The following is a 70,886-nucleotide window of genomic DNA, read 5'->3' on the forward strand; positions in this document are numbered from 1 at the left end:
TTAGAAAGACCTGAAGGTTTAGATTAAGATTAATTAAGAAGATTTAAATAAACACAGACCATCCCATCACTGGCATCTATTTCACAAAATAAGATCTTATTCCCAGCTGATGTCTGGTGTGTTTGGCTGGAGAACAAGGCAGATCCAGATGAATTAGCTGTTTCCAGTGCTGGGCCCCAAATATTCCTGCACCATCACCAAAATCACCAGGGGCAGACAAGAGTTTTAGCCACACAGGCCTGCCACAAAGAGAGCAAAGCCCGTTTCTAACCCATTTTTTGAAAGGCACAGGTGGATGCAGAAGTAAGGATGCAGCCAGGATCTGAAGCCCATGAGCGTAGCACTCATTGCTCTCATACACAACCCTGATCCCATCAGAAGTAAAAATCATTGAGCTCAATAAACTCAAACTGCCCTGCTATTGACTTGAGCAGAAGGAGGTGGCAATTTCACTGTGTGCGTTCATAGATGCAGTGAATCTATTGTCATTTAAGGCTATGCCCTAGGCAGGATTTTCCATCCCTCCACCTTGAGTTCAGTTGAATGGGGCTCCATGCCCTTCTTCCAGACAATTTTGGAAATCTTATCAAAAAAAAAACAGAAAAAAAAAAAAGAAAAAAAAAAAGAGAGAGAGAAAAAATTATTTTTTTTCTGTCACTTTCTTGAGATTAATCCCAGGAAGCCACCAAGTCCCTGCTGTATCTGTAATCCATCTGCGCTGCTTTGTATCAACACCACTGCAATTAGGTGCCTATTTTGCTGCTGACTGCTGCTTTTTATCCAATTGCCTGCGTCGTCCAATTGTTTTGCTGTTCGGCTTGGATGCATTTCTTTCTCCACTGGTTACCACTGCTCTGACACAGAAATTATTCAAGGCAGGAATTGCCTATTTGTCATACTTTTAACGCTTAGCATAAAGGGAAGAAGGCCTCTCACAAGAATTCAAATAAACATTAACATCGAAGAAAAGCACAAAGCAATAGAGTCGTTCATATAAAAATTTTATTAAAAAGGAGGACACAGCCCCCAAAACAGCACTGTACATTATGTCCCAAACTTTTACAATTTAACGGTCATAATTAAATACAAAAAGCTACAAAAATGGTGTGCACATCAGAAAAGAAGAACTAATCCCCCAATTGTTCGAAATGTGGCTGCAGAAAGTGTTTGTCCATGGTGGTTTGCAATGCATGTGGGCACACAGGTACCCCCTGAGGCTGTGAGCAGGCACATTTTGGATTTTTTTTTTTTTCTGTCATAAGAGCCATGATGGCTTTTGATCTTATCAGACCTTTAGCTTAAAGAGAAAGAGAAGAGCAAATTGTTAGGGCTTGATGCTGCATCTGATAATGTTATGCTGGGTAAATAACTTGCATTTTCATAGCATAAGTCACACTCTTTTTGTTATCACTAGTTTTGTTTCAATGACTAGTAATTAAAAGAAAAAATGCGGATACTACTGCTGTAACAGGGAAAAAAAAAACACAACAAAACAGCCTCGCTTAACCACCATCTATAGATGAGAAAATAAAGGAGAAATAAAGCCATATTTTAAAGGACTTTTTTTCTATTCATACTTGAAGAACTACCTCTAGTCTAACCTGGGACCAGTTTTAACAGCGCTAACTTTCAGCGCATCAACCACTATTTTAAATTATGATTGTGAGTCAGCTGCACACTATGTAGTAGTAAACACAAAAAAAGGAGGAAGAATATTTAAAATATATCAATTTTCTTGACTTCCCTACAAAAGATTTCCATGCCGTGCCATAAAAAGAATTTGAAGCAAAATAGATTTACAAAAGCTATTGTGCTCGAGTCAGCGGCATATGTACACATTAAAATTGGAACAATACAAAAAGTATTCTTAGTAGAAAAGGCAATATATAAAATTATATAAAGAGTGTTTTAAAAGTATAAAATTAGGAAATTATGCATAGAAGAGTGTTTCACAGGCCCTGCAGCAACACATTATTTGTAGCAATGGCCGTCTTAGCAAATCCTTGCCAGCGTAGGCAGAATTTCTGCCAGATCCTGAAACAAAAAACTCATTGCCTACAGAATTCGCTGGTTATGTTTGGAAGGGGATAGGCAAAGAGGGAGAAATCCAGGATATATTTTGGTAGCAGCTCTTTTATCAGCTTTTGTTGGGTGTTGCATAGGTAGTAATGGAGTGTTTCTGCTGTCACGGGCTTGTACCACGACTGCCTTTCTGGGAAGCGGATAAAGGAAGGTGCCTGAACTTTCTCAAGGACATGGTTTGCGTCCTCGTTCAGCCGCTCATAGGAGCCGATGAAGTCGTACCTGACGGCGCAGGGCTGGCACAGGTTGTAGATGGGCATCCAGTGCTCGTTCATCTTTTCCACATCCTCATCCAGCAGGTAGCGGAGAAACTCGGAGAAGGTCACGTCGTCGCCTGCCGACTTGCCCCCGTTTTTCCGGTACCTCCTGACAATCTCCACCCCGTACTTCAGCTGGTACTCCTTGATCTCCCCAAACTTATTCCTGTAGGCCGACAGCAGCCTCTCCGCAGGGTTTCGCACAAAGATGAACTTGTAATAGTTCTTCAGGCGGTAGTTGATCTCGTCCGGCTTCATGTCCCCCAGGAACACCAGGTCGCTCCTGTGGTCCATCTTGAGCTTGACATCGACGCTCTCCAGCGCTCCATCCAGCACCTTCAGGATGCGCTTCCAGTTGGAGCAGGCCACCTTGGGGACGTAGCAGTACAGAAAGCGGTACTTGTCGCTGACCAGGAGGTGACGGAGCACCGTCCGCCGCTGGCTGGCCGGCAGCTCCCAGACACTGTGCGGCATGGCCCGCTGCCCGCAGACCGAGCGGATGGTGCGGTTGCGGATGTCCCGCAGCACCTCACGGTCAAGGTCGCCAGGGACCTCCCTGCCACCCACCCTCCGGGCGAGCTCCCCTGCCGGAGGGTGCAGCGGGGGTGGCTTCACCTCGGCCAGGATGCCCTTCTCGATCATCAGCAGCAGCCCGCTGGAGGCCAGGATCACGCCGAACATCAACATGGAGGGCAGCAACACCGTGCCGCCAGCCCGCAAACGGGACCGGCTGCAGGCCGAGGCGGGCGCCCGCCTCAACTCCCCGGAGAAGGGGGACCGGGGGAACATGGCCTCGGAAGAGCCGGGCCAACGCCGCCTCAGCCTCCGAGCCTCATGCCCGGTGAAGGGGGGAGTTGGATGCCGGCTCCCGGCCGCCGGCTCCCGGCCGCCGGCACCGCGGAAGGGGGCTAAGGCGGGGCAGCCGCCGGCAGTGACGGCCGCGCGGGGCGGGCAAGGGGCCGGCGGAGGCGGCGGCCATTTCGCGGCGTCCCCGCCCCGCGCCCATCATTCCCCCTTCTCTCCGTCACTGCCTCCTTCTCTCCGTCACGGGGGAGTGGGCAGGAAGCCTCGGAGGGTGTCCCTCGGCCCCTTCAGGCGTCTCCGTGAGGGAGGGGAACGCGGAGCCGCCTGCCGCCGCGTTTCCAGTCAGGGCTGCAGCTCCCGCCGCGTTCCTCAGTCACTCAGGGCAGGCGCAGTTATTAGGGTGAACGAACATCCCACGTTCTCCTCTCCCCACAATAAGTATTACATTTAAGAAAATAAACCATCCCCGGCCTTGGTTCCGAATTACAGGACAGATTTGAAGGGTGCTCGCAGCCCAGAGGAGGTCAAGACCCTTCAGCGCTGCGTTTTCTGCACCCAGACCCCACCTGCACACACACTTTTTGCTCCTGTAACAAATACTGAGTTGCAAAGGGTGGGTTTTAAACCCACCGAGTGTGAAGCTGCACCTTTTGACTCCCAGTGCTTCCCCGCTTGTATTTAGTCATTCTGCAGCATGATACAGGCTTTAATTAGACGGCTGTAATCTGGATTTTCCCCAATACTTCATTAAGACAGACTACTATTAATTAGTTATGACATGCTTTGTTTAATCCTTTAACATTTTATTGCACAGTTTCAGCATTGGAAGTGGAAGAGAAAGTGATTTAAATTACCTTGCGAGCTCTCTGCAGCTTCTTGGGCGCTGTGCACAGAGGGAAGTCTAAGCCAAGGACAGCTGTGCCACCACCTGGAAGGCAAAGAAAAATATTTCTAAATATATAGGTATTTCCCCCAAGCCTTGCTCTTCAGATTGTCTGAATGACTCGAGCTGAAGTTCTCCTCACACCGCCTCCGCCTAAAGCAAACCCTAAGAGCAGCAACAAGCTGTAACCAGAGGCTTCTAATTGGAGCCAGGTAGGCAGCCTGAACAGCAGGTAAATGCTAAACTAGACATAAGGGTGCAATTTCTAAATAGAGCTCTTTCTGGAGCAGAAATCATGCCATACTTGTATTGTTCAGCATATTTTTCTTCATTGCACTTTAAGAGCATACCACGGGGTTTGTGCTTCTTAACTAGTCTTCCAGGGACTCTGTCAAAAGCTTTCTTAACATCAAAAGAAAACAGCTTAGTTTTCTTTGATCAAAAGCCGAGAGTGTTTTGTCAGCCAAGACAGACAAAGTATTTGCAGCGAAGTGCAAGAGCCTGAAGCTAGATTATTTTACATTTTACAGTTTTATTTTGATGTAAATACAGCATTAGTTTTAGAAAGATACTGAATATTCTACACTGTGATCAGCAGCACAGCTGAAAATCTGCACAATCTGTAGCATTACCAGATTTCTGATACGATTTCAGAGGGCAGGTCTGAGGATCTGATCTTGATCTCAATACCAGAGTAAACTGAAGGTGTGCCAACGTATGAGATGAGAATCAGACCTACTTGGAAAGTCTGCATCTTAGAGAAGAAGATTGATTACAGTAAACACTGGTAAAGGCACTAATACTATTTCCAAAACAAACAAGGGAAATTTTTATTTCTTAGAAGGCATGCTAGCCTAGCACCGCTTGCCCTCCTTTGTTTCTATTCACTTGTGATATCTATAGGCCTAGAGTAGTTACATATGGTAACCAATGAGTTCTGAATTTATATTCCAGACTGCTAGAAATCGAAGACTGCCCAAGATGTCAGTCAGTTCATTTTTTCTCCTAGGTATGCAAGGAAACTTTGATTTAAGGATTGGTCTTAATAGCACAGGTCTTTGGTAGGATGCAAAGTCTCTATAGAAACAACATAGCTAAGAAAATACAGGATTTGTGGTGCTGTGTTGTTCGTTTGCAAGACTAAAGCCCTTGTCACTGAAAAAAAATATTAACTAGTTATACTGAATGTGCCTAATGCTCACTCTGCATGGTGATAAACTTGATCTTCAAAACAGTTAAAAGAAGCACCATGTTCAGAGTGTGCAGAACTACTGGAATATATTTCAGAGATCCATTTCTTCAGAGAAGATACATTTTGAACATAAAATGTCACTAAGAAACCCTAAGTTTAGGCTGCTGTGAGTTGCCTATAAAGCTTGTACTGCAAAGCACAAGAGATGGAATTGTTTAGTTCTTTCTTACAGATATATCAAGGAGGATTTTGTAATAATTGACAGCCCTTTTCAGGATGCTTTCAAACCATACCTGTTTACCTTTGTCACTTTATTCCAAATAACTAAAGGCAAATGACCCTCATTTTGGCCAACTAAATATGTATTCTGGCTCTGCTACAATTACAGGAACCACGCATAAGATGCACATGGGAACAGAAGGCCTGCTGATGACTGCATCTGTGAGCTTCTCGCTGATCCTAATTGTAAACTGTGAGTTTGGGAAGGAAGAGGCTTGCAGACATGCTGTTTCATCTAGTTGATCTGCTGACTTCATGGTGCACTCTAGACAAACTTTGATGCTTGTTTCTCCACTTCAGGTAAGTATTTCTGCAGTAGTTGTCATCCTAGCCCAGACTAGTGCATAATGACTAGCCAGTGATGTTATCACTGGATCTTGCCAGAGCATGTAGAGCATTGTGTTAAGAAACTACCTTCAGCACTGCCTGAAATAAATTGTACTCACTCAAATGTAAAATTTAAGAGTCTGTTCCTTTGCTTTTTCACATTTAAAAAGCGACATCTCACAGACACCATAAAAATCCGTGTCTCCTGTAACTCAGACAGCACATGCAGCCCACAGCATTGTTTGTCCCCCATACCAGCAGCGCTTACAACTCTGCACAGAGCAACCTTCTCAATCCACCCCCACTGTGAGCGCCTGGGAAAACAGGCAGGCTTTACAGCATGCCCAATGGATTAACCAAATCCAGCTGTCGTTACTATATATGGGTAAAGTATGGCTGCACTTAAACTGCACCTTTCATCTGTAGGAATCTTAAAATCCCTGTGCAGAAGAGAGACACATTCATCCACACCAAGTCACAGTAAATTGTTTTCATCCCATGGCTATATGCAGCACCATGGAACAAGGAAAACCCTCATAGCCATACTCACAGAGATGCTTTGCCAGATCTCAGAGTGATCCTCATCTACCTAGGGGTGTAATGGCAGCCTCTTCCCCACAATTACTCATTTCTGAAGGATATAAAAATAGAATTTTTATAATTCACAGCACTCTTCAAGCTGCTTTCAAACCCCACCATTTACTTTTGCCTTAAGATCACAGGGTTGGCATTGCAATCCGTAGCAGGACAGCTCTTGCCAGCCCAGCAAAGACCATTCTTTAGAGCAGGAACAGAAAACTTCAGTCCGTTGCCTGTCCAGACCAAGGGGTTAGGAGCATGTTCCTTCCATCCCCATGTAACAACCAACTGGTGTTGAATAATTCTCTAGTTTTTTTTCTTTCTTTCTTTTTTTTTTTCCTCAATGCGAACTCACGTGAGCAGAGAAGCAACGTTATAATGCATTGTTTTATACATTTAACTGCATTACACTGAGCTGGTCTCCCAGTATCGTTTATGAGGGTGACACTCAGGTTTAAAGCAGACTGTAGAATTCATCCCTGTCTAACAGAAATGGTCATAATAAAAAGTGTCAATTCCTATAGGGGATGGAGAGAAAGACTGAAGGACATACGTGTCCTTCCAGCCCAGTGTGAGGTCAGACACTGATGGTCATCACAAGCACTGCCACATGCCCTACCAAGGCCCTGCTGGTCTTTCGGGTAGGATCCAATATTTACTTTGGGCTGAGAAACTGCAAAAAGTAAGAACACATGAGGCCCCAACAAAAAGCTTAGAAAAAAAGAAAAAATATTTGAAGAACAACCATTTGAGCTGATGCCAACTTTCCAAACAAGCACAGTACAGCATGACAGGACAGTGACAAGTAAGTGTGGGCAAAATAAGGCCTCTTGGACCAATATGAACAGCTCCAAATCAAAAAGCAAAACAAGCAAAGCTTGAAGAGATCCGATGTTGTGGCTGTGTGTCCATAGATCATCCAGTAATTTAGTATAATAAAGCCTCTTAAGGAAGTGGATAAGTGTAGTGAGCTGATTGTGAAATGGCTTCTACGTAAAGCAGAGTTTCTTATCTCTAGGAAAAAAGTCTTTTTAAAACAAGTCAAACATGCTGGGTGAATATGCTAAATAATTCAGAGAAGATTATTATGATAGGCTAGGTCTATCTTGCTCGTAATAGAAATCACTATTTTCAAGGAAAATGTAGCGCTGAAGGATCTGCTTATCTTGCAACTGCAAATTAATTGATATGCAGCTGGCTGAACTTGCAAAGACCTTATGCTGAGTTTAATGCCGTTTTTCCCCGCTCTGTTGTGCATAACTGTGCAATTGCCTCGGAACTGAGCCTTTTCAGGAGTTTTGGTTCCTTTTTTTCAAGGAAACCACCACCACACATGGTCATTAGAAGCCACAGCAGCTTGTCCCACCTTGGCTTTGCCAATTTCCCAGTGTGCTGATGCCTGGAGGGAGGAAGAGAACACACTCAGGTGCCCGGGATTGTAAGGACAGTAAATTCGTGGGGCAGGCTGCAAGGCTGTACGTTCCCCACTGGGGCTATACGCACCATATAGGTGCCAGTGCTCGGATCTGCTCCAGCTGGGCAAGAGGTGAGGGGAAGTTCAGAAATAGCGCAGGGGCCGGCGTTTCGGTAACAGCAGCTCTGAGTCAGAGCTTTCCTGGCGCTGGCTGTGGGCAGCAACTCCCAGGTCGTCTGAAGAAGAGCAGATCAACGTGCAGGAGCCCTTCCCAGGCAGAGAACATACAATTTTAAGCAGTAGAAACCAAAACTCCCTTTTTCTGCTCTTCATCCTCCACTGGCCAATCTCAAATCTCTCCCAGCCCTTCCATACCAGGGCCGTGTATCCCTACCAGCTGCGTACACATCGGACATCACTAACATCAGCAGCCAGCTGTGGCTTTATCATCAAATTTTCAGTATGAACACACATTAAATGTGTGCAGCTATGAAACTCACGTTGCCAGAGGGTCTCAAAGTCTCCAAACTCATTCTAGGTATATCTGCTCCTCTTTACAACAAGCGGTTCCCCGAGGCTCCCAAACAACTCTTGTGGGGCTGTAATGAAGTTATGAGTCCTGCAGGTCCTCTCCAGTGATTGCCACCGGCCTCATTACCTGCTTCAGCCAGCCTTGCACACTTAAATAATGGGGAAAGTTCGGAGTCAGCGCAGCGATCTGCTTGAGCAGCAGCTCTGAGCAACTTGCCATACAAGGCAGGGATGCTGCAGCAGCAGGACTGATCCTTAGAAATGAAAATTGCTGCAGGGCTTATGCTTTGCCACATCCTCAGTAGATGACTTTTTTTGGGGGGGTTTAAAGATCTCCTACAAACGTGCTAGACAGGATGTTATTTCCAGTGGGGGGAAAAGTGTCAGAAGGGTTGGCTGTCTTGTGAAAATGCATTGTTCTCACTGATGCAGGGCTGATAGATGGTTGGAAATATTCCTTCTTCATTATATATTTTCCTCCCAAGTCTTGGTTGAAAGGCAGAAATATCTGTTAAGGAAAGGCAATGCTACATGGCACCTAATAACACTTTTCTGGGTCTGAAAGGAAAGAAATTGCTTACATTCCTTCATAAAACAAATCAAAACCAAATGTCAGGGTAAGAAATAGCAATTTCTTTCCTGGATAAATGAGCAAAATGGATGTAGTGAAAGCCCAGGACACTTCACCATGCCCAGGGGGGCTTGCCAGCATGCAAGTTTTTGGTACTTGCTGCTTGAATATGACTAATGTTTTTGTGAGCCAACTAATTTCACAGGCAGGAAAGCAAGGACTGAATCTGCTCTGACGCCTCCCAAATCTGCAGCATCTCATCTCTGATGCCAGAAATTACTACCACAAGGCAAGAAAGTAGGGCTGAGGTCAAACGAGTAGCTGTTTTCATTTGCAATGTCCTTTCGTGCATTGGGAGCAAGGAACAGCCTGCAAACTGGATGCTTTGCCCCAGGAAATTTATTCGAGAGGGAGGTTGGACAGTGATAGTGATGGGTACTGGGAGATGAGAAATGTTAGGTGTAAGTTAAAAGAAAGAGAGGCTCAAGCTGGAATTAAGAAGGAGCTTGTCCTCGAGAGGACAGTCAAGCACTGGAGAAGGTTGGCCGGAGGAGTTGTGCCAACTGCATGGAGCCCGGGCTGAAAGACTCCAAAATAACGAGCGCTGCCTCGGCAGGGCGCCTGGGTGCAAGAGTCACTCAGCCATTCCCTTGCAACCACCCATCATCCCAACCAAGCCTTCAGAGAGCAGCAGCAGTTACCTGATGGAGAACAGCATGGTCTTCTGGACAGCTGCATCAAAAGAAAAGGCAAAACAACTGAGCCCCCAAAAGCCCACCTATTTCGCCAAGACAATTCCATTAAACAGGTTATTCCTCAATGCGATTAACATCCCCTGACCATTGGGATGGGCAAGAAATGGTGCGAGCTGGGCTGAACTTGATGAATACATCGCAAGAGGGCACAAAACAGCTGGGTGGTCCTCATTGGAGCGATTGAGAGCATCGTGCATGTCTCGAGGTGCTTGGCAGACACGGGTTTTCTCCTTGCAAATGTATCAACATAAAGGTGGGTTTGGATATGAGCATTCAAGAGTAGAAAATTAAGGAGGCAGCTCAGGATCTGGGTAGCAGGAAACAGAAGAGAGAAAGCTTCATCTCCTGAAAAATGAATTGTTAGAGAACATGTGCTGTTTTAATTAGGCAAAGCACCAGAAGTGACTCGAGCAAGAACTCCAGGACTCCATCCATCCCATCTGGATAATTTTAAAAGAAATGTCAAGAGCAATAAACTAAATAAGTAAATCTGCTTCCCCTTGCTTCCTTACCATGGAGAAATTGGTCTTTCTGCAGAAAAGCACTGGAGACTGTCTTCCCCCATCTATAAATAACAAAAATGGCACATTTTTTTCCCCAGATTTTAGAAAAAAATGATTAGGAATCTAACACAGGCATTGCAATTCTTACACTAGAAGATGGAGGACTGGGGGTCTGACCCTTTAACAAAGAAATCCTTTTCCACATGGGTTTACTACAAGATTATAACAGCACCTTCCCTCTGCAATGGTCCATCCCAGGGGCTGTGCCCACTGGGGACATTTTGCATAGGACAGAGGAGGCTTTCAGCGCTGCAGCCCCACTCTGCCCCACATCTTGCTTCGGGATGCCCTAATCCTCCACACCATGCTCACCGTGACCTTCAGGCCATGCAAAAGTTGTTTGTTCTCCTGCAGGCCCACAGTCATCCTCCTTAGATCACAATTTCTCATGGAAGCCTTTGCAAAGGAGGAAATTTAAATTGCAAGCCAACTTTCTCAAATATCAGAAAAAAAAATCAAAGTCAGGAGCATCTCTTCTTGTTGCTGGATGAAGACTCTGGAAATGGGGTTGGCTTTGCAGGCAAGCCCTGCTGCTTTTTCAGATCCGTGTTTACAGCCCCACATGCCTGCGGGGTTGCTGGCACCGGGCATTCGAGCAGCTCCCGGCATCCCTGCTCCCTTTAGGAAATCCATTCACAGCGGGCGTTTCGGCTTTCATCTCGCAGGGAGGCGAGAACAAAACCCAACCGTGCTCATTTGTGTGCACGACAGCAGCTAATACGGTAAAATAAATGGCACTAACATGCCATATAATTCCCTCTTTATAGACTGTAATTATACAGTGTGGTATTAACTCAACCCTACTTATTTGCTGCACTCCAGCTCCAATACAAAAGGGAAGGATTTGGGAGCTGTGCTTGGAAAAGAAGAAACATCCCCACCGCCCCATCCCAGCCTGGGATGGAGGCAAAGCATTTAGTTGCAAGGTCACCCTCAATTTTGAGCAATTTAGAGCTTCATCCCTTCGAGAATTTCATATTCTTGGCCCCAGGCGTAGCAGGGGACAGCTGGTGCACGCACGTGGTCCTTCCTGCACCCAGAACCCTGCATTTTAAACGCCGGGCTCAGGCACTGCCAAAAGGACGCTCGGTGCTTCGAAAACATGTGCTGCTATATACAGGTTTTTACATATTAATCTATCTACATATCTACATATTAAAAAAAATAATTAAAAAAAATTAGCATGTCTGTGTCACAGGAGAAAACGCAGGGAGCCTGAATCATGGCACGAAGGAATATGGAGAGTTCACCTTTTGGAGAGGAAAGGAGAAAAGTTTTCTTACCCGCTCTTCCCAGCACACTCGATGTTTTCCAAACCACGACATCCCCGCTGTGGAAAGCAGAAATGCCTCGGGAACAGTCCCAAACCGCTTCCCAAGGGGAAACCCCGCCAGGTTTTCCACAACCATCTCATTCATCAAGCACTCAGCAGGCCTGGCACTGCCATTGCTGCCTAGCACACCGCCTTGCGAACCTTGTCATTTATGGGAGCAGAGAAAACTCGGAGCAACGAAGAAAACTGCTTCTAGCAACCCAGCCGGTGTTTAAGAGACGCTCGCACAGGGGCTGCTTTCTTTTCCCCTTTCTGTGAAGTCAGACAAGCACAGCACTGTCTGCAGCGAGGTGTGTGACACGCATCTCTAAAAACAGAATTAGTTTTGGGCAAGGGTCAGTTGGTGCCCAGATAACACCTACAGGCGTCACCCTGCCCCTCCTGGCTGATTATCACACACTGCGTGCTTCCCCTGTAGGGTAAACACAAACCAACAGGCTACAGACGAAAATCTCCCTCCTCGCTTCCCCTGCACGAACAGAGGAAGTTTGCTGATGCAGGCGCTGGCTGCTGCTGAAACTGGGTTCTCCTGACCCTGCTTTGCCAAGCTTTTGCTCAATATCCTTTCAAAAACACCTTTTCTCATTAGAACAGTTCGCCTGTTTTCTAATGCCCGTATTCCGGTGCCCTGACCGCCACGGAGAACAGAAAATCTTCATCGAGCTGCTGGCGTGGTTCAGCATTGCTGAATAGGTTCTCCTGTAAGAATTATTGGGCAGCCGAACCCACTCCAAGCGCCGCTTGTTTCTACAGAGCGCTCTGAAGAGGTTTACGGAGATACAAAAATTAAATACAAAGCTGCAGAATAAATGGTGCTTCCATGCGGTGTATTGTGTAAATCCAGTTTAAATTGTTTCCTTTATTAAATATCCTTTCCACTTAAAAATGGATTAGCTGCTCTCACTAGAGGCTCCGGCGGAAAAGCCATCCCATCCCTATAGCAACAAGTGACAGGAATGCCACGCTCGCTCCCACAACAGCTCCTCGGCCTCATGTTATCCAGAACCACCATTGCAGCACTTCCAATAAATTACCGATTAATTCTGATAATTTCAATAAATTCTGATTAATTACCTCCATCAGCACGGAGCGGCGCTGCGGATTTGTGCCGTGCTGGGGGCTCCTTTGCAGAGGCTGGGGGCCACGCACATGGCCCCGTCCCGTGTTGAATGCGGCGATAGCACACGTAGGAGTTTTCCAGGAAGGAAGGAAAGATGACTTACAGGTGAGTTGGTGGGGGATGCCTGCCCCAAAATCTCCTCCAGGAGCACGCAGAGCTCTTAACCTACATTTTAGACCAGTGTTTGGAAGAACAAGAGTAATTGAAACAGCGCGTGCGCCCTCAACCCATTGTTTGAACACCCTGCTGCCATTACAGGGAGAATTAACTTAAAAAGGGCAGATTTAGCTGAATTTCTGGGGTTTGCAGGAGACTGGAGCAGCGTGATTCAGCTGGTCCCCACCATGCAGCCTCCTTTCCCCGGGGCTGAACAGGATGTGTTCCCTTCCTGCTGCTGTCTTCCCACAGGAGATGCCCTCCAGCACCACCCACCTCGGTATTTCTGGAAAAACAGCTTCGCGGGGTGAGGAAAGGCTTCAGCCTCCGCTCCCGACACGGGGCTGCAGCGGGGACAAACGATACAGGCTGAGCTTGGTTTTTATGCAGCGCTGGGTGCTGCTCGTTGCTCGGCAGCCGCTTGCACAGGACCTAGCCGAGCGCTCCATCGCACGAACACCACGGCCGAAATCGCTCCCGTCTCTTGGCTGGGGTGAGCTTTGGCACCGTTACAGCCGGTGACAATTAGCACCGTTAAGGCAGTGGTTAAACGCAGCCGTGGCTTTTGCTCCAGGTGGGAAGACGCTTTGGTAACTGGAGCAGGCACCGAGAGCTGCTCCGCTTCTGCTCCATGGAGAGGAAGGTGGCGATGAAACCCGTGGGGAAACAACCGCAGAAACGCATGCCAGGATCCCAGCCGGTGCCTCCCCGGGCAAGGAGCTGCCCTGAAACACAGCCCCGAGGTGCGGGGCGAGCAGGCACACCAACACCCCGAGGCTGTGATGAGCCATGGGCGAGCAGTCCCCTTCCTCTGCACGGATTTTAATTCCCCAGCCTCCGGATGGGCGTTTTAATGCCTCCCGCCCCTACAGCACGCTTGTCCCACTGCCAAGCCTCACCCTGCAGGTGGCTGCAGCCCCGAGCACCAACATCGCCCCAGCAGCCCACCTCCGGACACCGCATGTGCAAGCCAGGGCAGATGAAACCTGCAAGGAGCCCCTGCCTGTTACCTTCATCACTGTCGTAAGGGCACAAGAGCCCAAATTCATTCAATGCTAGCTCCAGAAGGGCTGGATGCCCTCGGCGCAGCTCCTTGGGTAGCCAATTTCAACAATAAACCCATTTTTCTTCGATGTTAATCACAGCTTTTCAGCTCACTGTGCATGAAGAGCTGGGACAGAAAATTTTTCTCAATTTTTGTTTTCTTTTAAATCGACCCCTGGGAGACATGGTCACTGCCTGGCAAAGCGCAGGAGCTGTCCAGAGGTATGGGGTGTGCACAGAGCACGTTTTGGCCACCACACCACTGATGTCTCTGGGTTTCAGCCCTGGCACTCTACTTGCATTAAGCACAACTTCAAAGTTTCAAGTGGGTCTTTAGCAAAAATCCAGGGTCAGGCATATCACGCCCGCTCACCCCACATTGGCTTGCAAATTTAAATGTCACAGGATGAGCTCCTCTCTCCCCATGGGAGATAAATCACAGCTTACTGCGCTTCACTATCAAGAAGGTTTTCCTTTTTCAGCCCAAATTCTCTCATTTTTGTCTACTCCTCCAGGTTTGTGCCTAACCTGTCCACAGCTCCCCACGAGGAGCATGGTAAGAGGGCTCCTCATTAACGATGACGGGCAGGGAAATCAAAAAAGCAAAGATCCTCTGGCAAAAAAAAACAAAAAAATACCTAATCCCACGAAGATGTCAGACCAGGAACTTAATGAGAACGGGCTAATGAGGCTGGCGGGGCTGCAAGGCACACTGCTTAAGGTGGTGGGAGCAGTGGTCCCACCTCGGTGCATCCATACGCTGCTCCCACCAACAGGGCAATCTCAAAATTTCCCTTTCGAGGCAACCTTGGAGCAAGAGACGGTGCAAAACCCCGTTGTGCTGCTGCCCTGTGTTTTAAGGCTGCTGTTACCATGCCCAGCCCATCTGCATTCATGCCACAAACCACGCTCGCCACTCACTCCCCTCTCTATAATTAGGAGCCAATTCAGCATCGGTAACAGCCGTCACTTTTTCATCCTGCTCATTTTGTTCCCAGAACTCATTCTCCCCCTTCCCAGGCATGCAAGGGTCCAGCTCTAATTAAAACACAGTATTATTTATAGAAATAACCCATTCCAAGGGCCAGCCACCCAGCCAAGAGCTAAATCATGGCTCCTCCCCACTGCTCCGCGCCTGGAGCTCCATGGATGCTCAGCCTGGCTTCGTTGCAGAGGGCACCAAAACCTGACACCGAACATCACAGTTTTGGGGTGAGCAGCTTTGGCAGCGGCTTTTTGCCAGCATTTTGCTTGCAGAGCTGCTTCTCATCGCTGCCTGGGCAGAACCATTTCAGCCCTACTCCCAGGACCTGCTGCTTACTGCAAGCACCCGAGCTCAGCACCTTCAGCCTGCACTCACCTGCGTTCGGATGCACGGAGGTTTTCCGGCAGATCCTGCTCCTCACAGAAGTGCTGACCCCGCTGTGTGATTTCAGGTGGGTTACCTTATTCCCCTCAGCACTTGCACCCACTTGGGATCCCTCTCGTGCCTTTTGGAGATGTCCATGGAGGCGATACGGTTTGTCGGACCTGTCCTCAGCATTCACACGTTTGGTGCCGTGGGGCTGGGACGCTGCTGGGCTGGCAGAAATGCTGCCAAGTGGACTGTTGGCTTGTAGAGGTGACGCTCCATGTGGAATGCTTTTCTCAAAGCAACATCTCAAAATGCTCCTAAAGCACGGGCTGACACACCAAGCCTACGGAGACGCCCTTTGCTGCTAACACCTTCCCCTTCTGAAAGGCAGACTTAACTATTCCTATGACAGCAGCTGTTGAGAGCAGACTGGAAATGAAATAAAAATTCATCCCCCAAGACAATCCTCCATGCTCTCACTCCGTTTTCACCTGATGCCTCACCAGTCATTCATTTTGGGGCTGTGTCCCAGCAAGGATGGGGACGCCTTCCTCCAGGGACAGCCCCAAGGACCCAAGCACCAAAACTCGCTCTCCCATCGGCCCCCTCCAGGCACTTCAAGTCCTGCACCCTGCAGGTACCCATCCTGAAAAGCTCGGGCAAGAAAGAGAAGAACAGCGTTGCACCGATTTTGTTTTCTAAATCAATACGATTTTTCAAATTTATTTTTTAAGAATTACTTCTAATATATCTTTCTCACAGAAGGAGGGTATAGGGAATGTTCTCATTCCATCTGTAAACACTGAAATACAGATCTGGGAAACCAGGGAAGAGACACAAAAAAAGTGCATTTTACAAAATTATCAACTAAAATATATTTTACATGTATTACGTTTCAATTTAAATTCTACCGGCTGCATTTTCAGTTTCAAAAAATATTTCCATATCTAATAGATTAAAAAAGCATGAAATATTTTCATTATGGATAAGACATTTCGATTCATTTACATGCTGTTTGCACAACAGCATAAGCAACCACGTGAATCTCAAACAATGTTCTTGGCCTGAAGCAGGTTCTAACATGAGAAGAGTCAGGATTTGTCCTCTCCGGACACGGAGCAGAGCCCCTTCCAAACCCAGGGCAAGCGCAACTTCTCTTCTGCCTGGAGAGGAGCCAGGACAAAGGTGGGAGCAGGGGGGGAGAGGGGTCAGAAGAAGGAATTTCATCGAGTTACTGTGGTTTCCAAGGCTGGGTTTCAAACCCTTCCCTGACTGTGCAGCAATGCTCAGGGTTGGCCTGGCAGTGGGTCTTGGAGCATCCTGTGTCCAATGGCACTTGTGCTAGAGGGAGGCGGCCGCAGGCAGCTTGCCTGCTCCGGGCCGGGTGGCAGCAGCGTCCCTGCCAAGGCCAGCACGTGCGTTTAGGGCTCCCCGTGTCCTCCCCCCGCTGGCACCGTGCGACCACGGCCCCAGGGCACAGCTGCTCTGTTCCCCGTGTGCTGGGTGGCCACGATCCCCTCTGTCGTGATGGGCAGGAGCAGCTCTGCTTCTCCAGCACCCTCCCGCCCAGCAGCAGCAGGGAACACTTTCTCTGACACCTCCTCGACCCCTCCCTGTGGCATTTTCAGTCACCCGAGAGCCCCAGAAGCGCTCCCAAGTCCTATCCCAGCAGCGCACCGCTGCATGGGCAGCCCAGCTGCGTCCTTCCAAGAGACCACCAGTGCCCAAGCTAATTGTTAAGGAGAAATCTGAGCAATTACTTTGACACTAACAGTATCTTGAGGTATCAATGAGATGCTTCTCCCGTGAATTCTTGCCTATGCACCTAGGGTCAGATGTCCTAGAGCAGGATGTTTGCCCCATGGCAAGAACAACAAGGCTTTTCCAGCACCTTCTGCAACACTGAGCAGGAATCGTCCACCAACAGCAGGGAGACGCGTGCCTTGCTGTCCCCCCGTGGTGGGTGCCAGTTCTTGTCATCTCCTCTTCTAGACACATTCCCCTCTTTGGTATGTACAGCAAATCTCTGGAGACCTCCTGGTTAACAAGCTATTTCCACGTCATGGATTCAATGCCATGGGGTTTTCCTTCCGGGCACGCAGCCGTCGGAGCGAGCCAATGCCGTTCCCACCAGGGCAGCAGGCAGTGCAGGTAGCGCCACTTCCACCAACAGGATGACATTAAAGCAGTTTCAGTACTTCCACCATTTAACGTGAGTTCAGAAGCCCCCCAAAAAAGCAGAAAGATGCAGATCCCTAGCTCACGTGAGCGGCTCCAGCCAGCAGGCACGTGGCCGATGCAGCGTTGCTCCTCGTCATTTACATTAGTGCAATCTCGACATGGATTCCCAGCTTGGCGAGGCTGACTCAGCGGACTCTGTTTCACCGTCCTTTGGTTTGCTTTAGGATCAACTCCGACAGCTTGCGTTGAAGATAAACTAAAGTCTATCTAGGATCTATACACATAAGGCAAGAGGCAAAAAATATTTGCGGGGCGCGGGCTGCATCTGTCAATGCAAGCCCTTCCCAGTACTCAGTTCCTTTCAGGAGCCACAAAGCCACTTTGGTGAGCTTGCTCGGATGACAGGAGGACTTTGGAAATGAGGGGAAGCTGCAAGGCAGCGCTGAGACAGCTCTGCTGGTGGCTTCAGTGGGACACCCAGGGTTACGACAGTGACGTAAAGGGGGGCTAAGAAAAAAAAAGCCAAAAACCACTCAGAGTGTGTTTGCCATTTCTCCCCCCAGGTGTCTAGCTTCACACTGAAGACATGGGGTTAAAAGACATTACAGAAAAACAAACTGGGAAGAAAGAGTAAACCCACTTCCATCGCTACAGCCCTCTGCACCATCAGAGCAAGAGCAGTACTCAGAAGAGAGGAGAAAACGTGGTTTTCACCAACGGAGCCCACTTTGTGTGCTCCCAGCTCCAGAGCAATGCATGCCTGCTGGCAGCGTGCCTTATGGGATGCGTGATCCTTCAGGGAAGGGCACCTAGGACAGAGACGGCTCTCTGCAACGCCACGCTGGGAGGTAAATCCCGCCGGCTCCCTCTCTGCCTCTGAGCTGGAGCAGATTTCCTAGCCTGGCTGCCAAGCCTCAGTCTGGGTGGTGAATCGCAGAACGACTCTTAAAAAGGTGAGGGGAAGAGAGAGATTAGGAGGGGGAAAAAAAAGGGGGGGGGGGGGGGGAGGCTACCTCTTCCCCCCGATGGAGCAAAACCAATTCAAGCATGACACAACGCCACTCTGCGTCCAGGTAGCTTCAAAAGCAACTGTTGTATTTCGGAGGAGCTCTCGCTCACCAGGAATCTTCCCTCTTCCCTGTGGGACAGAGGAGACTCCTGCGCTCTGCCAAGGAACCGGTCTCAGTCCTCCCACTTCACATCAGGGCACGAAAACCACAGAACTGTCACAGCTTGATTCATCCAACGCACCACAGCATCCCTCCTGCACCTTCCCACCGTCCCCACCAACGATGGCTCTGGATTCAGCTTACTGGCTTTTATCCCCTACAACCCCCTCCCAATATATGCATCTCTAGATACATATATAGATATAGATTTACATATGCAAGTACCTATATCTATATACATATATTTATTTTATACGTATATATTTTCATTTATGCTTTTAATGAAGTGCTGTGCTTTCAACTGCTGCCTTCCTCCGCAGGGATCTGCTCCTGCGCGTGCTGTTCAGTCCGAGGAAAGAGCGCTGGGCGCTCTCGTCTGCAAGCAGCACGAGGTGAGTCGCCACGAGCGCACGCATGTCCCAGGCTGCCAGCCCGCCGTCGGCTCTCCGGTGCCGCTTGCCCCTCACCGTGGTCCCGCTGCAGGGCGGCACTACTGCGGGTTCTTCAGGATGCGCCCGTGTCTGAAGTCGTAGACGTGACGACAGAGGAAAACCAGCTCGGGGTCAGTGTCCTCGGGCACCTTGCGGTGCAGAGGCGTGGAGTACTCTTCTGAGGGAGGAACCATAATGGTTTTCCTGCCAGGGATCCCTTCGACTCGACGCTTTGCCAAGGCACAAAATCTGCAAAGCAATGATATTGGAAGAGTTAGTGTGGACTCCTTTCATCTCTCACCGCACAATTTTCACTGCTTGTGTCAGTCTTTCTAACCAGAAGCCACGAGTGTGGTTGCCCAAGGATAAGGAGCATGGGGAGCACGTAGGAGAATTCACCTTTGCTTAATAGGGTGACACAGCTCTTGCTTCTGATCCTACACGGAACCGTACAAAGTGACACGTTGGTTTTGCTCTCTATACTGGCAGGTTCCATACAGTATGAAAGATGATTGCAATTAATCCACCTTGTCGTTACTATTTCGGCCTTGTTTTTGTTAATTAGCCCTGGAAAAGTCTTATACATCAGCATTGCTTGGATGGACACAAAGGGGCTGGGTACAATGAGGGCTGGGTACGATGAGGGCAGGGTCAGACACTGCATTTCAAGCTAACTGTGCCTGTTACAGGCAAATACACAGTACCTTCTACAGCATTTTAGAGCCACCCACAGCTCCCTGAATAAGTGACAAAAGGCTTTCTCTCTAGAAGAAAACTTTTGTCTAGCTGAGCTGTACTCCAACATTTTGCCTAACAGCCATCCACGCAAAGTCAGGTACTGACCCAAAACAGCAAAGAGCAAGGAGCACATACTGGCTTCAGGTCACAGAATCATTAAGGTTGGAAAAGGGCTCCAAGATCATCTCTCCAACCGTCCCCCTACCATCACCATCACCCACTAAACCAGGTCCCCATGACTAAATCCCCCGTGTACCTATGGGGGTGATCCTGGAGGAGTGGAGTCAAAGCTCATACAAGCTCCTGAGACAACCTCTAACAAAAAAGAACATCATTTTGTAAGCACTCAAGCCAGTTCAGCTTCACGCCAAACACTGGATACATGCATGTTCCTTACACATGCATGTTTCAAACACCAACCATGCTACCTGCACCTAGGCTAAAGAAGCTGCCTGCAGCATGGCAAATCACACGGCCTGGCTCCGGTCAGGGATAAACCTGCTGAGTCTTTCATACCAGGTAAGAGCAACAGGAAAGCAACAGCTTCATGCCATCAACTGCACTAGCACTTCTAGGATTCATAAACCAGAGCAAGAAAATCCCCTGTTCTAGGTGCTCATCTGTTCCCATCCAGGATACATTAACAACCCTTTTGCAGGAGCCTGTGGTACAGACTAGATTTTGCAGCCTGCATTAGTAAATCCTTTGGGTAAAACTGACCAAGGACAAAAGCCATCTCAGAGCTGATCAGAACTAGCTGGAGCAGTCCACAACTCCTAAATCACTTAAAAGCTACTTCTCGGCTTCTGAAAACCTTTATTTCTTTGTCAGACTTCCACACAGGCAAAGGATGAATTCAGGATGCCTTCAGGGAACTTCGCTCAAAGGTAACCTTACCCACAGCAGCACAAAAAAACCCACCTGCCAACAGCTGTTCCAGAAGAGCAGACTCTTAGAAGCAAAATGAGCTGTTTGAGTCCAAAGTCCTAGGTTGGTTTTTAGTTTTCAGAAGAAGGAACAAAATTTAGTTTAAAATGAGTTTGGAAAAGTTTGGTTTTAGAATTTCAAACAGTGTAGCCTTAGGCTAGGAGCAGGACAAAGAAGAGAGCTGCAGGACTTAAACATCCCCTCTGTGGTAAGACTCCAAAGTCAACAAGATACAGCCAGCAAAACTGAAGACATTTCAAGCACTATTTTGCGTTATGGACTTGTGTGCCCATTCAATCCCTGTTTTCATTCTGCTCTGCACATCCATACAACCAAGGATGGCAGCCTGGAATATGGATGCTCTGAAATTCTTACTGACCGAGTTTCAATTCAACCAGCACAAGTTTAACTGTAAGTGCTTTAGTCACTACTCTGAGTGATCCTGTCGCCAGAACACCCAAATCTGTGAGCACGCCTACTAGGATCCAGTAGCAACACTGACACAAGCTGATCAGCAGGCATTTGAGCTAGTTAGGGCATCCACGTACCAGAGGGGACCAACATATAAGATGATTTCCAGCCTTGCTCGGTTTTAATTTACCACTGAATTAGGTCCATCATTATGGGTTTTCCTGCACTGTCCTCCACGGATGTCCACATGCTGTGGTATCAAGATCATACAAGTACAAACATTTGCAAGCCCCTTAAAGAATATCTCATACACAAAACAACGAGATACGTAGCGAGTCTAGCGTGGAAGAAGCGCTCCCAGATCCCAGTACCAAACTTGTATGGAGAGTGAGTGCAATTCATCCAGCTCCACCTGGACCAAAGCTTGTAGGGCAAGGGAGGTTCTGCTGGGTCATGGCAGGAAATGGAAAGAGTGACAAGAGACAGACACAGGTCTCAGGAACAGCAGCAAGTTAAGAGCACCACCTACCTGCAGTACTCTGCAAAGGTCAGCACGTAGCACTTCTCCTCTATGCAGGCAACACTGTTTTCGTCCTGATGCCGGGATGCAAAGATCTCATTCTGCGAGAAAAGAAAGGAGGTGGTCACCCAGCTGGCCAGGAGCTGTAGGGAGGCAGGGCCAGCCCCACTCCTTCACCCATCACCTCAAAGAGAAGGCTATCACAGCATGCTCATAGCAGATGCTCTTTAGAGCCAATATTTCAAATAAGTCAGACACTTTCCAGGTGTCTTGTGACCCTGCAAGAGGTTGCTTTTGCTCCAGCTTATCCTAAACCTGACTTTGTACAGGGTCCACAAGAAAGGAGCCTTCAGGCCACATGCAGAAAACACAGTGAGCAATGCTTCTGCAGGCAGGAGGTCGAAGTGCTCCCCACCCACGCATTCCTCTGAGCTCCTAGGGATGAGGGATGTTCCTCATTCATTTCCCTTTCCTGTGCTGGAAACCCTTCCAGTTCATTTGTACAGCTAAGAGTAGAAACAGAGTTTGAATAGCACTTTGCTGTCTTACCTAATGGTCTGTGACACACTATCAGAGTCTTTCTAATCCATTTCTATATCAAAGATAAAGCAACCCATTCCTTTGCTACCGTTTCTTCATCCTAATCCAATTTAAAAGGCTGTTTTAGTGAGGGAAGTAGCAATAGCCTCTTCTCCCAGGGTAATTTAGGAAACTTGGCTCAGTAGCAGGCAGGATTGGTTAGACACGGGGCAACCCAGACGGAGCCGTTTTAAAGAATTTCAGATGTGGTTAGATCAGCAGAGATGATCTGCAGCAATAAAGATGCTCTGCACAAGGCTGGAAGCGTTACCTGCAGGCTCTGCTTCTGCTCACAGCCCCAGGGAAGCAGGCTGGAAGGGAAGACTCAAACCAGGGTCACCATTTGGGGCCAGGCTTAATCAGAGAAACTGAAAATGCCACACCTCACTTCTGCACGTTGAGGTTTTGGTCTACTCCTCACATCAAAATGATCTGAGTCATCTCTGGCAAGCCCATCGCAGTTACTCAGCCCACATGGCAATCTCTCATTTCAAGGCTTGTATAATTAAGCAGGTGTGCAGAAAAGTGGCTCAGTTCCTCCTAACCAGACTACTGGCTCTCTCCCTACACTAAAATGCAACTGGATGCATTCTTGCTTCATTTACAGACCAGAAAACTATGAGGTAGCATATTTTGGTTTAGAAACTCCTCTGTGCCCTGCAAGTCAGGCAGGTACAATTCCCTGGCTGTTCTCCAATCCTGCTCTCCCACACCATTACAATTTTATTTAAATGAAAAAAGGCATCAAGGATTTTGGTGGGTTGAAAACAGCAGTAAATTCTCCATTCCTGGTTTAAAAACAGCTTGTTCTGCCACCCGACACTAGTCCAAGCAAAGCAGAACAAGGCATGAAGTCATAGTGATTCACACATTTTTCTTCTTAGAAGTGAACTCTATTACTCTGGCACAACATCCTCAAATCAGTCCAGTTCTTGTCATAAATTTAAACAGGGGTGGATGATGCATCCGCATTTCTGCGCAAAACAAACACATTTCCAGAGCTGAAGAAGCAGATTCAGGGATTTTTATGATAAAAAGGCAGCACATGACATATCTACTCAGACATCCTTTATAATCAAAATTGCAGAATTTCGGTGGGAGTTTCTGCATCAAGCTCCACGTTTCGGTGTGAATCAGAAAACCCTTTTCAGAGAGGCTCCTAATCCTGATTCAATATAAACTCACTCCTCCTTACTCCTAAGGCAGAAGTAAAAACAAGTTTTCACTTAACGCTCAGGATTTTCTCCTATTAAACGGAGAAACATTAAAATTTACCAGAGGCAGCCACGAGAAAAATGCAGCAGCTTCTGTCACAGCCCAGAGCTTCCACACCGACAGCAGACCGGGGGAAAACCCGCGTGTAGGGCAGCGCTGCTCCGCACATCTGGCAACAGCTGCGCCGCCGCCAAGAGACTGCTCCATTTTCCTCCAAATGGCAGCTCGGCCCCCTAAGTTTGAGGCCACCCAGGAATGCAGGAAGATACTCAGGCTAATCCCCTCTTCTCGCAAAAATATAGACGTGCCCCGGCCTCCAGTTTCGCGTCCGGGTGGCTCACCTGGTGCATACTGGGGTTACGGCCTCCCTGAGTGTGCTCCGGTCTGTAATACCACAGGAGGCTCATCATCAGCTCCCCTGCAAGAAGATTTATTGCAGAATGTCAAGGCTCAGTGCTGTCACAGTGTTTTCCCACTAATATCCAGCTTCCTCCCTTTCATTTCCATGGCGCTCGTGTAGAGGCAGCTGTGCTGTGATAAATATTTCATGCTGAACTAGGTGTCCTTTTGTTACAGCAAGGAGCTGCACCGAGTCAGTCACGTTGCTTTCTCATTACACCTTCACCCCCTTCTACTTGCATTACATCGTCACAAAGAGGTGGGCTATGCACAAAAATCAAGCGTTTCCCTAGAAAAAAAAAGTAGTTTCCATTGCAGCTCGGGGTCGGAGGAGATCCTCATCCAAAGCTTGCAGTGTGACCTCCCACATAACCACCGGCACTGCTGCTGCTGGATGGCACGACCACCACACACTATTACTCTACAAAATACATTCTTTTTTGCCCTTTTTCCTTTTAAGCAAGAGCTGCACTTTGCAACACTTGACACGGCTTCCTATGCTCAGCCCTCAGCAGGCAGATTCAGGACACCAAAAGCACACCGCTCCCATCCCCGCCCCTACTTGGGTGCTATCAGAGCCTCTGCAGATAAGCCGTGCTCCGCACCAACTCCCAGCCCACGTGTCTGCTGGCGTTTGAGTAAACAGCAGCTCCCCAGATGTCTGCTGCAATGGAATAATAAAGGAGATCATTGCTAAGATGTGCACTTGGCTGATATTATGTGCTTTCACGACCAGGAAGATTTTGACTACCAGTCCCAGGCTAGTGATTAAAGAGCATTTCAGCTCCTGGAACAGTCTGAACAAAACCCACGGAGCTAATCTCCTCCCCTGTCACCCAACCTGGCAGCAGCAGAGTAGCCTAACGAGCCTGCAGCTCTCCCGAGATCCGTCACTTCCCCAGTTCCTCATCTGTCAAGCAGGGAGGAAAAACGTACTCTTTTGGCACAGTACCTGTTTTGGGGTCTTCCCACAGAGCTGATATCTTCGCAACGTACGGCATAGATTTCTTCCTGGGTCCTGATTTCAAGAGGACGGTGTCTCGTACCCGGATAATCTCCCCGTCTCTCTCCACAGCCTGATAGCTCTTGCGAACAGCTGGCTCAGGTTCATTCTACAGCATTGGCACAGAAGAAAAAGCAGCCCAGGCATACAGGCAAAAAGTTACTTTATTGTTTGCTGGCTCGATCCAAGAATCCTTTGGTCCTGCTGTGAACTAAAAGCTCTCAGTAGGCTTAGACAAGTCAAGTGCTTCCACTCCAAGAGTGCTTCCATCACCATAAGACCACCCCTGGCATCCCTTTTCCCACTGTGTTGGTTTACGAAAGCAAAGATCAGGTCAAAATAACTACTCAGGGCATTCATAGGTAAAGAAAGTTCAGTAGGGAATAGCATCTAAGTGCTTGCAGGTCGTATGTGGCCACCTTTTTCAAACAGAATACGAGATAAAACACAACTATTTCTCTTGTGTTGTACTGGCAGGAAGGAACAGCTCACCAACCGGACAGCAAGTCTCACAAAAGCACGCATCTGTGAAATTAATACCCTTATTTCAAATTAAACCAAGAACAATTGCTCCTTCAATTATGCAAAAAGACCCTCCTTCAGAGAAATCACCATTTTATCTGCCTACTTGTGCGTTTTCTTCATATCCGAAGGCACTGGAAGCTAGGCGTATTTTGAATGCTCTGTGTTTCTTTGATATAAACATCGAAAGAAAGCAAATAAAAAATGAAATGTTTCATACGAACAAGGCAGGCAGCAGCAGTGAGGCAGTGGTGTAAAGCTTTTTGTAACAAGGCTGCTGGCATTTCCTTAGTACCTGCTCATGTTACAAAAGGATTGCTTTTAGGACCGTGAGCTTTATTTTTTTCATTTTTGCTCTGAAAACTGAGTTCAGAATGCCCGAGCAGGATGGGTTTAGCCTTCTGCCAGATCATCCAAGCAAAATGGGAAGCGTTCCGTGCCAGGACTTCAGGAGATTAATGGTGTGCTGCCCCTCTCAGGGCATCACAGCCTGAGTGCAGGGTGAAAGAGGCCCATCTCCAGCTTCCACAGGCTTCGTTCTCCTACAGCCCTTGCTACCCGTGCGCAGCCCTGAGAGCTGAAGCTACAAACCTGGGTGATGCTCGCAGCAGCTCAAGGTCGTGCCATCACACCAAGCGGCAGCACAGATGTGTCTGCCCAGGCCACGGCTCCCCTTACTGCTGACGTTTACTGAACAAGCTTACAGGAGCTACCTTTGGACAACTGATCCTTAGAGCAAGGCTAAACGATCCCTTGTTTTCTCAGTTTTGACCTAACCCAGGAGGAAGAAGCTGGAGATGATCTCTGTAAGACGGACTCACAGGTGCCACCCTCATAAATGCCAGAGTGTTCATCACCACAGCATTTCAGCTGATGCTAGCACAGGAACAGCAGGTTTTCCTTCCTTTTCAAACCTCCCGTCACACAAGGCAATGTAGGGTGTGTGAGAAAAACAGAGCCAACAGCTTGGCCTCAAAGCCCAGCCAAAGGGCTGCTGACTCACAACGTGTCCAGGTTTTAGAAGACATCAAGTGACCACCTCTACCTTGGAGCAAGACCCCAAACCTTCCCAAACCTCCAGGACCTCGGTAATATGAAGATACTCAAATGGATTTGGAGAAAAATAAATAAGGAAAACAACAAAACGAACAAAAAACCAGTGCTCCACAGACACCTACCACGACGTAGACGGCCTTCTCGCAGGCTGTGCCGACGGGTATCCAGCCGTTGGTGGCCCGTCGCCGGCTGATGCGCTGCTGCTTTGGGTGGCCGTGGCCGCCCGCCGCCTTGCTGTCGGAGGCGTGGAGGCAGCCCGTGGTGTTTCGGAGGCCGGATTTGGAGCCGCTGGGGGGCTTCGAGCTCTGCGGACATTCCCGGGCCATGGTCTGAGGGTCGGAGTTGGGGGTCTGCAGGTGAGGAACGGGTTCTGCAGCTGGCGGCACGCTGGGTACAGGGCATCCTGAGAGTGGGTGGGCAGGTGACGCAGGGTGCCCTGCCACGGGGATTGTGAGGTTCAGCTGGTCCAGAGACTTGCAGCCTTCTAAGAGAAGGGAAGAAAAAGAGGCACGGATGCCATTTGAAATATAAGAGGACTACACAACCAAGGCTGTCCCAAAGCACCACCACCGTCCCCTGAAATTCTCTTTATTGCATTACAGCAGCAAAGCCCCTTCACGTCGTAATTTCATTTTGCACCGTCACAGGATTCTAAAAGCGAAGATGTTTCTAAGCCTGTGATCCTCCAATATGTTGTTGCTGATGACACTGCACTACAACAAACCCCTCTGAAATCCCCCCAAGTCCTGCCAGCCAGTAATACACATCCGACTGGCCAGTGTCCAAAGCGCTCCAGCCTGTCAATATGTATAAAGGAAATAAAAGGCTTATCAGAGTGATGGGAGGGATTAAACCACACTAGTGGCAGAAGCCAGCTTCCTTCCAGAAGCTGAATTCAAGTAATCAGGGGAAAAATGAGAAGATTCTCCAAATTAACTCCAGAAACATGAAAAAACGTGGATCAAGACTACGTGAAATGATGCACTTCAGCAAAACCGCACCCCCAGGGCAGAAGCAGTGACCACGACAGGTAACTCGGCTGCTGCTGCCTCTCAGAAGCAGCCTGGAACACCTCACACTGCTCCAGGAGTCCTAAAACAAGCCCCCAAATCGGGCTGAGGCCAAGAAAAGAGCAAGTGTGATCTGTGTTACCTTGTGTCAGCAGGAAGACAATCCCCAGACCGAGACATAACACGTCCCTATCCCCTGCATCCAAAGGCATGCTTTTAGTGCTGACTGAAAGAGCAGCTGAGGGCAACCTCGAGGAGATGCCTCCAGACTAGAACGTGACCTAGCAGGTCTGTGGGAGCACGCTGCTGCACAACAGAGAGCTGCTAAAGAACATAAAAAGGTAATAAAACCCATGAAGTTACCGAGCTCCAGCTGAATAATGGACGAGATCCCCCTGCAATAAGGGGAAATCAGCCTCCCTCTCTACGAGGGCTGCATCGAAGCCAGTGCTGAACCACAGACCCGAGGGCTGCTGCGGGCATCACTGGGGTTTGCTGACCCCAAGCAGCAGATGCCAAAGCAACGTTGCTGGTGAGACATCAGGGTGTGAGTTCAGGAATCCTGCCTGGCCTCGGCGGGCACAGGACCCGCGGAGCAGTGAACCACCTCTTCCCTGAATCCCCTCTTCCCTGTTTTGCTCACAAAAGGCTGCAACTCGAACACGCCACCTGAGACAGATACGCCCCGTGTCACGTACCGTGTTGGATCCCCTCGTACCGACACTCTCAGATGGGAGCCTGGCGCTTCCAACCGAGTAATCCTGTAATTCCCTAAACTAACCCACTTGAGGGAAGGCTGAGATTTCAGGGGCAGACCTATAAAAACCAACTCCTAAGCACAAACTCCTGTTAATATTCTGGGAGACCTCCTTCAGCCTGCAGAACAAAGTCTAAATTATTCTGATGCAGAGACTTTTAAACCCAAGTTGCTCACAGGAAGGAACTGAGAGCCCGCGAAGCATTTACACGTACAGGCAGCTTTAACCCAGAACGCGCTGCATCCAAAAATGTGCTACAGCAGGAAATGATCCTGCCGCTTGCTAATCCACGTTGGGAAAAGATCAGAGCAGCGGGGTGACACATCGCTGGTAAATACACACCCTGGAACTGCTGCTGCCAGCTCCGCGAGAAGCCACCGGGTTTGCAGGGAGGGCTGAACTCAGAAAAAAGCCCGTCTGCTTACTCGGAATCGGAGGCAGCAGCATGCAGACTTTCAGGAACGAAGCAGGCTGGCATGACCTCGGGGCACCAGGCAGGGAGGTGTCAGACAAGAACACGCTGCCGAGCTGGTTGTCTTGCGATCGAAAAGGCATCGAAGCCGCGAGGGAACGCTGCCTAGCCCCTGCCGTAGGAAGCGGCACTACGACAGCGGAGATATTTAGGGAAAACGGAAATTATACTTCGACCAAACGCTCCCGACTTTCAGCAGCTTCCTACAAGGGAAGACGACAAAGCCTCGCTCAAACCCAAACTTCATCCGCCTACCTGGAAATCTGTTTGGGGTGGCTAAGTCGTGCCTCTTCTGACTCGAACGCGTGCCCGTGGTTAGGTGAAACGCTAATGCTTACACCCCCAGCAGCCGAGCAGCAGCTCTGCCTGCACAGCACACCATTTGGAAGCGGCAGCGGTGCCTTGCTTGGTGACTTGGTGACTTTTACACCAAGTCCTGGTGTCTGGTGACCACAGCGCAGCGATCCAGTTTTAAGTATTTCAAAAAGATGTTTTCCAATAGCAAAGGCAAAGCTCCGAGATAAAGCCCGCTGGAGGACAAAGCCTGAACAAACAAACTGGACAGAAAAGAGCCAGGCAAACAACTACCCCACCTTTACACTGCCATTCACCCCATTTTGGGGCCTGATTTTTCCAGTTTAATAGCAAACACAGCACCGCTATCCGCCGAAGCAACGATCTACCAGCACTTACATCACTGCAAAGAAATTCAAGCATCAGTCCAACCAGTAGACTCAAACTGAATCACAGCTCAGCCCTGCCAGATCAGATCGAATGAAACCTTAAAAGACTGCATCCCCTGCACAGCTTTCACTGGGAAGAGTCTGACAACCGAGGCAGCGCTTGCTTCTTCGCGCTGCTCTGCCAGGATGCTTCGGTCGTGAGAGCAGGCTTTTGGGACGGCAACGCAGCCTGATGTGTTTCAGACCCTCTGCTCAGCAGCAGACAGCGAGAAGCCTTGCAAAGCATCTAGGAACCGAAACCATGCATTTTACACAGGGCAAAGCAGTCAACTCCAGCACGACAAGCCCTCGGTCACCTCCTTGCTGCCTCGATTCTTTCAGCGCTTCCACGCTTTCCACACCAGTCAGACTTTTCAGGGGGCTTTTTAGCCTTTCTGGGCTAAAACTGGGGGAAAGGGAGGTGAAACACGGATTCTTTCTGATGCCAACCTTTGATGAACCGTGAGACACCTCCAGTAGCCACTGTGCCCAAGCAGCCCTCTTCTCCTAGGAATGCCAACCGACATTTTGCTCGCGCTTTGCGCCTTACCTGCTGCAAAAGGCATTTTGTAGGGGTAGCTGTTCCGTCCCGCGTGCACGCTGCTGATCCTGCCCTCCGGCACGTGCACGACGCCGCAGACGCTGTAGCTGTTAATAGCCGTCCCTTCTCCACAGCAGTACGGGGAGTTGCACCAGTGGAGGGGCTGGAAATGAGCACCCGATGGCAAGGAGCCCGGTGATACCAAGAGCCCCTCACAGGTCGCAGACTGCGAAAGCTCATCCTTGGGGTAAACCGAGCAGTGAGAGTAGCCACTGTATCCACTTTGGCCATAACAAACGTAAAACCCGTTCAGCGGAGTCAGATCCGAGGACTCATAGAGACATCCACAATCCGTGTGATTCCCGGGAACGGGCAAGGGAGGGAACTGCTGCACGGGAAAGGAAGGCTGATGAAATTCCTGCTTGGGAGTTGGGGATTTCTCTCCGGGTCTTCCATACTCAGGCTTCATGGAAGCTTGTCCACCCATGAGCAAAGGCAGTCTGTGGTAGAAACTCTCTGTGCTAGCATAGGAGCTAGACAGTGACTCGTAAGGGACAGGTTCAGCCGTCCTGTAGAGCCTAGAGGAGTCCCGCTGCTCCGCTTTCCCGAAAGCGCCCAGGGTAAGCCCCCGCCAGCCGTGCTGGCCTTCCATTTTTAAGCTCGCTGCTTCCTTTTTAGACTTGACGCAATTCTTCCGACTGGCTTTGGCCCACTTGAGCGTAGATTTCGAACAGTGGTTCTCGGACTTGCCCTCCCCGTCTGATTTACTCCTCTGCTTCAGGGGCTGGTCCTTCTCATGGGTCAGCTTCAGAAAGGCCACAGCGTTCAGGCTGGCCAGTCTCTTTGGGGTGGGATGATAGGGGATGGTACCATCCTCCCTCTTTGTCCCATCATCAAAGACCTCATCCAGTGAATGCTCACAGCTACTGCATTTCTGACTGGGCTCGTGTCGGTTTTTGCCTTTACCTGTTTTCACAGCTGTTTTCTCCAAGGCAGACCAGTTGTCACCAGCTTTGCAATGCAAGCTCTTGACCGTACAGTCTCCAGCGGCTTTGGTGGAATCCCTCCGAAAGCGCCTGCCAGACAACAAGCCATCGTCCCGCTCAAAAAGCAGATTGTTCACAGCCTCCGCGTTCAGCGAGGCCAGCCTACGCTTCCTGGGCTCCGAAGGAGCGCTGTCAAGGTCTTCGTCTGTCCCCGGATAAGTTACTGTGCACTTTTCCCCAGATGAATCGCTCTTCCCCGCTCCCACAGGCTTAACTTGTTCAGCAAAAAAGGTAGGTCCCAAGCCCTCCAGCCAACTGGGAAGGTCCTTTTTTTTGCAGCTCTGGGTCTCCTTCGACAGAGATCCGGCCACATCCTCCAGCCTGGTGAGGAGCACTTTGCAGGTCTTTTTGTTCACCGAAGGGAGCAGGCGTCTCCGCAGCGGGTACGTCTTGCGGACTTCCTGCAAATTCTTGCTTTTGTTCGTCCCCGCAAACCCACTCGGGCCGTTGGTGCTTTCGGTGGCACCCCCGTCCCTCTGCTCGCCGCACTCTGCCCGTGTCCTGTCCATCCTCCCGCTGCCTGGGGGGGACGAAGCCTGGCCAGCAGAACCAGCTGGATGCTTCAGAAGGAAAAGTTGTTTCTTCCGGGCATGCGTCATAGGATCAATGTCCAATCCTGAGAACGAAGAGAGAAAAAAACACATCCGTTAATACCGCTGAGAGGGACCCACCTCCTCACGAAGCACCGGCTGCCGATTAGGAAACACTTGGGCCAGCTTGTTTCTGCACAGAGCCGAGTCTTTTTGGGTGACGGCCAGTTAAGCCAATTAGGAGACAGGATGCAATGAGCTGTGGTTTAATATTAAGCCATAGAACATGGCAGTAATTAAAGGTGAGGTGGTGACGGCAAGTGTCACAGGAGCCAGAAAAACCAGGATTTATCCAGAAAGCCATTTCACCAGCTCCCAGCCCAAACGCATTCCCCACTAAGCCGATGCTGTCTCTGCCACGTTACAAACTCTCATCAAATCTGCCAAAGCTCATCTGAATCCCGATCCAGGGTAGGCACAGAAATAAATCCCAGGTATGTGATTGCTTGCGTGTTGGTACAGGCAGGCTGTTTCATTGTCATTTTCTGAAACAATTAGACAGAAGAAAAACAAAAAAGTCCACCTACTCACATAAAAAGTAAACTTGGGTCTATTAGGTGGAGATCTGCCAACATTAATAAAATAAATACATGCAAATCCCTATACAGGTTAGGACCTGGCTACCTGTTGCTGCTGTCGTTCCCCACAATCGCGTTTTGTAAAAGCTGCGGACTCCCAACAACCAAATCACCACGTTTGGCAGAGGCTTGAGCAGATATCCCAGGCTCTCAAAAGAGGAAAGGAATTACTTAGCCGTGTCATTCCTGACTTGCCATCTAGATGGTACGCCAAGACACCGTTAAAACAGACGCAAATGTCCAAAATACAAGAAGGAAGAGATAAGCATCTGCCTGCAGGGCTGAGCAAACCACCTCCCAGTGCCCCGACAAGCTGCTGCCCGGCCGGCCCCACCGCCTCCGGACTTTCCCAGCCAGGTAAAAAGTTAAAGAAACGGTCCGGCTCCGATTTACTATAAGTGGGAACTTTTCCTGCCAGTGCAGGAAGGCCTTGGAGGAGAATGGCTTGCCCTGAGCTCTATGCTGAAAGCCATGAAAGGGTGCGAGTTTGCAGTAACCACAAGCATTGAAAAAAAAAAGTCTAATTGAGTTATGTTGGAACAGATTTGACATAGCCTGTATCTGAGCACAGGAAACAGCAGCAAAGGGCGATCGCTTGCATTTACTCGTATTTATGAAGCAGTCAGATTCCCTTTATTGGGACCAAAGTGCCAGCCTTCCCACCAGCATCCGCTCAGGAGCCGTTCGATGCCCCCTGTACCAGGTATTTACTTGGCTGCAGCACCCCACGATTGACACAATCGACGCTGGCCTGCTACTTGGAGGCTGGCTAATTAAAGCTACTGCATCTGTAGCGATGAGAACAAAGCTACCAAATTACAAGAACTGTTCATTTGATATGGCTTAATCAAGCTGATAATTAGATTATCTATTTGAAATAAGCCCAGTGTGCTTTAATTGACTTGCTTATGTATGCACTAACTAAAAGAAAACCAGGAATTGAAAGCCACTGTGGTTTGCACGTTGCTTTTGCAGATGTCAAAGCCTTCCTGAGATGTCTTGGAGTGCCTGAACCCTTTACACCCCGTTATGCACAGGATAACTCCTCTGGCTAGTGCCCAAACTGGAGTGCTCCATGGGGAGCAAACATTTATGTACATCTGTGGTTTTTTCTTCTGATAAGCAACACAGGTTCTGGAATTTAGGAAGATGGTTCATCAGTTCAGACAGACAATTTCTCCCCAAATCCGAATAATTCTTGCACAAGCAGCTATATTAACCACAGCCAACCTTGGGAGTTAGCAAGAGGACTTCCATTTAAAAAATAAAATGCGCAAACGAGGTTTGTCTCCCAGCCCATACAGACCAGTGGTTTCTTTGCAACTCCAAACCTATTTTCTGCTGTCCCCAACAAAAGACTGGACCTCTGGTGGAAACGCTCAGCAGAGAGGGAAAAAAAAGTGAACCAACTGTGGCTTGCCTTAAAAACCAGCATCAGATGCCCCGTCTCCTCGAGCTCTCATTGCTCTACTGAGAGCAGCGGTCATCTTCTGGCCACCACTCCACATCCTTCACTTGCTGAGGCTTTATAGCACATCAGTGTTTGAAAAAGAAAGGGTATCTCTTAAAAACAGAGTACTTTAGACGTGACTTTGTTCAAACCAGACCTGCCCGAAAGATAAAAAGAAGTTTGGTACAGGTTGAAGGAAGGGAATTTCTCCACCGATGAAGTGGAGAATCGTTAACATCACGGCGGCTGCCTTCCCTGTTGGACTCCATGGGGAATACCAAGACAAACAAGAGCTTAAATAAAATATCTTTTCCGGAACCTAAGCACAGGAATGCTTGAAGTTATGATACTCCAGATGAAAATGGCATTTTAATACGCACATTTCCTCCAACTGCAACAAAAGCACCTCCCTCTCCAAAGCCCAGATGCGAAATCTGCATTCTGGTGCAGAACAGGTATCGCTGTCCTGCGTGTTGTAGCGTATTTCCAACTGCTACTCTACACCAGCTTTCATCACTGACAACTGCAACCGGAACGTCAAGAGAAACACTCGAGTTGAACACAGAGATGACATTAGAGATATCGAGTCAAAAATGCATTAAAGTGTGAAGAACACAGAGATTCGACGCGATCCTTTTTAAGAGTTGTGGTCGCGTAAGCTCTTTGACACAATGAGTTCTTAGGCACAACAGTAATCAAGCCATCACAGGCTTTTTATTTATTACTTCTTAGTAGAAGGAGGCTATGTCTGCAGAGATCTCCTCCTTTTCATCTGGTCTCCAAGTTTTCTCTCCCCCACTCCGAGCTCAGCTGCTCGCCTCCTACAAAGCACTTATCTGCAGATGAAGAACTAAATATCTGGAAATTTGTGCAAAGACAAAATAAGCAAACCCCACACGTTTTGGTATCACGGCCATACAAATCCTTTAAGCAACAGCAAAGAAAACATCAGCTCCATCCAGCAACACTTCCACATGACTGTAAACCCTCCGAAATCCACCTTTATTGAAGAAACACCAGGCTACCCGCAGAAATACAATCAAAGCTAAGTACTGCTAACTTCTGTATTTGCTCCCTCACAAATTTCTGCAAGTTCCTTGGATAAACAAACCTAATCAGCCAGGTTTCTCCCCAACCCGCTCAAGCATTCAGTCTGGAGACCAAGAGAAAGTCATTTTTCCAGATCACACCCCGCTAAAAACCTCAAGTCAAAAATTAGGTGAACTGTGTTTGTTTTCAAAAGCATGACTGCATCCCGTTTGCTCTGCAGTAGCTCAACGTTATCAGTAAAAATAAACTGATTTTAAGCCTGTAAGTGGTCACTTACAAAGCGTGGTTCAGAAGGTTCAGTTTCTACAAAGGGAACTTCCCCAGGACATCACCACGATAAAACAACTGCCACGACCCGCAGGGCAGCTTGTCGAAGCTGGAGTGTTGTTTTTTTATTCCCTTTTTCTGACATAATTCTTTAATAGAGGTGAGAACAACCAGGTTGAGCAACTGGAATGAATTTTGTTATTCTAGAACAATGTGCAGCGTGAATTTATTGTGACTGACGGCAGGGGGTGGACAATACCAACACCTGGCTCCGTATTCCACAGAACCCACCTGCAACATTTTCAGTCTGGTTCTCGAGATCACTTTTGGAGAAACTCTCTCACCGTCCCACTGAAGGCACTCTCAGCCCAGAGAATTGGCTGCGTTTTCCAGTTGTCTGTGATCTGTCGGACACGGGTGCAGAAAGGGCCAGGAGGATCTGCTACAAGACCACCGCAGCGATGCCGCTGCCAGTTTTGGAGAGGTACCACGACAGGAATGAAGAAAACGAGCCCGCTAAATCAGCGATTCATCCACGTTATGGGCACGCATCCAGAAACAAGCAGTCTTACTAGATTGCTCCATTGAACAAAAGTCATCTTTCACACACAGGACCAGCAAGAACTCATTCCCAGCCTACCAAATTGCTTGTATTACAATTGCTGTGGGGCTAGTCCCGCTCATTCACTTCTCAGCAAAAGTCCTGAGTATTGACTTACCTGGGATCCAGTAATCCCTTCTCTCTGCCCAGCATACGGCACGAGCAGAGCTTCTGAACGCTGCTTGAAACTGAAATATCCGACAGTATATATCATGCCTTAAAAATCAGAGTCACGCAGAGCTTACCGAGAGCTCTTATCTACAGCCAGCACTCAATTCAGCTGCTAATGGGGAGCGTCAGGGCTGCTTGTCCCCTTTCCACCTCTGTATGGCTTCATGAAACAAAGAGGAAAACCCAACTGTGCCCAGAAGTCTCCAGGAAATCCCGATACAAGCTGAAGAACTGAAAGTGAAGATACTTACGGCAGAACCACCCCTCTCCTGCTTGCAGCTGAGGAACTGGATTAGCAGCAAGGAGACGGTGATTTATAACTGCTAGAAGTGAAACAAGTTTGGCGGAGCAGCTTGGTGTAGCCAGCTGCATCCAGAGCCCATCAGGCATTTTAAAGCTAGCTGCAGCCGCTCTCTCCTTCCTCAAACTGGACCAGTTCGGAGAAATTACATCGGCAGCTGCAGAACCCTGATCTGACTGCAGAAATTCAAAACTAAATGCAGCGGTCTCGTTTTCTGCCAGAATAAAAGCACGACCCAAACAGCAAAATCAGAAGAGAGTTGATGCCTCATTAGCAGGAAAATAAGCAAGCGTGTTAACAGCTGCATTTTCTGTAATCATGCAGCTGTAGCATCTGTCTCTTCCTCTCCATCACTTGATTGCAAGTGAAATTAGAAGAAACCAGTCTGGGACTACCCATTTAAGCACCATTTCCCTTCCAAAGCTTCACTACAGAGACGCGCTCGTTCCAAGGAGACGATGCCAAAAGCACAGAAATCTAAACCTTTCAGGCCTTCTAATCCATTTGGCACTTCAATAACATACAAAGAGTTACGACAACAGGAATCTTCCTCTCTGTGCACGGCATTGTGCTGTTGACTTTCAGCCCTTGTCTACTGGAAGAAGTTATATTCTTTTAAATTGGTGCAGCTTACGCTGTGACAACAACCCCATAACTGCAAGTGTCTGGAGGATTGGCTCCTTTCTCCCTGCTGCTTTTAAAGTCGAATCACTTTCGGTGCTATAAAAGACGCGTTGCATGAAGGAAGCCTCCCAGGAGCTCTTGGAAATCCGGGTAAAGCACAGAAGCGTCAGGTATCCTAGGCTGAATCGCCTAAATGCTGTGCGAGTCCCACGAGCAGGAGCATCCTTTCAACCTCAAACATTTAGAAAAATTACAATCGTTACGGGCTGCAATTTGTCTTCGTGGGGTCCAGCCCTGATCTGTCTCTGGAGGCTCATCGAAAGCTCGATCATCCACATGCTCCAGAGAAAACTGTTTATACAGAGCTCATTATCCTGCAGAAAAGGCTTGTTTTTCTCTCTCATCAACACAACCCTCACCATTTGCCAGCACCTCTCAAAAACGAGGTGAAGACCGCACCAGCTGATGCAGTCGGTGCCTCTTTAGCTTCAGAAAGGCAAGCAAGGAGGGATCCAGGGTTTCCTTTACTTCCTGCACTGTCCAGAGAGGATCTCCAAGCTGCATGGGCTGCTCACTCCCCTCACTGGTCCGACAGAAGTAATTATGCCTTGGTTGTGAAAGCCGGTGCTCCAGGCACATCGCTGTGTGGCCCGTGATGAATTACAGTGCTGAAACAACTGCAATTATCGGTGGATGCTTTAAACCAGGGGTGCCCTACCTGTCTGAAAGCGATGGCAAGCTGCGAAGGAAACATGCCGGGGTGCAGTCCCTGCTTGCACAGCTGACCACTTGCATAAACATGAGCCAGACCTGTTAACACCCCAGCAGAGAAGTTGCACGGCTGATTCCTTGGGAGGGCCTGTCCTATTCTTGATTATCTGGTTTCAGATCTTGCCTAGTGGCAGTGCTCTGGAGCACTTTGCAGGGAAGCCAAAATGAAATTTCTCCGGTTGTTCTCACACTCTCCGCAGCCACAGCAAGGACTGCTTGCAAAAGAGGAAAAAAAAAAAAAAAAGGGCAGGAAAAAAAAATGGAAAAAGGAAAAAAGCTGAAACCCGACAGCAGCACACAAGAGCCCAACACACTGGAGCCTTCCCAGCATCCAGAGCAGGAGCAGAGCCCTGGACAGACACCCTGCATTACCAACACCACCACATGGCTTGCCCTGGGCAAAATGGCCCTTTTCAAGTCTCCAAGGCAAAAGTGGACTTCAAAATTCCCTGGCCAAAGCAATTTGGGAAGCCCAAGCACTGGCAGGGAAGGCATCTCACGCCTGCTTCATCTCCCCTGCTCCTGCTAACAGGCTCAGCACGGCTGGCAGCAGCATGGAAGCTCGTGCTCCCAGAGCTGTGTTTCACTGCACAGGTATGGCCACAGCTCTGGGGAGGTTGGGACTCAGATTTGTACCTCTTTTGGCAAAGAAAGGCACCTGCTTTTCGAGAGGAGATTGTATCAATCTGCTCGGTTAACTACCTTCATTCGCAGAATAGGTTTTTCCATTTGCAAGTTGAACTAAGCAGTTTATCTCTATATACCTGGGCAAGGTCAATTCTTTCAATACCAGTGGAAAAGAAATATGTTCGAGTATGGGGGAAGATTGGAAAGATGGCTCCTTGACCTCAGTGACAAAGTGCATTATTTGTGGAACTATCACGGTGTCTGGGAAAAGCACACTCCTTTTCAGAAAGGCCTCGTCTTTCCTTTCCCTGTTCCTGATGCTACGATACCATATTTTGTATCACATTTGCAGCAAAAAGGTACCACTCGGGCTGAATATCCAGTATATGCTGTAGTAAAGGAGAAGCGCAGGAAGTAATGCATGACCCAAGCAACCCAAACATCAGTCAGCAAAACCAGAGCCCCACAGCCGTGGTCTGTCCACAGGCTTGAATTGAAGACTGATGTTTCCGAACGTGAAGCCTTCACTCATCACCTCATAGCACGAGCACGACCAACACTTGCAAAAACCACTTCCTATGGCCTGTAAGAACTAAAGATTTCCACCGCCAACAGTTGCCACAATCCTGATTGTGACCTGACCATAAAGCACTATTCTTCTGCACATCCGCAGAAAGTTTCAGTGTTTTTGCTGTTGTTTACAGCCTCCCCAAGCAGCGGACAGAAATCAGCTCGGGGCGATTTAGAGCAAGGGCAGCCACAGTTTCATGCCTGCTCTCTCAAGAACAGATGCAGAGCTGTGCTAACCTACAAGCAAACCTACCCTAAAATTCCACGGGGACTTCAAAAAATAATCAAAAATCAGAAGTAATCAGAGATCGGGATGTCGCTCTGTCCCCTTCGATTCCTCAGAGAGGTACAAAACAACATCCTTCCTCACTCAGAGGCATTTCTTCTGCCGTCCAAAAGGTTAGAGAGGAACGTACAAGGATGCCAATGAAGCTTTGAGCTATCAGACATCTTAAGGGTGATACAGCATCCAGCTGCTCCTGCTCAGCATCTCCATCCCGCAGTCATCCCCTCCTACAAGGGAGCCTCTCAGCTGCACCAGCAAGAACCGGTGGCCACTCTAAAACTCAGGGCCGGTAGCCACCAGCTTTGGATATTTTCTCCGAACTGTCTGCTCGTGCACAGAGCAGTTCAGGGACCCTGGGGAAAAATAACACGCAGCCATGTCATTAAAGATACAAGCAAACAAACACGCACATAAAGCCAGCCCCTGCCCAAACAGAAACCATTTCTTTGCCAATGCAAACGCTGTAATTATTCCCGCAGTGCAAAGCCTACCATCGGCTTCTCACCTCTCAAAACCAATCTTTTTTTTTAAAAAAAAAAACAAAAAACAAAAAAAAAACACAAGGACTGTGAATAACCAGCCCTGAGCATGCCGCCGCAATGAAGCCCAGGGATAGCAGAGGAAATCCCTGGCGTCTGCAAGCGCAGGAGATGCACTTGTGCAGGTGGGGTGGAGATCAGGCTCAGCTCGTCTCAAGGCTGAAAGCTTCGTACCAAGCACTCGAGCCTAAGAGACGTTTTGACACTCCGCCTTCGCTGCATCATTCCCCAGCGCGGTGCTTGTTAGGGTTTCCTTTTAACGAAGGCAAGCAAGCTACAGGGATCGAGCAAGGGGAGCACCAGGAAAGCCGTGAGGGGCGCCACGTGAGAAACAGATGAGACAAAAGTTTCCAGATTATTAAAGCAAAGTTTTCAGTAGCAAGCCCAGCCTGAGAGACATCTGCATTTGAGAAATCATCACTCGATCTCTCCCTTTACACTGCTTTGGCACCGTGAGTCAGAAATATCGGATTCTCATCCACACCCTCCCATCCACCGGCAGCCTTACAGATCCTGCAGTTCTCATGAAATACCCCAGAGATCGTCAACAGCAACCACTACTACATATAAAACACTAGACGCGCTGAATATCCCTTGTTTACAAAGACTTGCCTACTAGAACTTTAAATAGGTTCGGCGTGAAGCTGCCTACATGACAGCTACGCTAACAGCACCCAGTATGATGCCTATAAGTAGCTTGAAAAACCAAGCAAAAAATATTTCAAGAGCTTTGACAGTTGTGTTTTTAGAAGGAGCACAAGCTTTGCCAATCAAGTTAATCAAGGTTTAAAAAAAAAAAAAAAAACAAGCCCTGCTCATCTGATTTTCCATATATGCAAAACGCAAACTAAATTCCTACACAGCAGAAGGCTGAGTCTGGTGAAATATCAATCATGTGTCACTTTGCTCAGATCACTCTGGCACCGTTCCTGCTCACACAGACAAAATGGAACAACAACTTATTTCCAAGATGCCATATTTTGAAGAACAAGGTGCGAGATTTTTCTAAAGTAAATATTAAAGCTCTTCTATATATCAGCATCACCCTTCTCCCACAAACACTTTAGCAACTTCCTCCGAGCTGCTGAGCTTAAATAATTCGAGGTGTGCCGCGATTTCACGTATTATAGGCGCATCTGCAAAACCGTGCCGCCTTTGGGGACTTCGAGAGCAGGTTCATCCCTGCCAGCTCCTCTCCGTTTTGCCTGGCTGTCACTGCCATCCTGTCTCTGGACCTGGACTTGTCCCCTCCCGGGTAAGTCTGCCTCCACAGAGGTCTCTATTTGCTCTCGTAACAGCTTCTGGAAACTGTCGGCAGGACACCCTTGAGATCTAAAGGCAGCAAGTTTCTACTCAGCATGCTCAGAAATTGCTTTAGGGGAGGGAAAAAAGCAACACAGGAAATTCAGGGAAAAGCAGGGCATTCCTTCAGCATAACGTTTAGTTAGCCATCAGACCCAAAATGCACCTAACAAGTACATTTTTATTTCCCCCTAAATAATTTCACCGTATTTTTGTAACTTCCGAACATCCCTCGAAACGCAGAGCCCCACCTCAGCACCTGAATCCTTGGTGTTGAGGCTCCTGGTACTGACCCTATCAGTTATAATGCCTAATGGGGGTTCAGAAGAGAAACTGGATTTTTAAGTTTACAACATGCATGTTTATAACCTTGACTTAAACTTACAGAAGCCTTAAGGTCAGGCAGGCAAAAAAAGCCGACCTTAAATACCAAGTTCGTGTAAGGTTTTAGAGGATTCCTGTGTTCTGACTCATCCCTAGCTGAAGCACACTGACCATAACTACCTCTTCAGACTAAAACTGCAATCTGAGTGTATTTTCAGTTCTAGGGAAGTCCTTAAGACAGCATTGTCCTTCATTTGGAAGCACCTATTGTTTCTACACAATTTGTTCAGAAGCATTGTACGACTTCAGCCCTGGATCGCTCTGTACGAAGCAAGCTGTCCGTAAAGCTGATGCTTTCCTGCCATTTCAGATGTCGCCACTGTAAATTTTGATCCCTCTTTATACTCAGAGTGCAACAGACAACTCCCACTGGCATCCACATAACCCAACGCTCTCCTCACCGCGTCCTATGCGCCGCAGCGCTGCGCACAACGCTAAGCGGAGCTTACACCTGGAGCTGAACTTTCTGCCTTTGAACTTCCTCCTGGAAAAGTAGGTTGGATGGAGCTGAAATTTAGGCTATTCTCATCACATCGGACAGAACTCGTGTGGATCATGAAACCTGAAGCTACAAGAAAGGAAGAGCAGAATGTTAAGACACCGTTCCTAATCGTTTCCACCCCAGTACCTAAAAATGGTAAGGTGCCTATGCTTCACTGAGAAGCAACCCCAGCTAAAAATATCTCTACAGAAATATTTGTACGCATTTAAAAAGGTACATTGGTTTTTGTTTTTCCATAAAATATTGTCTCAATTAATACACAGAGGTGTATATCCATGCATATTCCAGCTTCGCAGTCCAACCACCAAATGTACCCCAACTTACTGCAATTCCGCCCCCCTCCCCTCTTTGCAATGCAAGCGCACAGCATTTAAGGGTGAATACAAGGCAGGTGAGAAAGTTCCTCTTAAAATTTCACAGCTCATCTGCTTTAATGAGCTAGGTCAGTCAAAAACACTAGCCCAACCAACGGGTGCTGCAACACCTCCTGATTTCTCAACAGAGAACAAGCTTCGTAATTCCTGCGTTGGTGTCAGGATGCCCACCTGTACAGACAAGGGATTTTCTGCCGTCAGGTGTGTGAGGTTTTTTCTTTTTTGTTTTAAAGAGCAAATTGGCTCTCCAGGAAGGTAATTAGACACTGAAATACGCGCTCTGCTAAGGCAGCAGGTAGACAGGTAGGTGATGGTTACGGACTCAAGGGCTCAACCTGCACGTGGAGCACACTGGAAATCTGGATTCGTACAAGAAACAGATTTTAGGTTTGAACCTAATGTTACTGGTGTCTTCATCAGACCAGCCCCAACCTCCACCAGCCGCTAAGCGATTAAAGTTAATTGCTCGGTCATTACACTTTTCATTACTAAACAATTAGCCCTTCAGGGTTTTAAGTGCCCAGCGTTGGCTCTTTGCCGGGTTATTAGGGGGTCTGGGGTAGGCTGGGGAAACTGGAGCACCGCACTCAGACCAAGCGCCACGATGCCACGGCAGCTCCCGGCTGAGGCAGAGGGACCTCCATCCCCTGCACAAACCTAACGGGGATCATCAGAGCCCAGGAAAGCAGGGGGATGTGATGCCACAGGTCCTGAGCAGGGCTGGCGGAGCTTTCCTAACCACCAGCAGCCTGCACTTCCAGGGAAGCCCTTTTAAGTCCCGTTAGGAGCTGGCCCCACTCCTCCATCCTTTACCCACGTCGTTAGAGGTATGTATTTAAGTACGCGCGCATGCTCGCACCCAGGTTTGATCAGTCATGGCAACAAATATCCCCCTTAAATGGACCGGACAGCATTCGCAGACCCGTGCTGGGAGAGATTTGTTTTATATCCCCTCATTAACTTGCATTTATCTACCTACACAGGCGTGACACTATTTGGCCATTTAAAGAGGGAGTGATTAAACGAGCTCGGCTTTCGGTGCAAGAGGTACGAGGAGGCGTTCTCAACACGGCGAGCCATGTAACCACACCGAAGCACTTTTCAGGTTGTGTTGGATCTTGCACAGCTGGAAGGAAAGTCAGACTTTTAAAAAGAACCAGGAAGAATTAAGAACAATGAATAAATTAAACGCTCCGTCCAGAGAGTTCTGGATTGAATTATCTGGAGCTCCGGTCAATGAGGGTGCCCCCTGTCCCACAGGGACTCTGTGAGGTTGTGCTAAGCGACCTGACCCAGAAAGCATGCCCTAAGAGCTACACGTGCACAGGCCCCGCTAACGGCAGTTGTCTGCAAGGAGAAGTATTTGGGAATCATCTGTTTAATCTGTCTGGTTGCTGCCACTTAATCTGGTTAGCGCTCCACGGGAGGAGCAGAGCGCTGGGTTTTGCTCCTCAATTACTCTCCGGCTGCTCCCTGGGATATCCCCAGGAGCCAACAAGGGATACGCGACCTGAAGAAAACTGCTGTCAGGTAGCCTCAAACATGGCTTTTTCCCCCCAAACTTAACAATTCAGTGCCAAAACACAAGACATAGCAGGCTCCCTGAGGGCAGGCCTGAGACCATTCAATATTTTATTAGCAAGTCAGAGGCTCACCTGCAGGCAACGCTTGGAGGGGGAGCAAGCAAGTCTTAGACAAGCAACGGGTCCACAGTATTATCTTGATGGGCCAGAAAAACATTTTAAAATATTTTTTAAATGCCTATCAATAGGGACAAATCCACAATTCACAGCCCAGACAGGCAGGAGCGAAATCATGATGAAAGCGGCCAGCAAGGTGGCACTTAGCAGCTGAAGTTTATTGAGGAGCACAAGCTGAGTGAGTCAACAACATCGTGCTGTTGTGAAAGAAAAGCAAACATCATCCTGGGGTACGTGCCCAGGAATGCGGGATGGGAGCAGGCTCCGGCTCACGGCTCTGCGCCGCATCCAACACAGGATAAGCGAGGCAGCACCAAGGGACGCAAAGCGACTGGCAAGGGGAGGGTGTAAGGGCTGAAGTCATGCAATTAAAAGGGTGGAGGAAAAAAAAAATCTGTAACACAGAACGGCAGCATGGCATTCTCCCGGGGATAAGGAAAGGACTTATACTGTGCCAAGGGAGATTTAAGAAGCTTTTTCCTACATCTTTCCTTCCTGCTGGGCTAGAAAAAGCATCAGACTGTCTGAAGAAGTTCAGGTTAAAGAGAGGGTTAAAAGAATATCCGTCAGCAACCTTTTGGTACAACTCATTCCCTGCCCCACAGCAGGGCTACGACCACCCGAAGGTCCTTTTCTGCACCTGACGCTGCCACGGGTACACAGCAGCAGGGGCCGTGCAGTCAGGACAGGTGCCCAAAAGCTTGACTGTGATTTTCACTGTCTCGTTTTAAGAGCGCACACGGTCGGCAATGCAAACCAACCTCAGATGAGTGGCGAAGGAACGTAACTGAGACGTCCTCTTTGGAAGCACAAAGCTTTTAAGCAGTTCAGCCTAGTCTTATGGAAACATCCCAGGTGCCTCCGACTGGATTTTCAGGAAGGCCCCCTGAAGTCAGGCTCTGGCTTCAAAACATCTAAGTGTGTTAGGTAGGGACAAAAACCCCACACGTGCTACACAAGCTGCTCTTCTCAAATGAGCACCCCGATACTTCAAAGTCACCCTGAATTTTCTCCACTTCTGGTTTCAAGGATGACATGGTGAAGAGAAGAGCAAAACTTCTGAGGAACTCTGAGCAAGGGGAGAAGCTAAAATAACGAGTATTACCCCTGGCTCATCAGCTGTGGGATTTGAGAATATCGACTGAGCTACGAGAATGAACGCACACCGAGATGCTCAGCACATGGGGCAGAGGGATGGGGAAAAGCCAAATGCCCTTCTACACCCAAGCCACCCACACAAGAGGGTGGAAGAGACGAGCAGCTCGGAGCTACAGGCTCCACTACTGGCAGACAAAATCCTACGCTGGACCATCGCAGACCTGACCCGCGAGGGATGCCTGCAGCTGCAGGAGCTGCCAGCTGACGCCGAGCCAAAGCGGGAGACGCTCGCCGCTGCCGGTCAACCGGCAGAAAGTTTCCAGGAGCTGCTGGAAGAGGGCAGGGAGCTGCAGCGAACGTTGCTTACCCCAGCTGCATGCAGACGTGGACAGGAAAACAGCTGATAAGGGGGAAAAAAAAAAAAAGAAAAAAAGCACGTGCTGCAAAGCCCCCCCCCCGTGCACCACCGCATCGTCCTAGCACCCGAGCTGACCGCCCCGGAGCCACTTTTGCTGCTGGCAGCCCAAATATCCAGAGATTTGATCCAAAGAGGATCTGATGCTGGACGACAGCTGCAAAGAGCTTTGAGCTGAGGAGTTTCAGCCCCCGACTACAGTTGCGATACACAAGGATCCAATATACCCACGCAGGATATCCCCAGATACCAGGATTTCAGCTATTTGTCACAGTAAAATATTTTAAACCTGAGCAAGCCAGCAGCATTCTTTAAAGCAAAATGACAGATAATATCCCATTTTAGAGCTCCGAAGTGAGAACCTTGCTCCTCATTTCAATAACCAAGATAAACATTTTATTTAATGGCTGTATTAGCAGGCAGAAATACACCTCGCTTTGGAAAGCAAGGCAGGCTCACAATTCTGCCTGCTACAGAATTCAAGCTCTCAATTAAAGGAAAATTCCTCCTAATGGGGAAGAAAAAAAAACCCCACGCTCGTTTCTTCTGAGCTGAAACCAAGTGTAAATCCTGTCTTTGAATCTCCAGACCACTCCGGTGCTTCCTACCCTGGGGGAGTGCTAGCAAGGCACGGAGATGCTTTTTAGAGCCCCATGGATGTAAAAGATGCCCAAGGAACCCACACAGCTCTCTGCTCAGGCTAACCTTACAGGTTTCCTTTCGCCTCGGGTAAAAGATGAGCCCCGAGGCCACCGCAGCACCTTCAGCCCGCTGGAGCGATCAGAAGCCAATAGCCAAATATTCGCCCTTTTTTTCCTCGCTCCTCGGGCAAGGAATATCCAAACCAGCCCAAAAATGCTCCTTGTGTAGCACTGAGATGCCTCGATGCTCTTTGAGCATGCTCGGGACACTGAGCTTTGATTTGCCTCAACACTTTCAACTTTTTTTTTTTTAATTTTTTTTCATAGAGACTCCTTTGGGCAGGAGGGAGAGGAAGCATTTACAGCTCGCTCTGTTCAAGCGAGGGGATGGACAGGGTTTTATACAGCTGCATGAGTTTTCCAGCCAGCTAGAGGGGAAGGAAAATGGGACTGCACTCTGTAAAGCCATAATCTACACAGGAAAGACCTCGGGGGCAGCACCTTAAGCCACTTTCCTTTTTATTTTAGTAGTCCAACCACCGCTCTATACAGGGTTATTACAGCTAACTAGGTTTTAATCGTGTTTGAGTACTGGAAAGTGGAAATGCTGCTGGTGCGCTCGCTTTCCTGCCCCTCCGTGGTCCATTTCTCACCGTCGCCTCCAATGGTTTCCTTGGAAACATATGCAAGCCTAAATTGGATTGACATTCACTTAGCGGGCAGATGGAGTTTCGAACAGCCCAGTGCCTGAAATTCAAGGCCGGGTCTCGGGGTAAGTCGTGTCATTGGTGCAGGAAACACCTTCCCCAAGTCCCCCAAACCCCAAAACTCGGTGGCAAAGTCAAGAACCAGCTAATTATTCCGTAATGAGCTTCGAGGTGGAATCTCGGGCAAAGCCAGCGAGATTCCCCATTGTCCTTGCATGAAAGCACCGGGCTGAGCACTCTGCAACATTTTTGTTTGTAGGGAAGGATTTAATTTTTGTTAAGCACCGAGAAAACAGAAGAGTTGTTAAGCTCATTAGCGGTTTCAGGCAGGACAAGCGATGCGAATCACACATAGGCTGAGCACAGACAAGAGCCCTTCGCAGGTAGCAAGGCACTCTGCACTGTATTTACGCTGCTCGCACCAAAAACTCCGGCGCCAGGCTGAAATTATCCCTAATGACTGCCAGGGAGCATATCTAATACGCAGATGCTGACCCACAGTTCCTTAGCGAAGCTGCATCCTCCTTATTCCCCAGCATCAAGAGGAGCAGGGCGTTTTAAATCACACCTTGATAGCCCTGGGGGCCTCAGAACAGCGATTTCAGAGAAACTGGTAATGTATTCTGAAGAGGAAATCAGCCTCTGGCTCTTCTTCCACTATATGAAAAGAATGGATATTGGAACAAATGGAAGTGATTTGTATTATTGTTATTATTTTTAGGCTGGCTAAACAGTGCTTTCCCAGTCGTGCTGGCTGTCCTCTCCAGAGCCCAAAAGGGTTCACCTCTTTGCAACCAGAAAGCAAGAAAGATGGTAGAAATCCCAAATAATTACATTCCTAGATATCTTTCATTAATTCTCGCATCTAAGAATGGGAGAGATGACGATAGGGCTCTCGGGAGGGAGAAGGGGGGCAGATATCATCGTTGCATATTCTGCCTCCACCAGTACGTGCTGGGATAACAAATGTACCATCGTTAAATAATTAAGGATGCGTGGGAGAATGGGGGTTACTAAGTGAGGGTTTAGGGCACAAATCCCCCCAAAAGCCAGGTTCGCTTCCACTGCTCCAGCAATTTGCTCAAGTCTAAAGAAATCCCAGTTCGGGATTTGCCTGTCCAAGACGTCAGGATTCTTGTACCTGTCCTGCCACCTGGCGTTTAGCCAGTTATTTTAAGAAAAAGAAACCTTTTCTTCTCGGTCTGCACATGATAGCAGAGGAAAAGGATTTGGCAGCTGCAATCTTCCTCGCTCTGGAGAGATCTGCTCCGTCTCCTTACTCCGAGCCACCTCCAGCCCTGTTTTCCTGCACTGCCCCTGAGCTAGACAAACAAAGAAACAAAACCAAACGTGCTTCTCGTGCGTTTCTTTTTAAATAAACAACAACAACAACAACAAAACTTGCGCTGCCCGCTAGTTTCCTTCACAAGCCTGCGCTTCCAAACCTCCCCTGCTTATCGATGCGATCCTCGCTGGTTACTTCCCCCTGCCCGAACCCCCCCGGTGCCTCTCCAGCCTCCCTCCGCAGAGGCAGATGTCAGTGCCCCCCTCCTCTCCGCCCCCCGCGGACCCTTCTCCTTTTCACGCTCTTCCCAAGAACGCGCTCCATCCGCCCGTGCCTCCGGCGTGCTCACATTAACGCCGTGTCTCCCGCGAGGCGCCGAGCCCCCCTCCATTTTAGGGTCCGCTCCCAACGCTCCTTTACTTGGCACAACTTCCCCGGCGGAGGGCTCGGTGCGAGCGGGCGCTCGCCGGCTCGGGCGGCATCGGCGATGCTGCGGCTGCTCGGCCACGCTCCCCGCCGCGGTGCTGCCCTGCAAAAAAAAGTCAGCTCCGGCCTCGCCTCCCGCCGCCGCTTTCGGCCCCTTCCAGGTACCCGGCGGGCGCCGGGAGACACAAAGACGGCACGGCACGACGGCGGGCGAGAGCGTGCTATTTTCAGCGCTCTGCGCAGGCCACAGCCGGGAACAATAGAAGGCCGTGCGCGGTGCGCGGCTCCAGCGCTGCCCCTGGCTCTCGGGGCTGCTCCGGCGCTGCGCTTTTATTTCCAGGACGAGAATTCGGGCGCCGAAAAGCAGCCGCCGGCCAAGCGGTTTGGGTCGAGGCAACCGAAGGGAAGGACCTCGTTTTCGGTTCTGAGAGCATCGTAAATAATTTGAGGCGTCGATACGCAGGCAGACGCTCAAAGCCGAGATCTTTTATACGAATCAAGCCTGCCGAGCCAGGCAGGCTGCACACTTTCAAAGCCGAGCGTAAGAAAGCCCTTCAAAAAAAAAAAAAAAAAAACCGCTCGAAGAACAATGGGTGCCAGAAAGCATTCCCGCGATGCGGCTTACAAAGCCGGGGAGAAAATCATAATTTCCTTGTTCAGTCACACCTTTGTTCCAGAAAATTGGGACACGAGAAACACGGCAACCTGCAGCTCTGAACCGAAACATCTCACCGCCGAACGCGAGGCGCTTGGCATCAATCCCACGCTCTTCCATGCCGAAAGCAGCCCGGCGCCGCTGCACCGCGGCCCACCTGCTCGCGGCGTGCATCCGTCCGCCGCACGCGGGACGGCGTCAGCTGCACGACGGAGCTTTGGTACGGGACGGAGGGGGACCCGCGGTGTCTTTTGTAGGGGACGGAGGGGGATCCAACGCCTGCGCATCCCAAACACCCCCGCAGTGCCCCACCGAGGAGCTCGGTCACGGTGCTGTGCAGAGAACGAAGGGATGAGCGGCCGGACGTGGCCCTCAGCAATAATTAAAGCAACCGTCTTTGACGAAGATGACGCTAGAAGTCAGAACGTTTAAAAGGTGATAAACGCACTCCCCGCGTGAAAAGCTTTTAAAAGCAAAACCACGAACGCGCTGCGCCCTCGGTGAGCTCGCGCGAGCCAATGCACATCCCTTTCCCGTCCCAATAGGTGTTTATTTGCTATACTCCACGGCTCACGGCGCACTTAGAGGCGGCCAGAAGGCTTGCCCGGTGCCACCAGCCTCGCAGCGCCTGGCACGAGGCATTTTCCCTCGTTTTTAACCAGCCGAGGAAGGGCACCGCAGTCCCCACCGCCGCCTAACGCTTGCCTCATGGCGAGCCTGCTCATCGCTCGAGCGCGCCCAGGCAAAACTCAGAAGCATCCCACCTCTTAGTTTTAATTTGTAATAAACCACACACCCCCTGCAGAAATACTCGTGAAATTCCGTGTCTATCGATGATTAGATGAACGTGGGAAAGGGAACTGCTTTGCCAGACAAGGTATCCTCATTTCAGCTACTCCCACTTGGCCAGAGCCTGGCCGTGGATGCCCTCAGCCGAGCGACCCCTACCACGAATTAACCTGAAATGTTCTCTAGGACTTGTATTAACGCAACATCGATAGCTCAGAGATTTCAAAATAAATACATTAAAAAAAAAAGAGGTTCAGGCTGCTTGCTTCTCTCAGCTGAGCACACCTTGCACGTCCTGCCAGCTTCTCCGTGCTCTCATATTCTCCTGTTTTGTACAGGGTTTTGCCTCCATTGCAAGAGAAGAAATACCATTTAACAGATTCATCAGATTCCAATTCCACAAATATCGACAGGGTGAGAGAACAGGTGCAATGGGGTTTGTCTTAAGCCAGATTTACATCTATTCTTCTTAATGATACCCTACAGTTTAACTTTAATGATAACATCGCTCCCTTGCTTCATTTTGCATCAAGGCAAGATTTCCTTCCACCCATTCTTCCAACGGAAGAATTTTTATTTTTTACCGTCATGTGAAATATTGCTGAGTTCTTACTTTACTTTTAATAATAAAGCTGCATGCCAGGACATCAGGTTTGGACAGTAAGTGGGTAAAGGCCTGTTGCACTGTACCAAACAATCACGTTTCTTTTTGTCTTCAGAAAGAAGCCCCATACTAGATTTAAGTGTGTTTTCCCTATTTCAAGAACATCAGTTGCTGATATAGGGGTTGCAAGTGCAAAAACTTGAGAGGGTTAAATCAGAATGGTCTGGTTACAGATAATTCCTTCACTTAAGACAGCACCTGGCCACGAAGGTTATTTATTTATTATATTTTTGTCCTTAAAGGCATGCCCTTGGTGCAAATGAGAACGGAGACTGCTGCGCAGGATGGCTACGAACGTTTCCAAAGAAATGCCCTCTGCCCCGAAGGCTCCCAGGATTAATCAGAAAGCGAGGGGCACAGCTCCTTGTGAGCACCACCTAGAGCTTCTCCCTTTTTATCTTCTCTCCCTTTAAAAGCGCTTTGCATCCAGAAGTTACCAACGGTCCGTAGCTGTCACACTTAGAGGAAATACACCGAAGACTGACACAAATCTGCAGTGGCAAAACCAACCGGTTTTCTCGCAGCTCGCCAATAACCTGCCTTCAGACGGACGCAAATACATTGGGAAGCAAAACAAAACAAAAAAGAAAACACAAACCAACAAGCCAGACCATCAGAAAAGCCTCTGGATGGGGAGGAAAGCCCCTGGAAAGCATCACCCATCTCTTCCCATCGCACACACAGCCATCCTGGCCGGTGCCAGCCCGTGGCACAAACCGCACAGCTTGTGCTTGAAGCTCTTTTTAATTTTACGGCTTCTTTGGGGTGTTTATTTTCCAGTTTTTGTCTTTCCCAGTTATCCAAACTGCTGTTTCATATATTATTAACGATATGATGGTTGTAACTTAATTAGCTCGGCTGCTCGGGCAGAAAGCAGGGGTTTTGTTGCTTCCGCGGGGTGCGATGCCACGGTTAACCCAGTGTGAGGTGGGGCACAAAAATCCACCCACCGCTGCTGCTGGGACCCAAAATTTGGGCATACCTTCGTGTTTTTGCGGCACCAGATACAACCCTTCATTTCCCAGGGGTCTGAGCTTAATGCCAAACTGTGAGCAGGCATTTACCTACCATTCCTAATTATTTTTCAGCCGTTTGCTTTGGATGGCCAGATTTACTTTTCAAGGCTTAGTTATGGTGCTGTGACAGTATGAGATCTGCGTTTGCTGAAGGGTTTATTTCCCCAAAATAATGGCCAAGCACTAGCTCAACAGGATATCCACAGGCTGTTCCAGCATGTGTCCCCCAGTCCATAGAGTGCCTCGATCACACAATACCAATTAACATCACCAAAGCAAACAATATTCATTTAAATCTTCTGCCCAGAGAGGGGAAAAAAAAAACAACAACAAAAAAAAAACAACACAAAGAAATAATAAGGCTGTCAGACTGGAGACAGACAAAAAGGTGATGCAGATGACGGTAAGAAAGACAGTGCGCCAGCCCCGAACTAACTGATCTGGTTAAAAAGAACTCAGCAGCTCCCAAAACAACAACATTTCGGCTACAGAAGTGAGGTTGCGACTGGTTTTGCCCCCCAAGTGCCACGCTTCTCAGCAGCATTACATCGCTCTGTGCAACTGTCACCATCAGCCCGCACCAAACAGAACATCCAGGAAGGATTTTCCCCTCCCACAAAGTTGTTTTCATCCGCAGGTTTGGGGTTTTCCAACTGATTTTACACCTCTAAGCAAAGCTACGTCTCACTGCGGTAGCATTTCTGCTCAAGAGGAGCAGATAGAAACCTACGCTGCTGCCACGTTGAGAAAGCTACGCTGAATTCATTAGGCAAACAAATAGAAATCAGTGCTTAAATCATAAAAAACTCCAGTTAAATCAGAGCAGCGCACGCGGTTTGACCACAAGGAAATATTTAAGACAGTCGCAGCTGAAGCTGGGGAACGACTCAGGTAGCCAGGACATGACAAACGTGAAGGATGGCTCGGGATGAATATGTTAGCAGGATGTTCCTGTTAAAGCGCTCGGCGGCGTGCTGATATTTAAATCCCATTAAGATTTCAGGAGCACCGGTCCATCATGCGGCCGGCGTCGCCGCCATACGGGTGGGGAACCTTTGCCTGAAAAACCGAGACCCCAGAAGCGGGACCTGCGAGCCCAGCACCCGCGATCGCACCGAGCGCTTCCTAATTGCGGCCAGCGGATCAATTAAGCAAGGGCCTGGCCTCTCGCTCCCGACAATTAGGGCTTGAGCCGAGGGGCGGCCGCGTCCCTTGGAACACCACCGAACCAGAACCTCCTTCAGCCAAGCACTGGGGGGAAGAGAAGGAGAACGGGAGGGAAGGAAGGGAAGGGAAGGCAATGAGCGCAGACCCCGAAGGTCTGGTTTTGACGGGTTTTTCCCCCACCCCTTTGAGTTCTCGAGGATGCTCTGGTGGAAGACACGGGGTCCCCGTGCCTTCCCGGCATCCCCGTGTCGAGCTGTCGCCGCCGGCCTGCCGCGGTCCTGCCGGTCACATGCGCTGGCTCCTGCGTCTCGTGGAAGCAGCTGGAAAAGAGGGAGCCAGCGAAGAAGCCGCCTCCATTAGGAGCCACCGCTACACAAAAGGAGAAGAGGAAACCGACCCGCGGCCACCGGGGCCACTGTGGGGAGAGGAGGGCCGGGAGGGGAAAGGATAAAAAAAAAAAAAAAAGAAAAAAAGAAAAAAAGAAAAAAAAAGGTGGGGGGAGATGGGAGCCCAGAAGTCCTGCACCGTGCCCCGGGCGGGCTCGGAGCCACCTGCGCCCCACGCGTGGGGCCAGCGGGGAGAAAGTGCCCCGAGTGGGCGGGTTTGGGGGCACCGGGAGCAGGACCGGGGCCAAGCACCATCACCCGGGGCCAACTCGTGTGCCCGGGCTGCTGCCCCGAATGGGGCCGGAGCAGCCCCACGGGGGCCGGTTTTCCTGGGGGGTTGCCCCCCGGCTTTGTGCAGACCGGGACCGGGAACCGGGACCGGGACCGGGACCCGGGGGGGAGGTAACCGGGACTGGGGGGGGGGGGGGGGGGGTGTTTAGGGCCCGGCCCCTCTCCCCCCACACCCCGGCCCCCCGCCGGTGAAGGAAAGTTCCCGGTATCCCCGGGCGGCCTCGGCACCTGCTACCGGGAGGGGACACGAAGGCGGGGGGGGGGGGGGGCGGGGGGGGGTGTGCGCGTTCCCGCGGGGACTCACCGGGGCGCGCTCCCGCGGGGCTGGATCCGGCGGCGGCGGGAGCCCGAGGCCGGGGCTCGGCGGTGCTGCGTCAGCGGCGGGACCGGCACCGGGATGGGGACGGGCACGGGGATGAGGCTTCCCCCGCCGCCGCCGCCCGCCCGCCCTCGCCGCAGGGCGTCGCGATCCGGCGCGGCCCGGGCGGGCGGCGCGCAGAGGCCGGGAGCGGGGCGGGGGGGGGCGGGGGGAGGAGGAGGAGGAGGAGGAGGAGGAAGGGCGGGGAGGGGGGGTGGGGGGGGGGGGGGGGGAGGCGCCGCCGCCGCCGCCGCTGGCTCCCCGCAAGCCGCTCGCCCCTCCGGCCTCCTTCCTGCTTCCTCGTCCGCCGCCAATCGCCGCCCGCTCGCTCCGCCGCGCCGCCCAATGGCGGCCGCCCCTGACCGCCGGAGGTGGCCAATGGGAGCGCTTGGACCCGCCCCCCTCAGCCCCCCCCCGCTCCCCCCCTCCCAACACCCGCCCCCCCCTCACGCCCCCCCCTTTTCCCCCCCCTTCTCCCCCCCCCCCCCAATTCCCCTCAGGCTCCCGAGGCAAATCCCGCTCCCCCCCAGCCGCCCTCAACCCCCCAAACCAGTGCCGACCCCTCCCCGCCGGCTGTCAGCCCCCCCCCGCGCCTTTATTTTCCGTTCCCCCCCCCCAAATAAAACAGCGAAACTGTGGAAAAGTTTCACGTCGGGGGTGGGGGGTGGGGTGGGGGGGGAGGAAAGCTACCCCGAGGGGGTGCGCGGCGCTGAGGAGAGTGATGCCGGGGGGTGGCGGGGAGGTGTTGGCGATTTTGGGGCGTTTTGGGGTGGTTTGGGGCGTTTCCACGCGCCTTAGCCTGGGAGACCCAAGCGTGGGCATCAGCGGGGGGGGGGGGGGGGGGGAAGCGCAAGGAGCTCTCCTCCATCGGTCGGCAGCCCCCTAACCCGGCATCAGGGAAACCACCGAGTGCTTCGAGACAGGAAAAAGCCAGCGGGGAAATATCGGGCGCCCCAAAGCCCCTCCACAAGTATCGGGCACCCCAAAGCTCCTCCACAAGTATCCAGTTCCCCAAAGCCCCTCCACAGCCATCAGGTGCCCCAAAACTCCTCCACAAGTATCCAGTGCCCCAAAGCCCCTCCACAAGTATCAGGTGCCCCAAAACCTCTCCACAGCCATTGGGTGTCCCAAAACCTCTCCACAGCCATCGGGTGTCCCAAAACCTCTCCACAGCCATCGGGTGCCCTAAAGCCCCTCCACAAGTATCAGGCACCCCAAAGCCCCTCCACAGCCATTGGGTGCCCCAAAACCCCTCCACAGCCCTCACAGGATTGCGTGTCCAGCCCAGAGCAGGACACACTCGGGTCTACACGGCCCCCACCACAGGCCTGGCACACGGCGGCAATTTCTTCTTCTTAGCGACCAGGAGGGTGGCCATCAGCCTCAGTATTTCTCAAAAAAAAAAAAAAAAAAAAAAGTATTTAAAGACAAAAGAGATGCAGCAAGTCTTGGCAGCTCAGTGATGAGGTGTCTTCAGCTGAGCTTAAGGCACAGCCACAGTTTCCCTAACACTGAAGTCTCCTTTATCAGTTTCACGTTTTTTTGTTTGTTTGTTTGTTCTCAGTGTTTCTTTTAAACCTAGGAAACTCCTGAGAAGCAAGCAACTAGCACATGGGACAAGCAACCCAAAGCGTACCGGGAAGGCAAAACGCATACAAAAAATTAAACCCCTCAAGCCCTGAGGGTCTGCTTGACAGGCAGCAAAGCTGAAGGAGACCCAGGAGGCTACGGTGCTTTCTCTGCCTTGTTTCTGGAGATGGACCTCACAAGCAAGAGCAAGATAATAGAATCTTCACGGGACCCAAGGGCTATGCAAACAAAAAAAAAAAAAATTGAGGGAGAATTCAGCTATTTGGAGACACTGACTCTAAAAACGCGTGGTTTCCTTTTTACCTGAAGTTTCAAGCTGAAGTTTGATGAAGCTGGATAAACCCAGCCTTTTCCTCCTGGTGGAATTTGAGGACCCCGTGGACAACATCGGGTCGGCAGCCCTGATTTCACGCGTAGGAAGAAGGACCACCCTTCCCCCCACACCCACCTCCCAGTCAGAACGTACCTGACAATGTATCAGCAAATACAACCAGGGCAGATAAATCTTGTTGACCGCCGTGTTTCTGGAGCGCCCCATGAGAGGAGGAAACCCATCCAGAGGGTTGGAGCTCTGTCTGGGAGCAAGCGCTCCATCTGAGTGCCATGTCCAAATAAACCAGAAGCCTGCCTGAAACAAATACCAAATGTTTGTGATGCAGCAGAAGAAAACCAAGCTAAAATAACCCTAACAGCTACAGACAGCCCTGGAAGCCAGCAAGGGGCGGGTGTGCATACCTTTAAGTGCATCTGCAGCTTCCCATGTCTGCAGATCCCTGTCGGAAGGTACTGCACGCTTGTATAGGACTGAACAATAAGCTTTCCTGGCTGTTTAGGCAGCATTCAAATGGGAAACCACTCATGCAAGGAAATGTTTATGAGACCACCGTCACATCAGTATCTAACGAGAAGTAAGCAGAAATATTACGTAGCAAACAGAATATAATAGGTGGAAAGACAGGTATGTGTCAGGAGACCATCCCAGGGGATACAAGTGTGTTTTACAATGCAGGCACAGCCACCATTTAGTCACTCACTAAAACCTGCAGTTAAGGATGCAGCCCCATGCAGGACTGTACTCTTTGCTGATTATTAAATAAATGGGTTTCTGGCAAAAAGCACGTAACAGCCTGCTCCATCAGTGCAGCATTGCAGAGTCATTCCTGATCTCCACCAACTGCCTTAGAGGTTAGAAACTGTCCTTAAATGTAGGAACCACCAAGACAATCGTATTTAACCCGTTTTTGCTGTAGACATATCTGTTTTGGTTGGGATCTCCCCAGACTCCATTTAACGCAGCTGAGCATCATCCAGAGCAAAGGACTGCCTCTCTCCTCAGAGCAGATAGTTGCACTGCACTGCTCCTCCTCTGAAGCTGATGTGGCTGCCAAACTGCCCTGTAAAAATTACATTTTTAATAGAGTCCTTCTTCCCTTTGCTGTGAGCCCTGACCAACAGGAGGGTAACTAAAGCACTGCTGAGCACCTAAGTGAGTGAAATTTTAATATAATAGCAAGCATGCTCACACCAGTCGTTAGATGTGTTTGAGCAACTTCAGAAATCGACTTCTTGTACTTTATTAGCTAAACACAACCAATATTTGGAGCAGAAAAGTGAAATTGCACGGTCTTGGGAACTGTATGTTGCTATTATGACATTTGCTATATGGCTACAGTAATTTAGCAGGGAATTTGGAGGCTGGTTTTGCATGGAGACAGGGCCAGAGCCCCTTGAAACACAGTTGCAAACGGGCTGCCAGACACCTGCTCCTGCACAGAGTGACCCACAGTGAGGCTGCAAGAAAAAAACAGGCAGCCTGTTTCAATCACACTTAGAGATAAAGCTCTAACCCAAGGGTTCAGACAACACCGCCAGAAAAGACTTGCCCATACCAGGGATCAAATGACTACAGCAGGGAAGAGGTTCTCTCTCCCAAAAAAGAGGAGAGGATGCCCAGGGCATTGAGCTGGGGGCATGGAGACCCTGATCTTGGCCAGCAGCTTGCTGCTGAAGCCATTTCTAAAATCTTCCCTCCTCACTGGTTCTTCTTGGGGAGTAGCAGTGTCCAGGTAAATACCTCCCTCACATACACAATGAACTGTTGCGCTTCACGAAGGAAAAACACACACACACACCCTAAAAAAAGCCACACGGCACATGTACGAACCATACATTTTAGTTAGTGGTTCCTTATTCGCCCCTAACCCATCCCCACCACTATGCCTCATCCATTTTAGATGTAGCTTAGGTTGTACTGGAATTCCTGCAAATCAGCAACAAACCTAAAGCTTCCCAGCAATCGGATGCTGTACAGAACTGATGCTGAAGTTCAACGATAAGCAGAGGGAATTCAGACATTTGACAGCTCCTTTTGGTGAAGGCAGAGGTGGGGCCACCTCCCCTCTTCCAGGTGCTCGGAGTAGGAGAACACCTTCAGCACCGACAGGTCGAGGATGGAGGACTATGTGCTCCAGAGCTGTGCAAGAGCAGGAAGCATGACACAAAGCCATCTGCAGAGCTCCCTCCCATTTCAAAAAAAACAAAACAAAACAACTAATTTAGTCTGAAGTGGGGCCTTCCCTCATCCCATTCTCAAAGGTTTGGGGGAGGAAAAAATATAAAGCTAATTGCTGATTACAGAACAACATTGCCACGGGTCTGCTGTTCTTCAATCCATCAGCACACAGATGCAGACGAAGCCTGGGTTGTTTTACTTCCCCCTCACTCATTACCAAGGAAGAACAAACCACCAAATCCCCAAAAGGAGATATTTCCACCCCAGCTTCTGGCCTGCTTTTTGGGAAAGAAACAAGATTCAGGACTCCTCTGCTACCTACTGCCTGAGGGGATCTGCTGCTGCTGCATTCCCCAGCTCACATTTTGGGCTAAGAGGCTGACTAGGAGCAGAAGAGGCTGCGAAGCCCTACAGCTCCAGCATGATCCATGTGGCAGTGGGGATTAAGGGCCAGATTTTCTCCCATTGTACCCCTCACTCGTCCCAACAGGTATCAGGGTGGGAGAGGCATGGCTGGCTGTAGCAGAACAATTAGGCACGAGAGCCTCACACGAACCCACAACAGCACCTGCAAACCACACCGCCACTGATGGAAAGCGTCATTACTCGTGCAGGGAAGCTTAAGCAACAGGCTTAAAACGAGTAAGTTCACACACTAAAAGCAGCAACTTGCAGCAGCCTGGAGGATCCTGCACTGACTGGTTCCTCAGTCGGGCCTCGGGGAACGGCACAGAGCAGGAGAATTGCCAGCTCCCACCTTTCCAGGCAGCCTCTGCATGTGGGGCTTGAGCCCATCCATCTGCTCAGGATCCCTGAGGTCACATCTTCATGTGGCTCTCGGCATGGCTGCGGTGATGGGGCTGGGTTAAAAAGTCCTCTTTACTTCAGCTGGATTCCCTGCGGTTCAGGAGAAGGGACACCAACATACAGCAGAGTTAGATGCCGCCAAGTACAGCTCCACTTCCCGGGATGGTCTCTTTGAACCTATAAAGAGAGAAAACAACACACCTGTGAGCCTGCAGATGGACACAAAGTCACGCTTTCCATGCACCAAGATGAATTTGGTCTTTAACAAAGGTGCCCTGATATTAACAATCAGGGGAAAAAAAAAAAAAAGATACAGGCTATCCTGAGAGAAGACTTTTAGTTTCATTTAATAATAATAATAAAAAAATCAACCTCTGCTCCCTCAGCAAACTATAACATGACACGCAGGTTTTCCAACCTCAGGTACTTGCTTAATCAGCTCTACCCTCCCTGAAAGGAAACAGCCCAGGCTTACTCACATGCAGCTGCCCTTTCTGTTGCAAACCTCCCTGCCCTGAAAAAAAAAATCATCCAGCTCCTCAGGCTGCTTTTTGTACCGAACCCATTTAACCCCCACTTCTCCCTCTCAGTGCTCTTCCCAGCTTGTCCAGGTGTCTCCTCAAATAGGCAACCTCAGACCAGAATCAGCTGAGATATCTCAGCCTGCCTGATGCCTTGACATAAAAAAAACTGCTTGTGCTACACTGGCTTTAGCTGCAAGAGGTGGATTTTAGTGATCCCCCTCCTTTTCCCCCCAGCCCTGACTCTGGGGCTAACCCAGTAAATACTAAAGGCCAAATTAATCCCTGGTGGGGCTCTATTGACTGACTTGGAATTATATTACACCAAAAAGTAAATTGGCTGTCAGTATTTAGGTACGCAACATACCAGCTGTGGTTACATAGGCAGTTTCCGTTGAGATTTCTGTTCAAACATCAGCTTTTGCTCATTCTTAGCTGGGTGAAATATTTCCCCTTTTCCATTGAAAGCAGTCAGGAGGGATTCGGGCTAAATGAGAGGGGTCTGACTGCGCAGAGGTGCCCTAGATGATCTCATTACCTACAAAAACAGCAAATAAAAAGCACCGGATTTGAGTCTCAAGGAAGCATCTGCAAGGTTTTAGCTTCTTTGCTGAAGGTTTCCCTTTTTTTTTATGTTTTTTTTTTTTTTTTATGTTTTAAAAAAGTTGATGCTGCTTGTATCAGATGCAGTCTTCTACCAATCAGCAGTGCCAGGGAAGCCCAGCACATGTGCACTGCAAAAGAAAGGGGATTGCTATGTAATGTTTCTTATTTCGCCTTTCATCTTAAGACTTCAATGTGCTGTGGTGAGGAATGTGTAAGCACCATGAGCCAAATGTATCGATGGGGAGAAAAAGCTGAGGGACGATGAATTTTGCCTTTGAGATGAGCTCGGTGGGGACCAGCACAGCCAAGAAATGAGGTTGGGTTAAACTAAAATGGAAAATGACAGGAGTAAGAGTTAAAAACATACCTCAGTGTTATCGTGGGCTGAGGTGAACGTAGGTGTGTGCTTCAAAATATTGCAAAATAAGGATTAAAACCGAGGGCTCTGCTTTATGAGCTGGATCGTGGCAGTGCTAGTGAAAAATTCATATGCACGGGAAGAATCAAATGTTATGCCTTGCGTTCCCTGGGTAGCCATTATTTTATGAAGTGTGATTCACAAGAACAGCGAGACTGGAGAAATCTGAACGCAAAACACATGTCCCAAAAAGACACGATGGGAACGCAAACAGTAATTATATGACCATCTGCAAACGGCAAGGCTCGAGGATGGGGTTTTAGTGGGCTCCGAGCGCGAGCGCAGCTGCGTGCGATGGCTGCGCTCAGCGGGGATGCGGCGAGCAGAGGCGCTTCCTCACCCCACAGCTCCTCGCTGTAGCCCCGGTCAGCGCGGAGAAGCCAGCGGGAACAAAACCATCACTATGTTTACAGCTCAAAACATTTACTTTTTTCCCCGTGCAGGACTAATGCAGGAAACCTAATAAGAAATCCCAGCGGCGTGAGCTGAGGCCAGCCCGCATTTCCATAGGAAACAGCTGCATCACCACTAAAACTTCAGCCCTTCTCTCCATGTCCCTCAGGTGCACCAAGCTGGTGCCAGCACATGGACGTGACAGGGACATTCCTCGGCACTGCTGCCCCTGGCAGAGGGACGGGACGTGTCTGCTCCTCCAGGGTCCCAGGCGCTTGCTTTCAGCCAACCAGTTTTGCTGGCTGGGCCTCTGGGGAAGCGATGTCTTGGGGGGTAAAAGCAGCGGTGGATGGGGGGAGGCAGCTTTGTCAGTCCCCACAGCTGGCTCCTCTGCACCCTGCTGCTACTGAAGTCCCCTGGGCTTCAAACAGAGCTGGTCCTACTTACCCGATGTGTTGCATGAGTGGGTAAGTAGCCATGAACTGTGCTAATGCCTCAGGGCAGGTGAGAGAGCCCCGGGGCAAGTGAAGAGGAGGAGGAAGAGGAGAATGGGGAATGGGCCCCTGGTGTTCCTCCACACCACCTCCTGCATCCGCATCCACAGCACACCAGCATCCCGGGCAAAGGGTTTATCAACAGTTTAGGAGTCAAAAGAAAACGGTGTGGTCTTCAGAAGCATCCCTGCTCTCTGCATGGAGGTTTTATCCTGAGCACCGTGGCACCGAGGCACAATCTGCCTTCCCCTCTGCTGCCCCAGATTTGACAACCTAGGGATCTGAGCTGCTAAGGCGAGCCATCCCTCTTCCATCCTCCTGCTCTGCCTGGGCTACGTTCTCCAACCTGACGCAAGCATCACCACCGTCAAGGCTCGCGTGTACAAAAGCTGTCTCAAATATTATGAGACTTCCGTGAATTTTGTGACCTTCTGCTCTCCTAATTTTCAGACCCATTGAAAGATGCTGTTGTGCAGAACCTCATCGGTTTGTGGTGAATCCAGCTGCAAATGACTGGGGTTGTGAATTAGCACCGAAGAGGACACAGCGCACACAACAAGGAAGATAACGTTTCTCAAAATTGACTTTGCTCATTTATTTTATCATTTGTATCTTCATTTGAATTATTTATGATAATACTTTGTAGCAGCATCTGTAGTGGATGTTGTGAAAATAATGAAATCCAATTCACATGAGAGCTGACTCTTATTAAATTTTTGCAGAAAGGTGAGGTGAGCCTGCCCCTTTTTACAGGTTTTACAGGACGTTTAGTAAAGAGTGGATTTAGAAGGTTCCCTGGTAGTGAGAAGCAGTTTCCAGGGCTCATTCCACTCTGCATCTATTTGCATGCATTGCTTGATAGCCATCTAAAATAAAAATGCTCTGGAATTGAATATTCCTTGGCTGGTGCCAGCATGAAAGCGGATTTTTCCCCAAAGTCCAAGCTGATGCGGCACAGCTCCTTTAGACTGCACTCACATAACAAAAATGCAGCCACGTTAAAAAACTGAAGCTGGGAGCGTTTAGATCAGCTCAAGGAAAGCACATCCAGGAGTTTTGCAGGTTGTGGCATTCACATGAGGAATCCTGGTGCCTCCATTTGATCTGGGGAGGATATTTTCCCAGCTTTCTTATTCTGCTGAGTTTCAGACTGCCGAGCATGCAGGGAATGCATTTATCTCTGGATCGCTCTTACTCGTGGATTAATTTGTCAGGCTTTCAGACTAAAGGTGGCTCAGGCTTTGTGAAGCAACGCAGCTCTGAGGGTGTTTGTTGTAAAACCAGGGCTTTCGTACTCGACAAATTCTCCTCCACCACTCTTTGCACCACACCATGCTCCAGGCGTGTGCAAGGAAGATCTAAAACACAGCCACCCCCAACCTTTGCTCACACTGATTCAGAGGTTTAATTTGAGCAGGTGTATCACAGGCTGGTTGTAAATTGAGCAGATTTGCCCTGTGGTCACTGAGACTTCCTTAGCACAGGACGCTCTGAACCAGGCTTTTTGGAGCACAGCCCCCCGTGGTGCCTTAAGCACTTTAATGATGCTCTTAAGCACCACAGGGCACCCTCAGCACTCAAGTTTTTGAGGTAAAGGTGCATTTGAGAGCATCTGAAGGTACACTGGCAGGAGAAAAATACCCCCACCCCATTACTTCTTCCCAATTCCCCCCAAATGCTGGGCTGCCATCACTTGGTCACCGTTTTCCTGCATCCTTGATAGCAGGTTGTGCCCTGCGAGGTGTCTGCTGGGGCAGGCGGAGGCAGCGCCGCGCACAGAGCCCCTTCCCTCTGGACCTTGCCCCGTACCACGCCGGCATCCCGGGACAAAAGGTGACGGCGGCTCTTTGCTCAGCAATAAAATAGGGTGGGAAACGGCAGCCTCCGAATCGATAGCGGGTGCTGCCGAGAATGAGGCTGCACATCTGAAGTGCCTGAAGTGGCTGAAACCCTGCTGTCACCGCTGGAAAACTGTCACTCCACGCCAGGTCCTGCTGTGCTGCAGGTTTTTAGAGCATTCGGGGCTGCGTGCACGGGCAAAGCACCCGCTGCTGCCTACGGGGCCGATGGCAGGGCAAACACCCTTAGCTGGGCAAGTGAAGCTACAGGGAATGCTGTCGCAGGAAGGAATAACAAAAAGTGTCATAAGAAGGCACCATTATTTCTCCTTTCTAGCTGGAAAGCTGTGCCAGCTTCCAAGTTACGGCATCTCCTGCAGGTCAGGATTGTGGGACTGTTTCTAGAGTTTCTCCCCATTTCCCACTGGGTTTTTGGTGCTGTGGCACCCAGAAAAAAATAAATAAAGAATATCAGATGATTGTTTTCAATGTGAAAGCGGGTTGCCAAATGTTGGTGTTTCCCTAGGAAATGACACCTTTGGGCACGCCGTACTTCGCTGCAAGTGGTGTCTGTGCTCTTTTGTTTCAAAACTCTCCCAGGTGCATAAACCAACGCACCCAAAACTTGATTCCCCCTGCCGGGCTGCAAAAGAGAGTCTTCCCTGCACCTCATCCCAGATGAAGGCACTCATGGGGTGTCCTTAGGAAAGTCCAGGGCATGCTAGGAAACTCGCTTGCCTCACTTTTAAACAGCTGGAAAGCCTGGAACAAAGAGGCTGGCATGGTTTTGAAATGATTTTCTACATAACAAATAAGGAACATGGTAAGTAGAGGTTTTGCAGGCAACCTCAAAAGCTTTTTTTTTTTTCTTAAAAAAAAATCCCATTATAAAATGAAACAACATGGACAACGTATGTGCAGTTTAAATACGAAGGGATACAAAGCTCTGAAGTGATATTTGCCTTTGAAAACATGATCAGTCTCCGCACCTCGAGTACTGTGTTCAGTTTTGGGCCCCTCGCTACAAGAGGGACATGGAGGTGCTCGAGAGAGTCCAGAGAAGGGCAACGAAGCTGGTGAGGGGTCTGGAGAACAAGTCTTACAAGGAGCGGCTGAGGAAACTGGGGTTGTTTAGCCTGGAGAAGAGGAGGCTCAGGGGAGACCTCATCGCTCTCTATAGGTACCTTAAAGGAGGCTGTAGAGAGGTGGGGGTTGGTCTATCCTCCCACGTGCCTGGTGGCAGGACGAGGGGGAATGGGCTAAAGTTGCGCCAGGGGAGGTTTAGGTTGGATGTTAGGAAGGAATTCTTTACTGAAAGGGTTGTTAGGCATTGGAATGGGCTGCCCAGGGAAGTGCTTGAGTCACCATCCCTCGAGGTCTTTAAAAGACGTTTAGATGTAGCCCTTAGTGATATGGTTTAGTGGAGGTCTTGTTGGTGTTAGGACAGAGGTTGGACTAGATGATCTTGGAGGTCTCTTCCAACCTAGATCACGATTCTGTGATTCTGTGATTCTGTGATTCTATTCATCATGCACATTCATAGTCGTGGGTACAGATTGCCCTGAAAAATCATATAATGGGAATATCTTTGCCCCTACACATGAGCTGCTCTCATCAGGAAGCTAATGCAGTTCTGGGACAGCGCTGGATACTGCTCCAGCTTCATCTGCTGAATTGCTAGAATTAAATTTTAGGTGTAAAAGATCTGTCGTTGTAGAAGGATGTTTCACTTCGGGTCACAGAACTGGCAAGTCCGGCATGCAAAATTGTGTTTTTATAGATGTAATTCAATAATAATAACATATATAACTTCTTTTTTGGGAGTATATGTATCTCAGATTCTGACCTAGGAGCTGAAATAATGGAGCTTAGCAAAGCCCCCCCAGTCCCCCTCTTGCTGCCAAAGGCATTGCTGCAGAGATGCTCGGGATCCTGGCTGGCATCGTCTCTGTCCTGACAGCTTCCTGCACACTGTGTCCAAGTCTCTTCATGTCCAGAAAAGATCTGAAACCCAAACACCCAAAAAAAACAGCACCCAAAGGGGCTGCTCAGACTTGGAGTGAAGCAGAACACCTGACACACACCCAAAGACCCCCAAATGTGCTTTGTTAACCCGGCTTACATTCGGGTCTCCAAAATGGAAAGGCTTGATTCAGAGGTTGTTGGTTTTTTTCTTTTTTCCTTTTACTTTAATGTAAAAAAATGCCCTTCCTGGATGCTTTGTCTTGTCCCCGCAAAGGTGCCCAGCACCACGATGACCACTCAGCACCCCTGTGGGGCTGTTGTTTTTCACTGCGTCTTCCCAGTAGCTCAAGACCAGCAGCAACACCTCCGTGAGCTTTGGCTGGAAAAAGCTCCAAAAGCCTCATTAAAATAATAACAGCTCGATGGCAGGGGGAAAACACGCACATCGTCTATCAACCTCTGCTCAATCCCGTGGGCTGCGGGGATTAATTTGGGTTCAGCACCCACATTTTGAAGCTGATGCGGATGCTGGGGAGCATCTGCATCCCCACCCCGTGGCGTGGGGTACGTGGAGGGCAGCAAAGGAGTAAAGATAACAAGGGGCAGGAAGTTTTATGGTGAGGCTTGGAGTTTAGCTGTACAAATCCTATTAGCATTAACATCAGCTGTGCGGCTAAATCCTTGCGTTCTGCACAGAAATTGAATCCCTAAGGGTCCGGCTTAAAGCAACAAATACTACGAAGGGAGAGCAGGAACCGACATCCTTGTGCGTAGGAAGTTTTGTCCGAGGATGGTGGGAAGAAAATCAGGCAGAGTTTGGGGATTTGGAGGGTGAGCAATTATCTGGGGCAGGTGATGTTCCCTGAGTGGCAGCAGCCAGGGGATGGGCAGAGCCTGAAACAGCGAGAGAAAAGAGGGAGGGAAGCTAAAAGTGAGGGGAAGTGGGAAAAAGCAACAAGGGAGTAAGGGTTTGAGCAGAAAGAGCAGAAGGAAGAGGGATTGTGGAGTGGCAAACACGGACAAGAAGGGGAAAATGGGGAGAAAAGCAGTGAGATTGGGTGTTTTTTCCGGCCAGGATCCTTTAGAGAGGCACTGAGCTTCTCTTTAATTTTCTTTCCCCTGCTTTTCCTTCTTACTGTTTTGTTACAGTGAGAGAGAGAAAGAAAGGGGAGAAAAAAAAAAAAAAATGAAGGGGCAATCCACTGTTTCCTCCAAGGCTTTGAAACACGTCAGCATCCATAGCAGTTTTGATAGCTCAGCTTCCACGAGAAAAGAAAAGCCACTGCAGCTTCTCTGCCTGGGAATTAGGCACCCGGAGCAGGAGGAGGAGAGCCCTAAACCCGGGTCCCATTTCCCTACCAGCCACAAGCAGCTTTGAGCTGGGGCTTTGCTCCCCATCCCCTTTCACCTGTTTCTTTCTTTCTTTCTTTGTTTTTGATTGTTTGGTTGGTTGGTTTGGGCTTTTTTTTTTTTTCTTTTTTCAGCCCTGAGCAGAAAACGTTGCTGAATAACTTGGCGAGGTCAGCGAGTTGTAAAGAGCGGGGCCGGGGAGCCTGCCGGCTCGCTCACCGGCATCCTTTTGATCGGGAAATGTGCTGGGCTTTCAAGAAACCCCAGGCAGTGCTCAGCTCGGTGCAAGCAACCCGCGGAAAGGCAGTGGCAACCCCGATAAGTGCTGGAGGAGCCGTCACGAGGCCGCACGAGACGCCGGAGCGGCACGGCCGCACAAAAAGGGCTTTTCTTTGGGGATGACGGATCGGTGTGTGAACGCTGGGGGAAAAGGGGAGATGTGTCATGCCACGAGTCAGCGGAGGGATGAGCTGAGCCCGTTTTCTCAGCTCGTTACAAGGGTGTGATGTTTTCCAGGGATGCGCTGCCACGGAGGCGGCACCAAGCAGCAGCCGACGGTCTCGCAGTTCCTGTAAGGTCCTTTCCTGGTGCCAGCGTCTCCCCGTGGGGTGCTGCAGGTGAGGGGACGTCTCAGCAGCTCCTTCTGTGGGTGCTGCCCCATGGGTGCAGACAGCCACGGCCCTGGGCTTAAGAAGTGACTTAACCAAGGGGCCTGGCTGCTGTTGCTTTTGCAAAAGAAATGATTAACCTCGGTATCCTCGACAGGTTTTCACTGAGAACTTCAGCTCCGCTAGTTGAAAGTATTCCCACAGTTTGAATATTCATCTTTTCTGATCACCCGAGTGTGCCTGAAGTAAAGCGAGCTGCCAGGGCTGCAGGAACCTCCCGGTGCCCAGCACAGAGAAAGGCAGAGCCCCAGCACCATTACCTGCTGCGAGCAAAAGTCTCTGCTCAGGGAGATCATTGGGCAATAATGATGATTCTTGGCCTCAGACTTAATAATCTGTTGTTTATTCCTCTGAAGCATCTCTGACTGCTTTGTGGGGTAGCCTTGCTTCTGCCCCAGCCATCTGAAGCTGGGGTTGGGGCCATCGGGAAGGGATCAGCCAGGCAATCGGACGTGCTGGTGGACGCGGCTCCTCTGAGGCTCTGCGCTGTGCATGGATGGAGTTATCCCCTCGGAGAAGACCCATGTTGCAACCTAATCACAAATTCTGCATTTTGGGCAAAACAGTCCTTGCGTCAGAGCACTCGCGATGAGCAAAGCATTTTTGGGGTGGGTTGTCTTGGTGCAGGTTAGTGCAATTTTTCTTGACCAGCACGATCAGGATTCACTTGCAGAAAGCTGTGCCAAATGAGGTTTTGGATGGACATTTTGACAAGCTCAAAAAAACAATGCATTCATACTCATCGTGGAAACCATGCCAGCCTCTCCCAAGTTTAAGCAAGGTGGGTCATTAGCTCTGTTTGGACAGAGCCTTATATCAAAGGCCATTTATTCTGCTATTACCATTCATTATTCCCTCCAGTGTTCCCCTGGATGTTTGAGCTGGGATCTGCCTAATCCCATAAAGCCCGGCTCCTCCTCGTGCCAGAACGTGGAACAAAGTCATAATTCTCATTTTGCAGCCTGGCTGGCTGTTGCTATGGGAATGCTGGCCGTACCACGGACCCAGCCGTGCCGCTCTCCTGGGCGCGCAGGTAGAAGGCGCTTTCGAACGGCGAGCATGTCCCAGTGTGACCGCTGGGCGCTGACAATTAGCCAGGGAAGTCACAAATCAATCAAAGTGACAGCGCCAGGCTTGCAGGGGACCCGCTTTCGGAATTGTAAATGCCGACCCGAGCGAGCCTGGCTCGGCTGGAGGGATCTGAAGGCGCTGGTATTTTGACATCGGGGTCCTCAGATGCCTGAAATACTCCTGCTGGATTTGCTTGGGAAGACAGCAGAGCTGAGCGATGCCGGGGGACCTTGGCCCCATCCCACATTTCCTCCCTCAGCTGTACTCAACCAGGATCCAGTGGAGACTTCTGAAGTACAAAAACCCCCTTGGAAACAACCCCTGGGGATGCTGAGGGTGTATTTGGGTGCGAATGACTGGCGGGGCAACTCCTCTCCAGGCTGGAGGCTGTTGCAGGATGCACAGAGTCCACCTGAGAGCAGCAGTGCTGATAGATCCTCTTTCATCCCATTTTCATGGCTGGCAATTGCTGCCAGACCCGCTGCGTCCCCCAAAAAGGGGGAACTGGGGCACTGACCTGCTGGGAGGCTGCCGTGGGTCTCAGCCAGCATCACGGTGTGCAGCTCCAGGGATCTTCCCGAGCTCAGTGGCAGAAAAGCTGCTGACAGGTGTCACTAATGGTGTAAAATTCAGATTTGCATGGGGAAATTCAGAGCCAGGTGAATTTTTAAAGCTCAAATGCACAACAAAGCTGCTCCTGACCATGGACTTTGACTCCTTCAAAGCTCGGGGAATGAAAGTGCTTAAAAGTAATGAAGTTACAAGCAAAGAAATTCACTTGGGCATCACCTCTATAAACCGCATTGTGCCATGAGTTATTTCTCCCTGGAGCACACGGAGGTTGCAGGCCATTTCTCCAGGACTTTCTGCTGTTCACGGGGCGATTCAGCTGCCTCTGTTCTCTCCTGGACCCGCTTCCCAGGAGGGTGAACAAAACTTTTCAGACCAGGAAGATAATAAAAGGTGAATGACAGACAATAGCAGGCATTTTAAGAAATACTCATTTTTGCTGAAGAGTTGCTGCTGGCAGGGTTTCTGCACGGACCAGCAGCAGGGCAAAGCCACCGCAGCAGCCATCAGGGCATCATCAGATCTTCCTGCAAATTTCTGCTGTGGTTTTGTTGTTGTTGGAGAGCTCTGAGGTGCTGTGGGAGCACCCTGAAACACAGCAGGCATCAGCACTTCTCCCTTTCCCTGCTCTTTTTTTTTTGTTGTTCTCTGGAAAACCCCAGTAAAACGGAGCCTTGGCAATGCCAGACTTGGCAGAGCAGCACGGGCATGCTCTCGGCCCCGGCCGCCTGCTGCTGCATGCAGACGGGGGGCAGAAATAAAAGAAAAGAAGCCTTTTTTTTCCCTGTCATTCACTGAAAAGATTAAAAAAGAATAAAAATCCATCCCAACTGCTGCTCTGTCACTAATGGTGGGGGAATTTTGCTTTCTCAAACGCATCTTTTCTGCAGAGTCCTGGACCCGTAGGTGGGGGGGCCTCATGGAATCATATGGTCCTACATTTCACCCAAAATTTGGCTCAGCGCACACCATCATCTCTGCACCAAGCCTTTTCTTGTTGTTCTCCATCAAATAAAGCTCTTGGACAGCCCGTGAGCCTCATCCCCAGCAAGAAGTTTTGCTGGTGCCCAGGCAAATCCCTTCTGCAGGGGCTGGGTCTTGGAAACCGAGCGGTCCTTTCCTTAAAACACCATCCCCTGGTTTAGGAGATGGAGGCTGCCAAAATGGGCAGCGTGTAACGAGGGCTTTGGAGAGTTGCATGTTAATAGCGCTGCTGGAGGCCTCCCAGGCCAGCCCATGCCATTTTGCAGCAACTTCTTATCGTGGGTACTCAAAAGGCAGTCGCTCGCTAGTGTCTGATATGGGGATGGTTTTAATGCCTGCTGATGCAGGACTATAAAACCCTGAGAAACCCATGCTGACTGGTTGCTTGAATAGGTTTTTAATAAAACCCCTTACTGTAGAAGCTTTCCAGGGATGAAAGAAATGCTGAGTGCTTTATCATCCCCCTGGTCTTTTTACATTTGGGAAGAGCTGTAGGACTTGATCTGCCTTTCTCCTCTCCTCCACCACCACCGGGTCAGAAATCACTGGATCCTTAAGCTCTTCAGCATCGATGTCAGCAGACCCAGGGGCATTGCATAAAAATACCAAAATCCCCTTTAATCTGCTGCTCCCCTCCTTGGCGAGCCCCCTGCCCTCCCTCCTGCTCCTCTGTCCCTCAACCCCGCTGGATCGTGACTTTAATAGCTTCAAGAGGAATTTCTAAAGCAAATATTTTCTTTTCAAAGCTCTGTTCATTAGCTATAAACACACGGAAACTTAACGTATCACAGCCACATTTTAAAGAGAGTTGTAGCTCTGTGGTTGAAGCAGGAATTGGGGATGGGGAGGGTCACAGATTGAGCTCCTACTTTGTGTTATTTTAGCGAAAATCATTAGCCGTGCACCTTGTCAGGTCTCCTTACCTTTTTGGCTGAGCTAGATCCTCCCAGATCTACAATTCACAAATTTACCCTCCCAGTGCACAGCATCTCCCCAGATTTTTACCAGCAGCATCCCATAAGCATTCCAGTAAAAAAACAAACAAACAAACAAAAAAAAAAAACCTCACAATTTGCAGTCACCTGGGGAAAAAAAGAAAGAAAATAAAGGAAAAAAAAGTCCTGCAGAGTTCAGAAACGTTTTTTCTGCTTGTTTAGTATGGTTTTTAACAGCCTGGGTGATGGACTTGATGAGCGTAGCCTTATTTAAGCCAGGAGCTCCTCGATCCCCCTCATCTCAAGGGGGACGCCCAGGATGCCTGCCTTGCAGCGGTCCCCTCGGCAGCCACTGCACTCTTTCCTCCTGGAAACCCAGTTAGATTTCCCACCTGAGGAGGTGGCTTCAAAAGGACATCATCTCTCCCAGCACAGCCTCTGATGTGGTTACAGCGCATGAGAGGTGAGGGGGAGTGGGTGTCGCTCACTGCCTTGAACTAAAGCCTCTCCTCTATCTTCTTTAAGCATCCAACTCCATGCAGCGAGGACATAAAGGTCCCACCAATCTGTCATCCAACTCTGTTCAGAAATGGAGAAACAGGGAAAATAAATGATTTGCACACCTGAAAGTCATT

The 70,886-nt window shown here is 49.6% G+C and overlaps 2 protein-coding genes across 2 annotated transcripts; both read right to left on the bottom strand.

Moving 5' to 3' along the window:
* Nucleotides 1-985: 985 nt before the first annotated feature.
* CHST14 (carbohydrate sulfotransferase 14) lies at nucleotides 986-3,505 on the bottom strand. Its single transcript, XM_035539936.2, has one exon. The coding sequence runs from the start codon at nucleotides 3,126-3,128 to the stop codon at nucleotides 2,049-2,051; it is 1,080 nt and encodes a 359-aa protein (XP_035395829.1). The 5' UTR covers nucleotides 3,129-3,505; the 3' UTR covers nucleotides 986-2,048.
* A 15,317-nt stretch (nucleotides 3,506-18,822) lies between these two features.
* BAHD1 (bromo adjacent homology domain containing 1) lies at nucleotides 18,823-53,647 on the bottom strand. Its single transcript, XM_035539925.2, has 7 exons — nucleotides 53,476-53,647; nucleotides 29,908-31,560; nucleotides 26,518-26,879; nucleotides 24,767-24,926; nucleotides 23,757-23,833; nucleotides 21,631-21,722; nucleotides 18,823-19,274 (listed from the first exon to the last, which is right to left on the bottom strand). Exons 2-7 carry the CDS (start codon nucleotides 31,541-31,543, stop codon nucleotides 19,085-19,087), a joined length of 2,517 nt encoding a protein of 838 aa, XP_035395818.1. The 5' UTR covers nucleotides 31,544-31,560; nucleotides 53,476-53,647; the 3' UTR covers nucleotides 18,823-19,084.
* Between the last annotated feature and the right edge of the window lie 17,239 nt (nucleotides 53,648-70,886).

Source organism: Cygnus atratus, chromosome 5 (genome assembly GCF_013377495.2).
Source record: "Cygnus atratus isolate AKBS03 ecotype Queensland, Australia chromosome 5, CAtr_DNAZoo_HiC_assembly, whole genome shotgun sequence".
NCBI classification, from domain to species: Eukaryota; Metazoa; Chordata; class Aves; order Anseriformes; family Anatidae; genus Cygnus; species Cygnus atratus.

Bases quoted from the DNA above. Each gene is read 5' to 3' on its own strand.
- CHST14 (XM_035539936.2), bottom strand. From the start codon at position 3,128: ATGTTCCCCCGGTCCCCCTTCTCCGGGGAGTTGAGGCGGGCGCCCGCC.
- BAHD1 (XM_035539925.2), bottom strand. From the start codon at position 31,543: ATGACGCATGCCCGGAAGAAACAACTTTTCCTTCTGAAGCATCCAGCT. The intron at 24,927-26,517 runs GTAGGTGTCTGT...CCAATGCTGTAG, and splicing joins AGAAGGCCGTCTACGTCGTG to AATGAACCTGAGCCAGCTGT. The intron at 19,275-21,630 runs GTAGGTGGTGCT...ATTGCTTTGCAG, and splicing joins ACCTTTGCAGAGTACTGCAG to ATTTTGTGCCTTGGCAAAGC.